We start from the raw sequence: 72,089 nt of genomic DNA on the forward strand, positions 1-72,089 counted from the left end.
TAACCAAACAATAATTCAACAATCGGAAGTGAAATACCTCGGAATACATCTCGATCGTCGCCTTACATGGAAAAGTCATATAGATGCAAAGTTGACTCAAATGAAATTGAAATCAATTCAAATTAATTGGCTTATTGGCAGAAACTCCACGCTTAGTTTAGATTGTAAACTTCTACTTTATAACATGATCATAAAACCGATATGGTGTTATGGCATACAGTTATGGGGCACGGCCTCAGCGTCAAATGTAGAAAAGATCCAAGACGCCAAAACAAGTTTCTAAGAATAATCACAGTTGCCCCCTGGTATATCAAAAACGCGAATATACACAAAGATCTAAACGTGCCCATTGTAAAATCTGAAATCTCGAAAAATGTACAAAAATATTTAAAACAAGTAAGAAAGTATGGTCGGTCAAGCCCGACCATATAATACCCTACACTAAGTAAAAGAGCAAAAACATTTTTCATTTAAAATTTCAATAATTTATATTTTTGAGTGATTTTCGGAAGTGGGCCTTATATGGGGGCTATGACCAATTATGGACCGATCACCATGAAATTAGGTCGTGTGATTTATGTCTACATGAAAGTTTACTATGTTGAAGCGATTATGCACGTTAAAGTGATTTTCGGAAGCGGGTCTATATGGGAGCTATGACTAATTATGGACCGATCGTAACAAAATTTGGTGACATGAATTTTGTGTATATAAAACTTATTTGGAGCGGAATTTGTGGAGATACATATATAAATTAAACATTTATGACCGATAAAGTCCAATTTCGGGAGGACATTTGTATGGGGGCTAGGTGAAATAATGGACCGATTTCAGCCAGTTTCAATAGGCTTGGTCCTTGAGCCGAAAAAATAATATGTACCAAATTTCATCGAAATATCTTCAAAATTTAATCGACTCAGAAAGTGATTCTAAGTCGATCGGTATACTTTAAGGTGGGTGTTAGACTAATATTTTTGGGCGTTACAGACATCTGCACAAACGCATTATACCCTCCCCACTATGGTGGTGTAGGGTATAAAAACCTGAAGTTCACCCAAACCCGCTGGCCCGCAACATAGTAGATAACCGTGGCCACACTCGATTAAGAAGGAGGGACACAGCAGACCTAATCTAGAATGAAGAATGCCAATTTAACCAAAACAACCATGAATACAAAATTTTTTCGTCCGGCACTGGCTGGACTAATTAAATAATAATTATTAGATATAAGATTTGAACCACTTATTGTTAGTTCATTAAATAACGAAGATAAAATAAATAAATGATGATAAAAAAAAAAAATTGGAAAACGGCTGCACCGATATGGCTAATTTTTTAGTTAAATGAGGGTCAGCAACTCCCTTGCTAGGGAGTTGCTGTCATATTCGACTGAGGCGATTGGAAACACTGGATCTGGCTATTTAACGAGCTCTCATGTTGGACATTGCAGCGACTTGTTGTAAATTTCTAAAAAGAAAGATTCAATAAAGAAAAAAAGATAAACAAAAATTTAAATTGAAAAACGGCTGCACCGATATGGCTAATTTTTTAGTTAAATGTTCGCAGTAGTCCAGTTTATGTTTTTACTGAAAGAAAAATGGACCACGCCCACTTTTTTCGATTTATCTAAAATCGGAAATGGGCTGCGATTTTATCTAATTTATTTTTAATATTCGTTGACCACGCTCACTTTTTACGACACGTATATCTAAAATTGTAGAACGCCTGGACTGATTTGGCTATTTTTTTTAATATTCGCAATAGTCCACAAAAGTTTATTACATAAAGAAAAATTGTCCACGCCCACTTTTATTAAATCTTCGGCTAATTTTTTCCGTTGGATTGTTTCGTATTCGCCACTACTCTCCAAAACATTCAATGAACAAAGACAATTTCAGCTGTGATTGGAGTTAGTGTGGAGAATTTCAACGATGAATTCACTCAATTTCAAATGGGCCGCTATGTTAGAAGTAACGAAAGAATTTGGCGCATTTTTTCATTTGCCATTCAAAAAAGACATCCAACTGTTGTTCATTTAGCCGTACATCTGGAAAATGGACAAAGAGTGTACTTTATTGAGGAGAATGAATTACAACGAATTTCCATTAGCTAAAAATCTCAGCTCTTTAATGATCGTTAGCAGCACGATCGCCATCTACATTGACCAGATTTTTTGAAATGTGCCGGAATGATTAACTTGCCCGAACGCTGCTATACTCCGTAATGCCAATATATTATACTTGGAATCAATCGTCAAATAATTTTCAACGGCGGAAATACGGAAATCCAGTTCCATTACGTTTGCTATTAGTCAACGTTCGTGGCCCAACATCATTCCAAGATTTGCGAACTATAAATGGTGAATTGTGTGACACATACCAATGATTTCACGGTCAACTTAATGCATGTTTTAAGTCATCCGTTTTTTTTTCACTCGCTTAAATTGCCCGCATTACCTCCTCATAATCTCCAACTGTACGTCGGATCGATAATCATAATGTTACTAAACATAAACCAACCACGTTTTTGTAATGGCACCCGACTTACGGTAAAAAACCTGATGAATACCGTCATCAAAGCAACAGTACTTAAGGGAAAGTACAATGAAGAAGACGTTTTGATACCACGAATCCCAATGCCTCCGACCGACATGCCATTCGATTTAAAAAGCTTGCAGTTCCCGGTACGACTAGCATTCGCAATGACAATTAACAAATCTCAAGGACACTCATTGCGTGTTTGCGGTATTAACCTTGAAAATCCATAATTATTTCATGGTCAACTGTATGTCGCTTGTTCCCGTGTCGGAACACCATCAGGATCATTTTTTCGTAACAATGTCCATATTTTTATTAAATTTTTTTATATTGAAGTCATCTGTTTTATGACTTGTCAAAAATAAACCACTTCATTGTCAAAAATGCTGATGTAAACGTTATAGCTTATGAAAGTAGCTTATGATTATAAACTAGTTTGAAAATTACAAGTGTAAATGCACTATTAGGTTTTTGACAATTACGTCTCGTCTCTATGTTACCCTATGACACTAATATTAACCCGCCCATTTTGAAACAAATTACGTAAAATTATAAAAAATAAATTTTCAGACAAAGTTTGAAGATTCCAGATTCATATAAAGTTTAAATACATTACAATTATAGTACTCCAGATATTCGAAATAACAATTTAATTTGTATGGGAGGTGCCACACCCACTAATCACATCCCGACCATTTTCAGCCATGTAAAATGATAAGAGAGCTATTCGAATCTCGCAATTATAGTTCTGAAGATATTTATTTTCCTTTGTGTGGAAGGTGACTCACCCCCTGTTCCGATCCTTCCCATTTTTGGTTAAACTTCATGCAGTGATATAAAATTGATTCATATGAAGTTTGTAGAATTTCACAATTATATAACTACAGGTAAGCCTCCATTTACGCGGTACTTTATTTACGCGAATTCGATATAACGCGAATTCAAATTAGCAACCATTTTTTCAAATACGCGACTTTTTTTACACGATTTTTATATAACGCGTCAACAAAAAACCAGAAACGAAAAAACACAAGCGAATAACAGATTTCTTTTTGAAAACTTCGTTAATTTTTATGAATTTTTTGTTATATTTTGATCTCTTTTACGTATTAGAATATTTTGTTTTTTAATTGAAATTTTTTCCTTAATTTTCGATAAGAAATATTTTTTTAGTTGAGTTTTTTACTTTTTTTTAAGTAAGTTTTTAAAAGTACAAATAAAATAAGTTTACTTAAAGTATATATCGTTGCCTTAAATGCAAACGGACGTAACTACATTTTTATTGTTTTTACAGGATACGTTATAAAATCAATAATAATTGTTTAATCAATCAATCAATCAAATACTCGATTTTGATTTAAGGTGACGATATGTATGTATGTACATTAGGCATATAACTAATTTTGGCGAAATATTTGGCATACCACTACATGATGGCCAATGTTGTATAAGTAATGAAAATCATTTTTTTAGGTCATTTGGAATCAAAAACATCACGCACCAACAAAAATTTCTAAAATAAACCAAAATTTTTTTTCTCTGAAAAATTATATAAATAATTTCATAATTTTATTTGCAAGTGAGAGGGATACTTCCCTTATTTAAAAATTATCTTTTGAAGTATGTCCGCAGCTATTATTAAAATAAAATATGATGTTTTTCAAAATAATTGAAAATATTTCATGAAAAACATTATTGCGTTTGGTGCGTGAACTTTTTTAACAACCGCGAAAAAATAATACCGTGGTTTTTTATATTTTTAATGCTCTATTCGACTATGCTATGCCAATTTGCATATTTGCAAAAATTGTCAATAGTTATATCCCTAATGTACATATGTGTTTTCTATTTAACGCGATTTTTAGGTCCCAATTTCTTTTTTGTTATGTGACTGATGTATTGTTTTACGCGATATAAAAAATTATTGGTCCCACAAAAGCATTTCGTTCTAAATTAGAACCTCTTTTTACGCAAATTTGATTTACACGCTATTTTTTTGGGCCCAACAAACCGCGTAAATGGAGGCCTACCTGTATTAACTTTCAAAAAATCCAATCCCGCCCATTTTCATCAAAACTACGTACATATAGTGATAAGAAATTGATTCATAAAAAGTTTAAATAATTTTACGATTACAGATCTTTAGATATTCGAATTGTATGAGAGGTGCCACGCCCACTAACACAATAACATTTTCATCCAAACTATGTAGAATAGTAGGGCAACATTTTAAGACTTCCACAATTATAGTTCTCCAGATATTCGAAAACAACTATTTACTCTCTATGGAAGGTGCCACACCCCCTATTCGGATCAGTCCCATTTTTGATTAGACTTTATACACAGATAAGAAATTGGCTCGTATAAAGTTCGAAGACTTTCACAGTGATAATTCTCCAGATATTCGAAATTACTTATTTACTTTATATATCGACATTTATATTTTTACATAGTAAAATATTATACCGATATTCGCTATATTTATGGAAATATTACTTGGTTAATTTTATCGTATGTGTAATTTAATTTACTAAATCGGTTTTTGTATCGCATTTAATATTTGGTATTGATGATCAATCAAAGCAAAGAAATTTAATAAAATTTGGTTTTTGTAACATACGATAATTTCGCGCAAAGGCGTCGATATGTCACGACCATTTTTAGCCAAGATGCGCACAATGATACTGAAGTAAATTCTGCGAAGTTTTGCTGCTTTCACAGTTATAGTTCTCCAGATATTCCATAATAACTATTTACTTTGTATGGGAAGTGCGACGCCCACTTGAAATTTCAAAATAGCCTATTGGTCCTTCCAGATATAGGGGAACATACAGAACAAATTTCAAGACCGGACCGTGTGGTTAATTCTGCTATAAGTCACAAACAAATAAACATGTTCCTATTAATACTAACTATTCCTATTTTTTACGTTTTTGTTTTGTTAAAGTTTTTTTAGTAGATTTTACACAATTAAAATGAATGTGTTATTGTTGATTTTAATAAATAAAATTTGGAAATTTCAAAAATTTGAATAGGAAGTATTCATTAATTACATTTTTTTAGCTCTAGGCAATTCCACTTCACTACCATACAATGTCCAGCATATTTCAGCTATAAGCGTTCTTCAATGGGTGCGCATGTCTGATGAAATTGTCCACCATGCTGTAACGACAGGTTTTTACCACCTTATGCTGGGGTAGAGCTCGCGGGTCCCAAGGTTCGTTACAAAAAATTATTTTGAAGCCAGGGGATTAAAAAAAACAGTTTCCTTTTCTTATAACGTTATTAATCGTACTTTATTTATACACTAACACAACACTGACCTACCTTCGTCGGCTGGCTGACTGTTTATTATCAAATGCCCTCCTTTTATAGAGCAGATCAACCATGCATACATACACAGTAGATAATAACACAGCGGTGTAACTGTCCCATGGTTGCTCTTAAGTGTACGGATATTTGTTTTACCTACTTACTACTAGGTGACGTTACTTTAACTACAAATAACGTTTAGACAAATTTGAATAATAACAAATAAAAAATAATTATTTTAATTATAATTAAACTAATGTGAGGCAAAAACTAGTGCCTACGACTTTTGCTCGTCACAATGCTCATCAGATTCTGCTGACAAATGGTTCTCAAAGTAAAATATATTACTTTCGATAGCATATTTGGAAGTATTCTTGAATTACATTTTTTAGCTCTAGGCAATTCCACTTCATTACCATATAATGTCCAGCATATTTCAGCGATAATATATTGGAACGATCCCCATGATTTATGCATATCGAGCCCTTAGCGCCAAATTATCGTAAGCGACAAAACACAAATTTTACAGGAGAAGGTTTTTTCGATTATTTTGAAATTTATACTTAAAATTAATAATGTTATGATGCGATATAATATAATTTCGTTCAAGCTATTTGTCTATTTTTCAAAAATATTTATAACTTTTGTCAATTAAAAATTCATGGAATACTTTATTGAAAAATATGAAAAAAAAATGTTTTTTATTGAATTTTTGCATAGACAAAAATTTTTCGAATTGAAATAAAATTGTTATTTATGAATAGTTTTTAATGAAATTTCAAAATTATGTAAAATTTTCTATTTAAAATAGAAAACTAAAAACGAATTTTGAAATTTATTATCAGCAATCCCGCAATTCCCAAAAAAATGTTGAAAAATCCCAAAAATGGAAATTTTTAGTTTTTTGGCTATAATATCTATACCAGGGTCGGAGTTATCGGAACCCTTTACAAAATAATTAAAAGCATATTGGGCCATCTAAAATCGGTTATTATATTTTGACATCGAATATGCGATTTGAGAATTTTTGGCCTAAAGTTTAATTTTACATAAAAAATAGGTGTTTTTTGAATGGACCTGGTCCCCTCGGTAAGTAAAATTTTAAATTTCTTTTTTCATTTAAAATATTTTATGAAAACTTAGCTTTTAGAAAGTATAAATTCCTTATACATACTATTAGACATTTTTTGCGATTACTTAAAAAGAAAAAATGTTCTTTTTCCCAAAAAATTAGCGAAAAATCGGCTTTTTAAATTTTTTTAAATTCAAATGCATATAACTTTGGGCTTAGTCATTATTTTTAAACACTTCTTTTTCTATTTGACACATACATATGTTGTTAGTCCAATGAAGGAAAACTGGAGAAAATCGGAAAATATTTGGATACGCTGTTATCAAAAAACTGGAGTAGGTTGGGTAAAAATTTTGAATATTTAATTTTCAAATGCGAATATCTCCTAAGCTATAAGAGATAATTGATAGCTACGACTAAGTCTTTTGTAGCGCTCGATGAAAGGATTTTATATATGTGATCGTTTTGAAATCGGAACACAAACGAAGAAATAGGATCGTTTTAAAAATGTAACATACCCGAGGTGTCCTACTTTGAGGACCCTTGGTAGCGCCCCTGATGGGCCCATGAGGTCCACGTTCAGAACTTAAACTCGACAACTCTTCTTCTTTGCGCATGTGGAATTTCATTCAAACCAATCTAAGTATTTAGAAGTTACAGATTTATTTCCCTCTTTTTTTTCTATACCACTATATGTCGTTTACGATAAAATTCGTTTACTGTAAAATGTAAACATTGACTTACGATAAAATCTTACCCCGTATAATTTTGAAGTTATTAACAATTTTGATATTCTGAGAACGCTAAAACATCAGTCGGCCCATAAAATTTTAATTTTTGTAATAAAAAAAAATATTATAAAATGTCGCTTACGATAATTTGGCGCTAAGGGCTCGATATATGAAAGTTATTTCTGTTGAAGTTTATGTTTATGCCAAAATTTTTAAAAGATTTATTCTCGTTAAAGTGATTTCCGATATAGATATAAATTAAACATTTACGACCGATAAAGTGCAATTTCAAGAGGACATTTGTATGGGTGTTTTTCGGGCCGAATTTTTATAGAAATATCTTCAAAATAACGACCTGTACTTGTACAAAAGGTTTACAAGAACACCAAGCCAGCCAGCAATTTCATTAAAATGGAAACAATTTTCTACAGACAGATACAAAAGTATTTATGAGGTTAAAAAGGACACCCCCTTCTACTGGTAATAAAATTGTTTCCAAAGTTCTAATCAAATTTTACTAAAATATAGTACCTGATAAAACATTTAATAACACAGGAGGTATAAACGGTACAGTGACACATCATACCATCCTTTGGTAAATATGATGTTGGGTCCTTTTGTTTTGTTGTTTTTTATTTAGTATAATAAACAAGTAAGAGTACTATATTCGGCCGTGTCGAATCTTAAATACCCTCCACCTAAATATGATGGTATAACAACTGAAATAATATAACAATTGTCAGAAAGACTAGTTTACGCAGAAGATATTTTACTTCAAATGTACAAAAAATTGTTTCTAATTCAGCAATTTATAACTAAAATTCCTGTTTGAACGTATGAAATTTAACAATTTATATACTTAATAATTAGTTAATACGTTTGGATCAACATTTTTCCCTTTTAACATCAAGTGAAGAAACAGAGTATAAAAAAGGGTATACAAATATATTTAGACAAATTTCAAAATATTTGGTTGTGGGACTTATGTGGGAGCTATGACCTATTATCGTTAGATTGTCATAAAATATTTTAACGTGAATTTTATGTATTTATATGAGAGCTTTGGCCAATTATGGACCTTATATGGGAGCTATGGTTAAATATGGACCGATATTCACAAAATCTTGTAGTATGATTTCTAAATATAAATTACGGATCTGTGTGAAATTTTGTTTTGATATTGATATTTTTTAGATATTTATGTAGGTTATTGTGTTTTTTGGAAGTGGACCTTATATGGGAGCTATAACCAATTATATATATAAATATTATTTGTGTCGAATTTCAACTTGATAGCGACATTTATAAGACATTTATGCTTATTTAATAGATTTTCGGAAGTGTACTTTATATGGGGGCTATGGTCAAATATGGGCCGATCCACGAAAAATTTTGTAATATATTTTTTTTTACCACGAAACTTATTTTTGCTGAATTTTATATGGATATTCCTATTCTGTAGGCATTTATAGACAATAGAACCATATTTCGGGAAGAAATTTGTATGGGGGCTAGGAGAAATCATGGACCGATTCTTATAATTTTCACCAGAGTTACTCCTTTTATCATAAAAGTAACGAGTGCAAAATTTTATTAGCTGCAATATATTTACAAAAAATGTCCAAAAATATGTGAAAATTATAAATTTTTTTTGAGGTTGTCCCACATTTTAATTCATAATTTTGGTTCCACTATACCGATTCCGCTGTTTTTCAATACCAAACTGCTTAGGACAATAATAACCATTTTTCTTGCAACTATACTAAGTTTGTTTGCGTATTTTGGACGTGAGCGTGTTTTACACAGAGGGACAGACAGACGAACATGGCTCAATCGACTTAGAATTTCATAAGGATCAATAATATATATACTTTGTTGGGTCTCAGATGAATATTTCTCAATGTTACACACGGAATGACAAACTTATATATACCCTCATTCACCACTTATGGTGGTGGAGGGTATAAAAATAATGAAAACTGTAATAAATATGCCCTTCCTGAGCAATTATTAAAAAAATATATATAAAATTAAATTTGAAATTCAGCCTTTTTTGAAAATTAATATAATAAAAACCAAAATTGATTCAAATTGACCCAAGGAGTGCAGAAGGGTTAAAGACTATTGTTTAGATTGCATCCTTTTGGTAATAACTAAATTAAACGTATTAACAACGTTAGAATCTATTGTTGCATCCTTTTTTTATGCAACTCTGCTGGAAGTATTTTACTAGATTCTAGCGAGTAAACCGTTAACGATGTCTTAAATAATGTTTGCCAAATTATGCTTGTTATTTTAGTATTAAAAACTGTCTTCGGTTTGGCTTCGACATAAGCTCAAAGTATACTTTGTGACATAAGCACTATGTGCATCTTATTTAAATACACAACATATTCCTTCTACGAGGTAATATTTATTTGGAATAAAAAGAGATCTTCGTCTCTAATTAAAACTTTAAATTTTTTGTTTTATTTTTATATAAATTTTGGAAAATTGGATTGATGTCAAACAACTATTATCCTACCAACATAACAAAACAAAATGAAACCAATTATCGATAATAGTTTGCGAGTAATAATAATTTATTTCTGATCAAATTTACAAAAAGAACATTTTTTTATAAAATAACATAAAGTATTGCGGCTATATGCATAAAAAAACCTTATTGTAGATTTAAAACACAATTTTGTTAACGAACACTTTTTTACTTTAAGATTAAATGGCAAAATATTAAAGTATATGCCGGGATATTCCACAGTTTTCCTGTCTCGACTTATACCTTCGTTAAGAAGCAGGTACTATGAAATTTTGATTTCGAGTTTTTAAATAATGCTCCACCAGGTTATTCTTCATTAATGAGTTTTGAATGGTCTTCCACCAGGTTTCTCTTCACAAAATATGTATGTATATCAACTGTGTCTTCTCATAACCTCAAATCAAGGTTATAACATAACGAACGTATGGATTAACATAAACGACTCAAAACTGTGAAAACAGTTATGCGACGCATAAAATTAATACCAATGCGAGGTGAGACGCAGAACTCTTGAAAGCCAAACAACAAAAATCGGCCTGACCGTCCTTAAGAGATCATGACGACGACGCGCGAATTGTTCCTCAACTCAGATCTGTTCCACGACTGTAACGAACACATTAGCTTTAAAAACCATTTATAAAAGTATTGTATTCATAAACGTTGGTTAAAGACACAATAACTAATGTACTGATTTTTGTCTAAGCTGGCAATGCTTCTCATTTATTTCCCCTTTTTCGTTGTTAGTGTTGCTTTCAGTTAGCATAAAATATTCGTTAATTTTATTTTTTTCATTGATTGTGTTTAGTAATAATACATTTTTGAAGATAACTAATTTTTAGATAAAAAATGTATGTATATCTGATTCTAGTAAATTTATATTAAGCTAAAATGTATTAATGTACAAACTTTTTTATATAGTTTATTTCAATTATTATTAAAAGTATTCGAATGACGAATATTCTGTGATAAAATAAACATCACTGTTTTATAATTTGTTCTATTAATTTATTTTTATTGACTTTTTGTTAAACTTTAACAAAATTTAATGAATTTCTATGTGGAAACTCAGTTTTAATTCCGGAGTGGGTATATTAGATTGTGTGTACCTTCTTCCACAATGTTTACACATTTTATTACTACATGGCGTTGCAGGTTAAAAATAAATGACCAAAATGCCAATCAAATTCACTTGTGAACCTCATATACTATTAAAATGGAATTTATTCGCCAGCGGAGTGGAAACTGTATTTAGCAATTGCAATAGTATCATCTATTACTCCAAATTTATCTTTAAAATCCTCTTTTTTAAGATAAAATGGTATTTTAATCTATTAATCGTTTATGAATACAACTTTATGAAAATTTGCCTATAATTGGTTTATAAACCTTTTGTAAATTTTTATGCAGTATGTCATGCCCACAATTACCAATATTATGTTCTAATTTTTTGGCCATATTAGTTTCAATATGTTTACTAACTAAAATAATTTTTTTGACAGATATGATGTGAATATTTCATTAGCTCATAAGGCTACACAACAAACTTACATAAAATATATAAATATTAAGAATAAGTCAGATTATGATATTTAAAAAAAATATATATAATTTTGTTTAATTAAAAGTATTTGTTTTATTGAATGAGCAACTATATAACGATCATCTTTGCATTTTGTTAAAATTCCAGGTGGTCAAGAAATATATACTTCAGATCAATATTTTTTTTATAAATTTATATATCATAAATTACATAAAATCACACAAATACTGACATACATTAAAGCCAACAACTTTTCCAATATAAAGTACAAACTCTAGACCGACTGTACATTGAAGACGGGCCGATCCATCCATAATATTGTTTTCACCACTGACAAATCCAAGCAGTTTCAAATGGACTAAAGTTGAAATTTGTGAAAGAAGATTGCACGTCAGACCAACTTTTTCATCGAGTATAGCATAGAAAATTGCCAACAAACGGTCAATACTAAATGACTTGGGGCCTAACGATGTAGACATTTTCTCCGACACCTTAAAGAATAATATAAAATATACTGTATTAACTATGGCAAAATCGTAATGATGTATGTATATTAGAGCGACAATCAGTTGTATGGAAAAAAAATTTGTTAAAATTTTGAAGAGTGCCGGGTGGAATATTGTGACACTAGGCCTAAAAGTTAAGTGCTGAAAATTTGAGCCAAATCGGTCAACGATTTCTGGACGCGCATCGAGGTCAAAGTTCAGATATATGCAAAATTTTACTATTTATATGGAATAAATAGGTGAAACTCGTTAAATTTCTGCATTGTTTTCTAGAAATGTATAGATTTATTTATATTAATGAATATTACATTAAAATTTTTTTTTCGAAGTTAACCCTGCATCTCCTTTGGGTCAAAATGACCCAAAAACTGTATTATCGCCAAAATTCTGAAAAAATGCAAATTTTTCATATATTTTAAAAATTTTGCTACTAAATAAATACTTTTGCAATTGAATGCAAAAGAATCGAAATTTGTACGTAATTATCGTTGTAATGAGATATAAATGACAAGAATTGGTTAAAAAATGTTAAAGTTATTACAAATTCGCCAGACCATTAACGTGTTTCTGGCCACTCGAACAAAAAATTTATTAAAAAAAATTAACATATTTCGAGAAAAATTAAAATAAAATCTAATTTTTATTTAAAATATATCCATATTTACTTGTGTATGAGTTTTTGTCTTCGTAGGATACCGTTAACCTATTCGCAGGTATGGCCAAACAAAATTATTTTTTAACGTCTGTTTCAAATCTCCATTTTCAAATTTTTAAAAATTTTGTTAAACAAATTTCAGAAATTTTTAATCATCACATTGGGATTTATTGAGATCAGAATAGGGAATAAAAATATGAAAAAATTATATGAATACCTCTTACAGTTTTTCCGTACCTGCGATTTAAATTTTGCGATTTTCAAGAAAAACTATTTTTTTTTCCATATTTAGGCGAATGAGCCCAATTTCCTTAATGTTATAAATTTTAAGTAAAACCTATTCATAATATTATAGTCCTTGTAATTTTAAATATGATCTGAAAGTTTTACTAACATCGGAAAACGATAACCCTAAATCGTGAAGGTCAAAAGTAAAAATTTTCCCTATTTGGAATTTCTAAAGAAAAGATAGCAAAATGTTATATATTTTTGGGCTGATTTTAATGAAACTTGAGGAAAGTATAACATAAAGTCCAGAATTTAAAATAACACTTGGGGTCCAAATTACTCTCAACTTTTAAAATCACGAAAAACACAACCATTTTGACCCCAAGTCCTCTTATAGGTTAAAATCCATTTCTGCACTGTTGTTGTAAATGCTAGACACCAATATATATTTTCCTCAAGTTTCATGAAAATCGGCCCAAAAATATATAACATTTCGCTATCTCTTCATTAGAAATTCCAAATATTGAAAAATTTGACCTTTGACCTTCACGATTCAAAGGTTATCGTTTTCCGATTTTAGTAAAACTTTCAGAACATATTTAAAATTATAAGGACTATAATATTATGAGTAGGTTTTACTTAAAATTTATAACAGTAAGGAAATTGGACTCATTCGCCTAAATATGGACAAAAAAATAGTTTTTCTTGAAAAACGCAAAATTTAAATCGCAGGTACGGAAAAACTGTAAGAGGTATTGACACAATTTTTTCATATTTTTATTCCCTATTTTGATCTCAATAAACCAAAGTGTGATGATCGAAAAAATCTGAAATTTGTTTAACAAAATTTTTAAAAATTTGAAAATGGAGTTTTGAAACAGCCGTTAAAAAAAATCATTTTTTTTGGCCATACCTGCGTATAGGTTAACGGTATCCTACGAAGACAAAAACTCATATACAAGTCAATATGGACATATTTTAAGTAAAAATGAGCTTTTATTTTAAATTTTCTGGAAATATCTTAATTTTTTTCTTAAATTTTTTGTTCAAGTGGCCTAAAACACGTTAATAGTCTGCCGAATTTGTAATAACTTTAAAATTTTTTAATCAAATTTTGTCATTTATATCTCATTACAACGATAATTACGTACATATTTCGATTCTTTTGCATTCAATTGCAAAAGTATTTATTTAGTAGCAAAATTTTTTCAAAAACTGAAAAATTTGCATTTTTCTCTAATTTTGGCGATAATACAGTTTTTGGGTCATTTTGAACCAAAGGAGATACAGGGTTAATTTCCAAAAAATTTTTTTTAATGTAATATTCATTAATATAAATAAATCTACACATTTCTAGAAAACAATGCAGAAAGTTAACGAGTTTCACCTATTTATTCCATATTAACAGTACAATTTTGCATACATCTGTACTTTGACCTCGATGCGCGTCCAGAAATCGTTGCCCGATTTGGCTAAAATTTTCAGCACTTAACATTTAGGCCTAGTGTCACAATATTCCACCCGGCACTAAATCTAAAAAAATCTAAAATCTAAAAAATCTAAAAAAAAAAATCGGCTGTCACTTATATGTATAACGACGCTTCCAAACTAAACTACAAAGTGAAAAAAATTTTATAATAAAATAATTTATACAACATACACTATTAAATACAAATCTGCTCTTTTATTTTGAATTTAACGATTTAATAATTCTTGTTTTTATTTTTATTGATTTGAAACGGATATATGCCGAAACATAGGTCCTTCTCCTACGGATAAAACACAAAAGAATTTCATCCTCCAACAAAAAAAAAAAGGAAGTCTCCTTGCCAAGGAATTTTTGTGCCCTTTATTAGGATTTTATTTTGAATTTATAGAACCAGCTTTTGAAAAATAAATGTTAGTAAATTGATATACAGTGACTCTCATTAATTTTCGGTTTATATATATCAGTTTATAAAATCCGAAAATTCTCATTGAGTTTAATGACATATTGCTAATGTTTATTTTTTTACTTAAATGTACATATTTAGAGCTCACTTTTCACTAATTGGTTTTAATTAATATTTAGTGAATCTATTTTAAAATAATAAGAAACAAAAATACTACAGAAATTCATGCTTCATTAATATTAGGTTTTTTAGTTTTACCATAAAATTCACAGCTGTAAATCTGCATATTTACATAAATTATTTGTAAAATTGGGATACACTCATTAATTAACATCAACCAAATAATAGTTGTGTTCGCGTACTTGATAATTTGTACAAATTATCACTGGATGTTACGGGATTCCGTTCGTTTACTTTTAAAAACTTGTAACGAGAGAGCAAGAGAGTGTTAAAAGTGACAGTTCGAAGATAGAGAACATGATATTTTTACTGGACATTTTTAGTTCAGTTAAAAATATCAACATAAAAATACGCTTAAAACATATGGTTGCGAATGCAAACAAAACTAAAAAGTTGAAAATTAATACAATTTACAAGTTTTGCAAAGAAAAGAAGTAAAATAGTACAAAACAAACGTTTTAAATTGATTTATAATAAAATACAACTCATTTTTATAAATTGTTGTGCTCTCAAGTTTAGAGCAAAGAAAAGTTGTGATTTTCATTACAAAAAAGGAAAAAAATATAAAAATATTGCTGAAATATTGAACTGTTGGTGACATAATCGGAAGTCGGTGACATTATCCGAAGATATAAAAACCAGGATCGAATTGATTTTAAAAACAAACTGGGCAGCCCAAAAAGCTAACCGAGATGGAAGAGCTCCGTTTTGTGAGAAAAATCAAGGCTAACCCACGCTTAAGTGACCCCAAAATTGCCCGAAAAACAACTTTCCTGAATTTAATGGCTTTTTTCGGGCAATACGTCCGTTGAATAATCGGTTAAAATTTAATATAAAAAAAGATGTAAATTGGTGGGAAGACGTAATTTTCTCGATGAAAGCAAATTTAACTTATATGGAAGTGATGGAAAAACTATGGTGTGGCGGAAGCCGAATTAGGAGTTAAATGAAAAAAATATTACTACATGGAGGAAGAAGTGTAATGGTTTGGGGCTGCATATCAGCGAAAGGGGTTGGGAAACTGGTATTAATCGAAGGCATTATGAACAAGGATGTTTATTTGAAAATTTTAGAGATAATTTGAAACAATCTGCAGAGAAAATGGGAATTGCAAGAACTTTTGAATTGTATCAGGACAATGACCCTAAGCAAAAAGCCCACGTTGCTCGTGAGAGGATGCTTTATAATTGTCCACAAGTGATTAATACGCCTGCTCAGTCACCAGACATGAATCCCATAGAGAATTTATGGGACTATATAGATCGCCGAGTCCGCGGAAATCCCGTTTCTTCTAAAAAAAAAACTGCAGGAATAATGGGATAAAATCAGTGTTGATTACTTGGAAAAAAAATTTTATAACATGAAAAATAGTCTTTCTGAGTTTATAAAAAAAATAAGGGCTAACCAACCAGATGTTAAGGGCTAACCAACCAGATTTTTAAATTTGTATTTAAACAATAATGTTATATCGCACTAGTTCAACAATACTGTATTAACTCAAAATTTTTAAAAATTCACTTTTTGCAAGTAATCAACTAACCACATCAATATCTATCTACTTAAAAATTTTAACGTATTCCGATTACTCTTTCAACTCGAAAACCACATTTGAGACCATTTTCGTGATAATTAGTGAATACCTTGTATCAACAAAAAGGTATTATTTTGAGTTAATACAAAAATTTAAATAGAAATACATCGTATATTTTCATAAAAAAATTTATTATTTTGCATTGAGCCTTTATTAAAGTTAAAAATAATCAAATTGTTTTATTTAAATTTGGTTGTATTTTGAGTTGATACTGTTTTGTTGATAAAATATTACAAAAAAATATCGAGAAGTTTCAGAAAAATGGTATTATCTCAAAAAATAGATTTATTTTGCAATAATTGCAAAAATTTTAAAGAAAAACAATGTAAATATATTTTCAAATGGATTTGCTTAATATGATGTATTCAGATTTTCAAATTCTCTTAAAATGTAATCACAAATAGTTTTTGGCCTCTACTGAACATTTTAAAATTTTGAGTTAATACAGTATTGTTGAACGAGTGCGATATGTGCTAAAAAAACTGAATAGTAATGAAGTGTGAATTATTTAAGTTTTTTTGTTTTTGTTGTTATTTATGTTGTTTGTTCAATATTCAGAATTCTGAAATAAGTTTTTAATATCTCTTTATGAATAAAAAAATAATATCAGTTTTTTATTATTTACTATTAATTTTGCTGACTTTTAATGACTGGAATAAAAACCCCGAAATTAATGAGAGTCACTGTAAATAAAGTGATAGTGTTCAAAATAAAGAAACTACATAAGCAACAAAAAACAATTTTACCGACTTCGTATTAATGGGGTATAGCAGAGAAGATTTAAAGATTGTAATATCAATAACTTTTTTCCTTTTTGATAAATTAAACAAATTTCTGGACACTTCAAAACCGGATCCATTGTAGAAATGCAAAATTTATTTTTGAATATGCCTGATGTGTTTGCTTTGGAAACAATTTCGAAGCCTGTTTTCATAAAACCAATAATATTCTCATCAAATCATCAACAGACGAATTTGTTTAAAAAGACTGTTTCTTTGTCATTTGATAAAAAATACTGTTTTATTTTTAAAAAATTACAAAAATGTTCACAAAAAGTATAAAATAATAAAGGCTAGGACAAAATAAAATGGCTAGATCTTCCGGCTAGATTAAATCTAGTAATTTTTTTATGGCTAGATCTAGCCGGAAAATGGCTAAATTGGCAACCTTGGGTACAACTAGAGGCGCAACTGAGAGTAAGCTGAGATTAACAATAATTACTCTCTTCACACGTACTTGTGAATCAAGGTTGCCAATTTAGCCGTTTTCCGGCTAGATCTAGCGATTTTATTTTAATTTAGCCATAAAAAAATGGCTAGATTTAATCTAGCCGGAAGATTTAGCCATTTTATATTGTCCTAGCCATTTTTATTTTAAACTTTTCTCGACATTTTTTTTAAAAATAAATCAATATTTTTAAACAAATGACAAAGAAATAGTATTTTTTTAAAAAAATCTTACGTAGAGGATTTGATGAGAACAGGCTGCGAAATTGTTTCTAAAGCAAACACATCAGTCATATTCACAAATCAATTTTGCATTTATTTAATGGATCCGATTTTGTTTATAAGTGCCCAGAAATTTGTTTAATTTATCAAAAAGGAACCAATTTTTATTGATATTGCAATTTTTTAATCTGCTAAGAAATCTAATATTATATATACTAGTAAAGTCGATCTCACTAAATAAAAAGACAATAATTATGAATTTGTATTCAGTTATTTTGGGTTTTAGCCATTTCTAGCCATTTTTAATTCTAAATCTAGCCATTTTCTGAGCTGAAGAGTTGGCAACCTTGCTTGTGATATGTGAATTCAACATACTTGTGAGAGAATTTAACCATCAAAATACTTGAAATTTTACCTTTGATTTTCCAACTAAATACAGACCGAACCACTTCATTACACTTCTATACACTATTTTATTATTTTTTCAACAATTTATAGTACACTTTTATTTCTGAAATTTTGCTCAAATAAAAAAAATAATTTTTTATAAATTTTTGACACTTATTTTTATTTGTGGTAGAATTTAATTTATAGAACAGAGTTTCAATTTTTTGTATTTAAAATAGAAGAAAATTTAAATAAATTAAAATTTAAACATTTTTATAGAACTCTGTGTGTCTGGTGATAATTAAAAAAGGCACAATACAATCTCAAAACTACACAGAAAGAAAAAAGCACTTCTATATTTAAGTTTATTTTACTCAAATTTAGCCAGAAGTGTACTTAAAACTTTAAGTACGATTCATACTCATTTGTACTTAGAATAAGTATAAACGGGATTGATTTCAAAAATCAAACGGAAATTTTCTTAAAACAAGAACGAAATTCTTGAATCAAGTAAGGAAATCTTGTTTTAAGTACAAGTGAGAAGTTAAATCAAGTAGTTAATTCTTAAACTTCAAATTAAAAGTAAGATAACTTGAAATAAGAAAAAAATTCTTATATTGATCCATAATAGAACAAGTAAGAGTGCTATATTCGGCTGTGCCGAATCTTATATACCCTTCACCAAATTATACTTCAAAATTTTAAATATTTTTAGGTAAACAAAATTTAATTTTTTTTCCAGTTGTTTTTTGAATTTTTTGGAAAAAAAATTTTTTCGATTGTTATTTAAAATTTTTTTTTTTAAATTTAAAAATTTTTTTTTTTTTCAAATTTTAAAATTTTAAAAATTTTTTTTTTGTTTTTTCAATTTTTTTTTTTAAAAAAAAAAATTCGGGTTCAAAATTTTTTTCCCGATTTTGACCCATTGTAGGTCCAACTTACTATGGTCTTATATACGTCGTTTCAAATGTCTTTGAAATATCTATCATTAGATATCCATATTGTCTATATAATGTCTTAGTAATCCAGATATAGGTAAAAAAATAGGTCAAAAATCGAGGTTGTCTTGGTTTTTTCCTCATATCTCAGCCATTTGTGGACCGATTTTGCTGATTTTAAATAGCAAAATTCTCGAAAGCATGTCTGACAGAATTATTGAAGATTTGGATCCAGAAGATATCTGGGGTCTTCAGAAAACTGATTTCAACAGACAGACGGACAGACAGACAGACAGACAGACAGACAGACAGACAGACAGACAGACAGACAGACAGACAGACAGACAGACAGACAGACAGACAGACGGACATGGCTTAATCGACTCCGCTATCTATAAGGATCCAGAATATATATACTTTATAGGGTCGGAAATGAAAAATGTAGAAATTACAAACGGAATGACAAACTTATATATACCCTTCTCACGAAGCTGAAGGGTATAAAAAGGGTATAAAATTTACTCTCTGAGCTGTTCTCAAAGTAATTTTCTACTAGCGCTGTCGGTTAGTTACATGAATAAACAAGCAATTTCATCAGTCTGTATTGTGCATTCCGTGTTCCGTGTTGTTCTCTATAGTTTTCGGTCTTTTGTGTTTTTTTTTGTTGTGTGAAAAAATATGAGTGAAGCAGAAGTGGTTCCGGACAAAGAAGACACCCTCCTGCTCCAGCTTCTCCAGGAGTTTCATCAGCCCAGTGTTTATGGGTATTTAAAAGGTAAGTCTATAATTTATTTTTAAATAATACAGTTATTCTATTTATAAAACATAATACAGCAAGTCAATCGAAAACTTTGGATAAGTTTCTTTTTACATGTTTTCTTTTGGCTTACTATATTATGTTTTATAAATAGACTGTTGAATTTGCAACAAATTCTTTAAAAACAAAATAACGGTACAACGTGGTATGTACGTACAAATTTATTAGTTGCGCATATCGTTTAGAAACAGGTTTTTTAAGACGCAAACAACAAAATTTGCACTTGTAAACAAATAATACAAGCATTTTGTTCTTAGTTTAAGAATTCTCGTGCTTGATGTTTGTGTGCCTATAATATAGACTCTATATTATAGGCACACAAACACCTATATATGTATTGACATGTGCACAATTTGTTGTTTGCGTCGTTGTGTGTATTAGTATAAATAACTGCGTTTTGTCCATGAACTGATAGTATTTTTGTACCACAAATGAAAAATATGTTTCTTATTGCAAAAATACAAGTACAGTCACTTAGAAAAAATATAAAAATAACTATACGATATTAATGATTTATCCTCATATTAATAAATAATTTTTAAATTTATAAAAGTTTTATAAAACGAATTTTGTATGGAATTATTGTTTTATAAACCTTTGAAAATTGTTTATGAATATGGGGGTAAATCTTTAATATCGTACAGTTAATATTATAAATGAATTTATAAATAATTTTCATATTATATCATTTGTTTGTACATTTTTAGCTTATCAGGTAACATACAACAGCTTGCAATGGTGAAAACATTAAGGAAGCAATACCTCCACTTGGTCTTCGAATCGAATTTAGGAAGAAGCTTTTAAGTGGACAAAATTCAGGTAAGAATTTAATAATACAGATTTTTGCAAATATAATTTAACAAATCTTAATCTATAGTTTGGAGCCAATGACTACATAATTTCTGTTGAATCCAAAGTTGACAACTGGCTAATTGAAGAAGATGACTTCCGTGGCAAACGAGTTTTAAAGGTAAAAATTGTTAAATTGTATTAAATTTAAATTAAAAAAAAAAACAAAATAAAATTTATTAAAAATAAAAAATAATGTGTTTTCTTAAATCAATCTTAGTTTGGCTTACATCAAGTACAAATTCGGGCTTAAAACAATTCTATTTTTGGATTATATCAAGTACGAATTCGTGCTTAAATCTAGTTCAGAATTCTTGAAACAAGCTTATTTTGGGATTAATTCAATCTCGGACATTCTTAAATCAATTCGATTTTTGGATTATATCAAGTATAAATTCGTGCTTAAAACAAGTTTAGAATTCTTGAATCAAGCTCATTTTGAGATTAATTCAATCTCGGCCGTACTTAGAGAGAGCTAAAATTAAGATTTTTGGGCTTGATGAATCCATACTTGAATCCAGTATTATGTACTCGGTTTAAGAAAATCCGTACTTACCCTACTATTGACACCGCTCCGGATTGATTTAAGTACGGATTACTCAATTTTTTTTTATGAGTGTATGTACTAATACATTCTCACGACTTAGGTTTTTTAATCCTCAGTAACGCTTCTATGGATATAATATTGTTACGTTTTAACCTTTTCAAAACGTTGGTTTATTTCCTTTAAATAAACCGGATACTTTTGATTGCAAATAAAAGCCGTTTAGTAGTTTGAAAATTGTAACAACTCTTTATTTATTTAAAATGTACAACAAAAGAATTAAATAGTCACTCAATGTTTTTTATACACGTTTATAAATTCGCAGAAATACAGATACACTTTATAATGTACACGAATTCACTTGAAAAACACGGCACTCAGTTGATGTTTATTCGAAAAGCGTCTCTGATAAAACTCACTAACGACTGCAACCTCTGCCACTATTTATAACACTGCCATCTGCACTCTAGATTGCTCTTTAACTGTCAAAGTTCGAATATTCTAGATCTTACTAATACATACGCCATCTGTGGTGTACTTTCTACAATGTTCTTTAACTGAATATTCGAATTCGTCCACTGTGGTGTACTTTCTACAATGTTCTTTAACTGAATATTCGAATTCGTTGAAAACTTACGATCAATGGTCAACTGAAAGCTTTTATTCAATGTTAATAATGATCACAGATATGCACTGTTATTTGAAAGCATTCTGCTACTTTTAAATCAGCCGTTAAAATCGTTACATTTGAATTCAAGTACGATTTCGTCTGCCGCCCGCTTAAACCTGTTCGTCCCGAATAGGCATAGATTCACTTCTCCCATAGACAGCTAGTCGTTCTAGATGTTCAACCTTAATTCCCGATATCCTCTGACTGCGGTGGCAACCTTTTGTGCTCAACAAAAACTAACTTTCTTACTTGAGACTTGCTCTCATATCCGTGTCCATAGTAAGGATGTGCTTCCGACCGTTGATGTACCCACTAGCAGTAAGATTGTTATTTTCCTGCTGCAGTACTGATATGGAGATGGTAGGGCCATCAGGTGTGGGTGTCAGATCCTGTCCCTCAGTGCTAGCTCGCTTTACAGGTGACTCCTGTAATGCTTGATGATTCGCCAGCTGGTTATTTCTTGATGCTGAAACATATCTGATTCGCTTTCTTGGTGCTCTGCAGTTTCGCTGAATGTGACCCATTTTTCCACAGTTATAACATTTAACTTTGTCTTTAGTTTGTCTCTTACTTAAAGCCTTTAAATTCGTTGACCATACTTCTATCATTTTCATCGACAACCTCGATTTTCCGCACATTACACATCTGGAGCTTTGAAATTATTTTTGCTGTTTCTTGTACCAGCGCGAATGAGACGGTTTCAAAGAATGATGACTTTGGTGTGGCACATACCTCATATTTTATCTGTGGATCGCGAATACCATTCACAAATGCCTCTATCTTCAAATGCTCCAAAATCGGATGGTTCTCCCTTGGATAAATAAGCTGTAGCAAACGCTCGATTTCCATCGCAAAATCTTGTAGCGTCTCATTTGCATTCTGCACTCTACTAAGCAATTCTATTCGGTATAATTCTTTTTTATGTTCGCCACCGTACTTACGTTGTAGCGCCTCCATTATGTCATCATAACAATTTCTGTTGCTTGCTGGCACGCTTTCAAGAACTACTGCTGCATTTCCTTTTAGTAGGAGCCTTTATTCTACTCGATGTTTCTGAAATAACTCGCACCGGTCCGTCTTGGCATTGAAGATTATTAATTTTCATTTCCAGATCGAGAAATTTATTATCAACTTCTTGGGATTGTTTTTCTAGGCCGTTCTCTAATTCGGACACCTTTTTGTCAAATTTGGATACTTGCATTTCAAGGTTATCTACTCTGCTGTTTATAACCACACAAAGTTCTTGAAGTTTCTCGTCTGTAGCTTTAGAAGTTTCTTGAAATTTCGCTTCCAGCTTCTCATTGTTGACCTGAACAAGTTTCATTTGTTTCTTTGAATTTTTCCATCATAGCAGCAAACATAGTGCTTAAATCCATGCTGCTTGTTGTTGCACGGGTAGAAACTTTCAATTCTTCTTTATACTCAAACTCTTAAGTTCCAATATCAATATCACGCCGCTTGAATTCATCTATGAGCCTCTTCTGCAATTCTGCTTTGTTACCTGCTGTTGGTAGCTCCAACTTACTCAATTCTTTCTTGAGTTCTTCAACTTTTAGTTCCTCAAACTTCATGCTTATTAATTTGCAATCCCACTTCTGACACCAATTGTTACGTTTTAACCTCTTCAAAACGTTGGTTTATTTTCTTTAAATAAACCGGATACTTTTGATTGCAAATAAAAGCCGTTTAGTAGTTTGAAAATTGTAATTGTTATTTATTTAAAATGTACAACAAAAGAATTAAATAGTCACTTAATGTTTTTTATACACGTTTATAAATTAGCTGAAATACAGACACATTTTATAATGTACACGAATTCACTTGAAAAACACGGCACTCAGTTGATGTTTTTTTGGAAAAGGGTCTCTGATAAAACTCACTAACGACTGCAACCTCTGCCACTATTTATAACACTGACATCTGCACTCTAGATTGCTCCTTAACTGTCTAGAGTTTTCTAATACATACGCCATCTGTGGTGTACTTTATACAATGTTCTTTAACTGAATATTCGAATTCGAATATACGGTCGCAGCAAACAGCGTTGCCAACTTACGATCAATGGTCAACTGAAAGCTTTTATTCAATGTTAATAACGCCCACAGTAACATATCTGTTTCATATCAGTTTGCTATTACAGCACTGTTATTTGAAAGCATTCTGCTACTTTTAAATCAGCCGTTAAAATCGTTACATTTGAATTTAAGTACAATTTCATAACAATATTCTATGTACACAAGCATACATAAATTTGTGTGTGTGTGTTTGCCAAAAAGAATAAAGAAAACAACAAGTAGTTATTGTCAAAATAAAAAGGAAATTTATTACATTGTGAATTAATTATATTATTGTGCATTGCATTTATCAAAAAGTGTATCAATTTATACAGTAGTTTTTGACATTTTGCGATCGTTACCATTTTAATCAAGGCTGAGTTTGTTTACTTGGACGGACAGCCATAATTAATAAATTGTTTGTGCTTTTACAAAGTAAATTAAATAAACAAAATAATAAAACTTTTTTGTTTTGTGTGCTATTACGGCAAGTGGTTATATGCATATAATTTAAATTATTGTGATATTATTTATTGCAAAATACATTCTATCTTTATTAATTTAAAATTTATTATTCCTTTAGACCCTATTAGTTTGTTGCACTTTACGGTGATTTTGTTGTATTTTATTAATATTATTTTTTTAAACATCGCTTCTATTTGAGAATTTGAAAATGCCATTGACACCTCTTGAACATTTTATACGCGCATCAGACGCTGTTATTAAATTTGAGGCAAATTTTAGTACGATTAGCGAAGAGGAACTTCACGTATACTATATAGAAGTTTTATACAGTGAATTGAAATTATAATGGGAAAAAGTGAAGATTACTTTTGAAAAAGTGTTTGGATGATCTTGAATCATCGGATGCCGCAGAGCCAGAGGATATTCAAGCGGCTGAAAGTAAATATCAGAGTATGAATGAATATCAAAATTGATGAGTTAGAGGCTAAGTCGAAACCCAAAGATTCCTCTGCCGAAAATAGTGAATTAAAATTCGATAACGTACCGCTTCCGCCGTGTGATACGGACATCTTCAGTGGTGATTATCTTTCATGGAATACATTTATGGATATTTTTACTGCTTTGTATATTAACAACAGCCGCCTCAGTAATATTGAGAGATTATGTTATTTGATAAAAAGAACTGATGATGAGGCAAGAGAGATTGTATCTAAATGTCCGTTGACTAATGCAGGGTTCGATATCGCATGAAGAAATTTAAGGGAGGTGTACGAAAATCCACGAATGGTAGTTAATAATCAATTGAAGTGTTTGTTTGGTTTGGATATGGTAACTACAGAAACTAGTTCATCACTCAAAAAGTTACAGCACAGAATAAATGGCTTCTTAACTGCTATGTCAATTTATGAGATTTCCACTCAGAATTGGGATTCGATAATAGTTTTTATTTGTACACAGCGACTACCCTCTCAGACAGTTACACTTTGAGAACAAAGTATTAAGGATAAGACTGTCTTATCTTTATGGAAAGATTTGGACATGTTTTTAACCGAAAGAATTCAAACTTTACATTGCATTCGCGATCTGACATGTTTCGAAACTGACAGAAAGGCAATGAACGGAAGGTAAAGGCTCATGTTTCAAATACAAGTACATCGAATACTTGTATTTTATGTAATAAACAGGGTCATTTATTACGTTTTTGTCGTCAGTTTAAAAGAATGTCCGTTATTGAGAGATTTGCTACAGCCAAGAAGTTTCACTGTTGCGTTAATTGTCTCGCGAGGACACACGAAGTTAAGGATTGTAGGAGTGAACATAGTTGTTTTATTTGTAAAAAGAGACACCATTCCTTACTTCATCGTGAAACGGTAGATAATAATTCTGCACCATCGTCCCCAGCTAATAATTCTGCACCATCGTTCCCAGCTAATAATTCTGCACCATCGTTCCCAGCTAATAATACTACATCGATACCAGTTGTTCGATCGACTGAATTGACATCACAGGGGTCAACTACTTCTGCCGCCGCACGTTGGGTTGAATCATGGTCAAAGTGGCGCTTAATTGATTTTTTAGAATTAATATTTATTTATTAAATTTGGTACCGGGTAAAAGTAGACAAAATTCTACATCACTAATAGCTAAAATCGTTATTCTAGGTTGCATACTTTTTCTGCAGTATTTTGTCAAAGTGGACAAATTTTTCGTATTTTTAGATAAAGTCTTAAAAATTGAAATTAAACACAATTAAATTAATTTTTTTGTTTAAAACATTTAATAGCTAACTTTTTATGATGGAACCATCAACTTCAGATATTTGAGTAAGAATCTTTTATTTAGATTGTTTTTGGAAAAGTATTTTTATTTTTTTTTTTTCTAAATGTTCCAAATTTAGAGTATTTTTAATTTTTGATGGATAATAACTAAATATGTTTGTAGTTGTTGGTTTTTAAACTATAAAATAAAAAAAGTACAACATTTAGGCTTTTATTTTAACAAACAAAATGTTGCGCCATTTGGCGCGCCTTTCTGCACTGTGACGGAAATGAAAAACTGTAAATAAATGAAAAAAATGGAAATAAATATGTATATTCTAAACGTATTGTCCTATTTTAATAAAATTACCCACGGCTATAGAGGAGGTGTAGCTGAGTTTAAGTTTTGAATTTGGAGTTAAATCACTAATACGCGCCGAAGCCTCAAGGCCTCAAAGTGAGGTAACTCGGGATGAGAAAAAATACCTGTTTGGTCAAAGTGTCAAATTTGGAATCCCTCTAACTCAGAGAGTTCATGACCGATCTTGTTGAAAAATTGTGTCTAAATTATCATCCGATAGGACTATCTTTGGATCGAAAGACATCAGTTTTAAATTTTTTTTCAAAGGACTTGAAAATTTTTTCTTTTGTGAAATTTTTTTTTATAAAATTTTTTATTTAAGATTTTTTCTATTTTTTTTTACTTAATTAGGCATAATCTTTAAAAAAATATATATAGAAAAAATCTAACATTATTGCCTGAGTTAAGCGTCACTTTGGATGCGATTCAACCCAATGTGCGCCGCTTTATCTAATGTGAATCGCAAAGTCTTTCATATATCACAGAATTCGTCTGTGTTATTGGGAACTGCTATGGTTACCATTATTTGCAATGATACCACGTATCCGGCAAGGGCCTTAATCGACCCAGCTTCAGAAGCATCTTTCATTTCGGAACATATGCGAAATCAACTTCGACTTCCGTCACATTCTATGAATGTAACGATTTCCGATGTTCATGAGGAAGCTTGTACAAGTTCGAGAAAGATTTATACTATTCGTGTTGGTTCTCCTTTAGATAGAAGTATTGATTTGAAGACTTTTGTTATCGTTTTACCTTCAATATCTGGTAATTTGCCTTCTTTTAATTGTCCTTTGGATATAAGAAGTGAATTAAGTAAATTTTTATCAAAGCAGCTCAGTTGATATTCTACTCGGAGCTGATTTATACCCGCATCTAATACTTGGCGAAGTTCAGAAAAATATAACTGGAAATTTAATGGCTCTGAACTGTTGGGTTCTGATGGGACCTATTGATGTTTCGCGAAAAAAAGCAGGGTTCAGAAAGTACACACATCATACACACAATGTACTGTTCAAAAGCAACCAACACATCTTTTTATTTTCACATCATTTATGTGTGTCTCTAAATTTAGTACAATACCGAACACAATCATGAGTGTGTTTTGCTTTAATATTTGGTTGCGTACACGAACATGAGCAGTACACGTACTGTTCGATCGGAACACACTTTAACTACACAAATGTTCGTGTAGGTGTGCGAAAAAAAGTACATGTACAATACACAGGATTGTACATGTACTTTTTAAGCTTAACTATTTTCGTTTTATTAATTTATACCGTATAACTGCTAATGAACTATTTTTATTTTTTTTTTTAAATAAATTTGGATGAAACAATTGTTGTCGTGCTTGTATTGCTGCTTGAAATTAGCAAAAGCACCTAAAAAAAAATGCTTTTTTTTCCGTACACGAATTTGTGTGGTTCGGTACATGTACTGTTTATCGCACACGTACACGAACATTTCTGTGGTTAATGTGTGTTCCGATCGAACAGTACGTGTACTGCTCATGTTCGTGTACGCAACCAAATATTAAAGCAAAACACATTCATGATTGTGTTCGGTATCGTACAAAATTTGGAGTCACACATAAATGATGTGAAAATAAAAGGATGTATTGGTTGCTTTGAGCTGTGTTTGTTTACATTTATGTACGAGATTTTTATTCAGTGTGTGTATTTTCTGAACTCTGGAAAAAAGTCTATTAATGTTTTTTCAACAACGGTCACTCTTTCCGAGGAAGATAATTTGAACAGAAATCGTTATCGTAAACATAAGGCATTCATTCATCAATTTTGTAAAAGATGGAAAGAAGAATATTTAGTGAATTTGCATAAAGGATATAAGTGGCAAGATCCACAAAAAGATATTGCTATAAATGATCTAGTCGTAATCAGAAATGAGCAATTACCGGCAACTGCGTGGAAGTTAGGCATTGTTGTGAATGTTTATACTGGTACTGATGGTCACGTTCGCGCCGCGGATGTTCGCACATCAAATGGTGTCGTTTATTTACCAATAACCAAACTTGTTGTTTTGTATACTTAATTCACTTATCACTTTTATATCAATTTTCTTTTACTAACCTTTCTTTTTACTAGAAAATGGACGTATAGTTCCAACGCCAAACCATCCTACTATTGAACAGGTGGAAGCTTCGGGTTCGAATTCGACCGGTCAAGGTTCTTTGAACAATCGAATAAATCACAAATGTCCCATTTGTAATAAGAACCACCCTCTTCGATTTTGCTACAAATTCAGAGATATGAGTATGGAACGCAAGGTACGCACTGTAGCGTTTCATAGACTTTGTTCTTGCTGTTTGTCAAACGGACATACAATTCAAAATTGCAAGAGTCTTGCCTCCTGCAAATATTGGGAAAAAAATCACATCTCTTTACTCCATATAGGTCCCAATACGTCAGGCAGTTTCATATTCGCCGACTTTGCAAGTCAAGCTATGTTTGTAAAAATCTAAAGTTATATTACGTTCTGTTTTAGATTTATGTTATCAAAACAGCTACATATGTACTGAAATGACAGCCAAACTTAATGGCTCAAAATTTAATAAAGCAACAGGAGTCCTTAATGGCTCAAACGTCGAATTTATTTCAACAAGAATCCTTAATGGATCAAATTAGTTATTATTTAATCACAACACTCTTATGTGTTGCAAGGTGGCAATGTTTAAGTACAAATCTATTATTTTCGGTATTTTTTTGCTGTAAATCCTATTGGTTTACTACTTTAGTTTACACCATTGTTGGAAAACTATTTTCAACGAGTAAACCGTTAACGGTATTTAAACTTTGTCACCAACTACTTGTTATTATTATTCTTTATTAGATTATAATTTCAAATTATAAATCTAATACATATTATAGAGCATTTGCTACTAAGACTATCAGCTCCTAAGGTAGTCAAAAATTGATTATCATAAAAACAAGTAAGAGTGCTATATTCGGCTATGCCGAATCTTATATACCCTTCACCTTTGTTGTGGATGCATTATTATTTTTTATAATTAGTATATATGTATGTACATTGCCCACTTTCAGCGTACAGCATCCTAAATTTATCAAGAACACAAAAAACAACAACAACGCCAAACGAAACAAAACACCAAAAGAAAAAACAAAATACGCAAGGCAATGAAACCAACACACATCCAAACATACGTTTAATTGTATAAAAAACAACAACAACGCCAAAAGAAACAAAATACGCAAAGCATGCACATTCAAACATACGATTTGTTGATTTTTTGTCAAAAAAACCAACACACAACCAAACAAACGTTTAGTTGTATAAAAAACAACAACAACGCCAAAAGAAACAAAACACAAAAAAAAACAAAATACGCAAAGCATGCACATCCAAAAACATACGTTTTGTTGCTTTTTTGTCAAAAAACCAACACACAACCAAACAAACGTTTAGTTGTATAAAAAACAACAACAACGCCAAAAGAAACAAAAAACAAAAAAAAACAAAATACGCAAAGCATGCACATCCAAAAACATACGTTTTGTTGCTTTTTTGTCAAAAAAACCAACACACAACCAAACAAACGTTTAGTTGTATAAAAAACAACAACAACGCCAAAAGAAACAAAAAACAAAAAAAAAACAAATACACAAAGCTTGCACACCCAAGCATACGTTTTGTTGTTTTTTTGTCAAAGCATGCAATACATTGTGTTTTTTGATGAAATTTTCAGAGGTTGTCTCGGATTTTTGCTCATATCTCCGTTATTTATGTACGGATTTTGCTGATTTTAAATAGCAAAATTCTCGAAAGTATGTCTGACAGAATTGTTGAAGATTTGGATCCCGGAGATATCTGGGGCCTTCAGAAAATTGATTTCAACAGACAGACAGACAGACAGACAGACAGATCTATTGTGATTAAGATTAAATTTTACTAAATTATTCATCTTTTTATTATTATTATTATTATTATTATTATTATTATATATTAAATTAATTATTATTACAAATAAACATCAAAATTAAATTATTCAACATTTCCATAGAAAAAAAGTGATTTTTATTCCTGAGGTTAACATATTATGGGTATTACAGTATCGAGGCTATGAAATTTTAGTTGGGTATGTTACATACCATCGGAAAGGCTAATGTGTCTAGTTTCTCTGCGTAAGTTTAATTTTTAAGGTTTACACACAAATATGAAAAAAATTAAAATAGTGCAAATTTAAAAACCTTTGTCTTGAGTTACAAAACATTTATTTTGATAGATATCCCACTCGCATCCCACTAAGCGACCAAAAAGGTTTTAAAGGAAAAGACCTAAGCTTTCTTTTGAGAAAAAAAAATTAATAAAAAAAGAGTCCATTTTGGAAAAAAAAAAGTCAAAAGGTTTTTGATTTTTCAAAAAAAAGTAAAAAATTGTATGTCTTGAGTTACAAAACATTTTTTTTATAGATATCCCACTCGCATCCCACTAAGCGACAAAAAGGGTGTTAAAGGAAAACACATAAGCTTTCTTCTGAGCAAAAAAAAAATTAAAAAATGGGTCCATTTTTTTAAAAAAAGTCAACAAAGTTTTAGATTTTGCAAAAAAATTCAAAAATTTTAAATCTTGAGTTACAAAATATTTTTTTTGATAGATATCCCACTCGCATCCCACTAAGCGACCATATAGGTCGCTTAGGAAAAGACCTAAGCTTTCTTCAAAAAAATAAAAAAAAAATAAAAAGGGCCCATTTTGAAAAAAAAAAGTCAAAAATATTTTTGATTTAAAAAAAAAATCAAAAATATTTTATTAAATTTTTTTAATTTTTTTTTTTCGAAAGATTGCATAAATAGCTATCTAAACTATTTGGGACACATTTTGCTAAGAACAATAGGTAATAAGTTATATGGATAAAAAAAAACGCCTGTTTGGCCAAAATGTCAAATTTTGACCTCCTATAACTCAGAGAGTTCTTGACCGATCTTGTTGAAAAATGGTGTCCGAATTACTATCCAATAGAACTAACATTGGTGCAAATTTCATCGCGATCGGAAGACATCGATTTCAAAAGTTGGTTCACTTGACGTGAAATGTCCCATATAAGTGTATCATTTCATAAAACTAAAATTACTCGCTATAATAAAAATGTTCATTATAAAATAAAAAAAAAAGTAATCATCAACTACGCATTTTTCATACTAGCAAATCCGCAAATTCAAGCGCAAACACAGCAACATAAAAAACGTGTATTGTATGCATGTCTGTGCTGCTGCCTCCGCGAAGAGAACCAGCGTGTTCGGAAAGGGTAAAAAAATGGAAAAGCAAACTATCATTTAAAATACAATAAATCTAATTAGAAATAAAAATAAATTAATTCGGAACATAATAAAATTAAATAATAAATCCAGTTCTGGTTATAAATTCATTTATCTTCAATATGTTGTCAAACAGCGGTGTTTTCAGTAACTCTCTGGGGTTGGAAGATCCAAAAATGTCATTTCTGATATCTTGAAAATAACTGCACTGTAAAAGAATGTGATCGACAGAGAGATCCAAACCACATTTGGGACAGATTGAAGATGATTCCCGGTTGAAAAGAAAGTTGTGTGTTACATATGTATGGCCTAAGCGTAAGCGTGAAAAATTCTGATTTGCTGTTTGGGAATTTTCGTAGGATATTTCGGTTGGTTGCACTTTAAATTCAACTCTTTATAATGAGGATGGTAATAATCAGCCCATTCAGACAGTTTTCTTTTCCATACAACGTTTTTAATAAGTCTTCTTATATCCGCCTTTTCAGTTTGATGTTCCATTAAAATCGGGGCACTATTAGCAAATTTGGCGGCTTTGTCAGCATTAGTATTACCTAAGATGTTCTTATGACCTGGTACCCATAATATCTTCAGATTGTCAGGATGTGATTAACAGTGTTCCAATTGCGTGATAGGGGGCTACGTATTGCGTTAACGACTGACAAGCTATCTGTGCAAATTACAGTTTTCCGTCCATCCTGTAGTGCAATGGAAATGGCATTAATTATAGCAGCTACTTCCGCAGTAAATATAGAGGCGTATTCAGGAAGAATCTTCATAAGAAGGACAGTACCGTTTTTATCAACTATTGCATAAGATGAAGTTCCATTATCCATCCTTGAACCATCAGTGAAATAAAAATTCCAACCATCTTCACTTAAAGCTACTTCTTTTTCCAGATAGTGTTGGATAAAAATATCGTCTGAGTAATCTTGCTTATTAAATTCGGACAAGGAAATATCACACAATTTATTATCAAAAAACCAAGGAGGACATTCACATTTAATAGGTTTTCTGGGTATATATATGTTCAAAGAATTTGCAAGGCGAATAGATTCACCTATTGCTGATGGTATACGATATAATCTTTTTGCAATAAATTGTCTTGAACGTCAACATCAATTACAGAGTTGTTTGGAAATATTATTTTTTAGCAATAATTTCAATTTAGCCTCATATCTACGTTCCTCAATTGATGTATTTGTGTTTATCAATTATTATACTGATTTCATTGAATGCGATAGAAAACAGGATAACTGACAAAGGTGAACCTTGCGGAATTCCATAGTATAAATCATAGGATGTAGAATATGTATTATTCATTCTAACTCGAAATTTGCGATTTGTCAGATATGATTTAACATAATTAAAAATCTTGGGACCAACTTTCCATTTGTTCAAAACATCTAAAATAACATGAGCACCAACCCTATCAAAAGCTTTCTCAAAATCAATTGAGAGGATAGAAACGTGGTTGTGTGATGAAAGGGCTTTTGTAATAAACAAATCTATGTGTAGGAGAGCATCTGTACAACTTCTACCAGATTTAAATGCCACTTGATTTTTCGCAATAAGACATTCTTTTTCGGTAAACCATGACAAACGATTAGCAATAATTGTCTCTAGTACTTTGTTAAGACAAGACAGTAAGGAAATAGGACGGTGTGCCTTAATATCAAAAGAGTTGACGTTGGTCTTAGGAATTGGCACTACTGTACTCGAATGGAATTATATTCCTATATAGTATATCATTATAAAGTGAAAGTAATCTCTGTTTTGTGTTAAGACTTGTCTGTTTAATCATATCATATGATATCCTGTCGTAACCAGGAGTTAAACCACTAACCTTATTTAAGCAATAAAAAAGTTCCGAAAGGGTTATATCATTCTCCATTTGTCTAGTGTTAAAATTCAACGTTTCGTTGGGTACTATGCCAATAGAGTCAACCTTCAGACGATTGTATTCCTCAGAAAAATTGCTATCATAAGAGTAATTTGACCATACGTTAGCAAAGGAATCAGCTTCAGTAATGATGCGGTCATCTGATTTAATAGCTATTATTTGTTTATTCACATTATTGTTCGATAGTCTATTAATCTTGCTCCAAATTTCGCCAACTGATGAATCTCGATTGATGCTATTCGTAAAATGCTCATAGCTACTTTTCTTCAGTATTCTCAATTCCTTACGAAATATTGTGTTGTTCTTTTTGTACAATATCAAATTGGAAGTTGTGGGAGATTTTCTAAAATTCTGCCATGAAATTATTTTCGCCTCACGCAATTTAGAAAGTTCCTTAGTCCACCATGGAACATTCGTTTTCTTTTTTAGAGATGATTGTGGAATTGATTGTGGAATTGCTTTTGTAATCGACGAAGCTTCTCTATTGATATTCATTGATTGGGGTCTCTTTTCCATCTCGGAGTTAACCATGTTAGAGTATCTTGTCCAATCAGCTAACTTCATAAAAAATTTACGATTAAAATTAAATCTTCTTTTTTTTTTTTTTTTTTTTTAACTTTTTATTTATTTATTGAATCTGCCTATATCATTAGGCCTAACAATAAGTGATTAAATCTTATAACTAAAATTAAAACTAATTGCTCTCTAAAGAGAGCATTGTTTGATGGATGGACCACATCTTAGCGGGGTGGTAGATCTCCTCTACAAAGCCTTGATCTGGTTTGGCTCTGTGCGAGAAGCCGAGCAAGCGGATTTGGGTGTGATTGCAGTTTCAGTATATATTTATCGCGGACTTTCTTAAACTCATCCTTCACTAGTGGCACTTCCAAGTCCCTGTGGATGTTTTCATTTCTTATGTACCATGGTGCACCCGTCATGGTCCTAAGAATTTTCGACTGGGCCCTCTGTATAAGCTCAATACTGGAATTACTGGCCGTTCCCCACAATTGGATTCCATATGTCCAAATTGGTTTTAAAATGATTTTATACAGGGTGACTTTATAGTCCAGGCTTAACTTTGATTGGTCACTTATTAACCAGTGAAGGCTAGATGCTTTTAACTTCATGTGAAGTCTCTTGGTTTCTATATGACGGCGCCATGTAAGTCTTCTATCTAAGTGAATACCAAGGTATGTAACATAATCGGACTGAGGTATATTAACATTGTTAAGTGTGACAGGTGGACAGCATCCCCTCCTCAGTGTGAACGTAACATGTTTGCTTTTTAACTCATTTACACGTATTCTCCATTTGTTTAACCATGTTTCAACACATCTTAAGTAGCCATCTAGTACACTAGATGCTATATATGGGTTTTCATGCGAGCTAATAATTGCGGTGTCATCAGCAAATGTAGAAATAGTCAATTCATCGCTCGTAGGCAAATCAGAGGTGTAAATCAAATAGAGGGTAGGTCCAAGAACACTTCCTTGTGGTACTCCTGCTCCAATCCTATATTCTCTTGTCACGTAATCATTGTACTTAACTGTAAATATACGGTCCGATAGATAAGATAGTCGGAAAAACTCCATGTTTAAAGATCGCATTAAATATTGTAGACAGCACAATTATTGCCACACTCGGTAGGTTTTTAATCATAGTAGGTGTAACAGAATCATTTCCAGGTGATTTTTTTAATATTATATTATCCTTGATTACTTCGTTAATGTCTTCTGGGCTTATATCTAATATGTCATCATTAGATAATGTTGACACAGGTGGCTCTACAAGTTCAAAAACAGTAGTTGGCGAGTTTGGTTGAAAGACTGTACTTAAGTGATCGGCAAATATTTTAGCCTTTTCCTCCGTGCTGCGAACCCAGGTGCCGTCAGCTTTCCTTAAAGGGCTTTGCCCCTCTACCGGTGGCTTGATATTTTTCGTTGCCTTCCAAAGGGAAAAATTTGTGTGTTTGGTATTTGTTAAACTTTGAATGTAATTTCTATTTCTGCGATCCTCCTCTAATTGAAGGGCTTTTTTCAGATTTTTACTAGCAGCAGACAGCCTCTGCTTTGCAGCAGGTGATCTACTTTGTTGCCATTCTCTTCTGAGTTTTCTCTTTTCTAAAAGAAGTCGTTCAATATCTGAGTTGGAAATGTGCATATCAGTTTTAGGAAATATTTGACTCTTTGAATGATTTAGAGCCGATACAATTAATGACGTAAAGTCATTGACGCTTTTATCTACATCTTCCTCACACTGAATACAAAGATCTGTGTGGATATGACTGCTTATATATTTCTTATATTTAAGCCAATTTGTTTTAAAGTAATATGTTTCAGTATGAAATTTTGAAATGTTAGTCCTCCCGTAATAAGAAACTATAATTGGGGAATGATCAGAAGATAAATCATATGACATTTCTGTAGATATTGAATTTCGATTAATATTTTTTGTTATGGCAAAGTCTATGAGATCAGGAATTTTTTTAGGATCAGCAGGCCAGTATGTTGGTTGTCCAGGGGACACAATATCCAGGCCATTGTTGCGATCAACTAATGCTTTATAAAGCTGTCTACCTCTGGGATTCATTAGTCGAGAGCCCCAGTAAGTGTGTTTGGCATTATAGTCGCCACATGCCAGAAAGCGACCTCCTAGCGTGCTAAAGAATTCTTCAAACTTCTCCTTGGTCATTGAAAAGCGTGGTGGGCAATAGATCGCGCTTATATTTAAATCTCCAGCAAAGCTTTCCAAATGAATGGATGTTGCCTGCATATAGTCTTTTGAGAATTCATCTAGGGGATAATGTTTTAAACGATTTCTAATTAAAATACCAGTGCCGCCATGTGCCTTACCATCAGGATGATTTGTACAGTAGAATGTATAACCCGAAATATAAAAGTTATACCTATTGGTAAGATGAGTTTCCGAAACCAATAGCACGTCGATGTTTTTATTCTGCATGAAGTGGGATATCTCTGATTTGTGTTGGTTTAAACCGTTTGCATTCCAGAAACATAGTCTCAAATAACTCATTTTTTTGTTAAGAGGATTTGTATCATTTGGTTCTGCGCTCTTAAAAGCTCTTGTATTGTGTTTTGCATGGATGACATAAAATTTGTCATATTTTGATTAAGAGAGGTAATATTCTGGGTAAGCGCTTGCATAAGTGCTTCCAACCCTCCCGTATTTTGGGGAACACCAGGCTGCTGATAACCCGTTCTCAAAACATTGGCATAAGAACCTGCTACATTCTTAGGCTGATCAATTTGAATGGATTGTGAATTTAATTTTATTGAGGCTGCTTGCTTGTTCAATAGCGGAACCTCAGAATTGACTGGTGGATAGGTGTTTTCAAATTTGTAGGCTGGTACTTCAGATGTTTTCCCTCTTATTAGCTTTTGCCTCTCTCTCAATCTGTTCAATAACTCCTTATAAACTGGGCACCCGCGGTAGTTGGCTGAATGATCGCCACCACAGTTACCACATTTTCTTCTGAGACCATTCTTTAGGATATCACATTGTGATGAAGAATGAAGGTCTCCGCATGCCACACACACTGTTCGCAAGGTACAATAATTTTTAGTATGTCCAAACTCTTGACAATTGCCACATTGGACAGGACGATTTCTTTTAAGAGGCTCCTCAATGGTTATTCTACGATTTAACAGATATCGTGTTGAGTAAATCTTCTGTTATCATTTTTTAAACGAACTTTTATAACAATAGGGAAATGATCACTGTTATACATCTCGTCCAATATGTTCCATGATGTTGTAGATAATAAACTTTGAGAGCATAAGGAAACATCAATATGTGTAAACGTACCATGAGTGGAAAAGTGGGTAGGTCGACCATCATTCAAAATGTATAAATCGGAAGAAATCATTGCATTTTCCAACGTGTTTCCCCTATAGTTATTGCTTAAAGAGCCCCAAGCTACATTCCAGGCATTAAAATCGCCAATAACTAGCTTAGGTGTTGTAATAGATAAATCAGTGAGTTCCTGCTTGGAGAATGGTTGACATGGTGGTATATATATTGAAATTATAGTAAATGTTGTATCCAGTTGTATTTCAATTATCAGCGACTGCAGAGTTGAGTTTACATGAACAATTCTATGAGGTATATTGTTTTTTATCATTATTCCAACGCCTTGTTTAGATGAGATGTTACTGGATGAATTGAAGAAATAGGCAGAATATCCTTTAGGTGGAATAGGGTTAAAATTATATGGACAATGTGTTTCTTGAATGAATAAGTAGTGATGGGTTGTGCTCCTTAATTAAAAGCTGTAATTCATTTATATTAATCATTCATTATTAATATTCATTTATATTATTTATATTATTATGTTAATGAAACCTTTCATGTTCCACTGCAATATACGAAAATCAGCCATGATGACGTCATAACAAAAAAGTAAAATTTAATTTACTTAGGTTAGATGTTGCAGAGCACGATGCTATAAATTAGAGTTATCCATCCTTTCGGATGATGGTAAAAAGTATTGATCCTTATTGATAAGATCCTGAGTTATCTTTCCAAGGGGGGAAGATGAATCACAGAAATTCTCATTATCAATGTCAACATTTTGAGTTTCTGTATTCGCTTTAGTAGGTTCTGTAGTTTTTGTTTGTTGTTTTGAGGTAGAATTATTTGTAGATTTTGATGATTTAGAAGGTTTTGTAGATTTATTATTGTCTGTTGTCTTAGATTTTCTAAATTTCAGTGATGAAGTTGATGCACATGTGTCCATTTCATTTGAAGAACTATATAAGTCTCGTCGGGAAAGTTTCTCGGTAGTTTTATCCATCTTTGGAGATGATGCATTTCGTTTTTGTTGAGACTTTTTTGTCTTATTCAAAAATTTCGGTGAAGGTTTGTTAAAGATTAGTCTGAGTTTGTGTTTTCAAATAAATTTCATATTTTCTCTTAGCGGCGCCAAAGGAGCATTTCTCCAATGTCTTAATCTTAATAATTTCCTTTTGTTGAATGAAACGAGGGCAGTTATTATCCGAAAATGTGCTCATCACGACAATTGGCACATTGAAGACGAGTGCAGTCAGACGGATCATGAGGTGGGAGGTTATATTTGTCACAAGAGGCTTGATTAGAACATTTATTCTTGGTATGTCCCAGAAGTTGGCAGTTGCGACAACGCATTGGGTTAGGAAAATAAGTCTTAACTTTAACCTTATACCAAGCTACATCGATAACCTTCGGTAAATTATACAAATTAAATGTTAGAATCATATTACCATTACATTGGATGATACCATCTTAATTTTTGGTGGTGAATTTATATACAGAAACAACTCCCTGAGATTTAAGCTCAGTAACAATTTCGTCATCTGGTACGTCCTTTAAACAAGGTGCATATACAACTCCTTTAACAAAGTTCAAAGTTTCATGAAGTTGGACGTTGATCTCACATAAATTCAGTAATGGTTTTGCCTTCAAGAATTTGTTTGCAATGACTTGGTTACGGACCAAAATCAAAAGATTACCATCTCTAAGTTGACTAATGGAACCTATTAGTGTTGAAATTGCGTTTAATCCTCTGTGTATAATGAATGGGCTTAATTTTACTAATTGATTATCCTTCGATGATATTACAAGGTATTTTGGATCACTAAGTGTTGTGTTCAGTTTGGGCGTAGGTAGCTGAGGTTGATCAAAAAAGTCGCCAAGAATGGCAAACCTATCAACGCAACGAATAATTGTTATAGTTATTTGACAAACATGTGCAAAAATTGTACTTTAACAGTATTTACGTGTCGATGTAAATAAAAGAGAGTAAATCAAATTTATTGATTCTACTTTATGTAAGTACTAAAACTGAATAAATTATCATTTTAACTTTATATTGTGTAATTTTAACATTTTAATAGTTAAATTACACAAATACGCGCTCCGCTTTTGCTGATTACTTTTTCCGAACGAAAGCATTGTATGTACACTAAGAAGCAGAAAATACTTTTTTTAATCCGTGGAATAACATGATAACTATATATACATACACGAAAAATAGAATACTGTCCTTGTTAAGTAGACAATGAATAAACGATTCAAGTCTATGCTAATCAGAATTAAATTGTAACAGTATTCAAGTTAAACGTGCTAAGTTGAATAAGCATTAGAGCTGTAAATGAATCATTAATTTTTGAATTAATTCGCGAATCTTTCACACAAAAAAATTTATTGAATGAAATTTGAGTCAATTCAAATGAATTTGGTAAAAATGAATTGCAATTCGTTTCCAATTCAAATGAATTTGTAGAATTCGTTTCTAATTCAAATGAATTGCAATTCATTTCCAATTCATATGAATTTAATTGATTCTGAATTAATTCAAATGAATTAGTAAAAAGAATTAGCAATTCATTTCCAACTCATTTGAATTGATTTTGTAAGTACAGTAAGCATCACTGTCGTTTTGTTATTCAACTAATTTGTTATTGAAAATACAGCAAGCATTACATACATTGTTATTTTTCCTGATTTTTGATTATTTGTGGAAGATAGTTTTATTTTTTTGAAATAAATATTACATAAATATTAGCAAAAAGTTTGTCGTTGGGTGGTCGTGGGTCACAAAATTTCAAAAATTATTAATTGCTTCTTGAATATTAAATGTGTTTTGTCGTTCAGCGTATTTCAATATAAAAATCAGTTTTTCTTGAAGAAACAAACTCCAAACACCATGTTTTCTTTGATCAAGCTCGGCTTTTAAATTTTTGTACTGAGTATTTTTATTTTGGTAGGAGAAATTTTTCATTCCCCCTAGAGATCTGCTCTTGAATTTGATTGAGTGCAACTCATTTTTGATTTCATTCATTTGAATTGCTAATTACACAGTGCTCGTAAAAAAAAACTGTCAAGCGGGGCACACGGTGGATTAAACTAATTCGGGTACGCTGAATTCAGTGGTGCCAACCGTTTTTTTCGAGATATACCGTTATTTCGAAAATGGAGGAGGTTGCATAACATATATTCGCGTAACTCAATAACTGTTAAGCTTATTGAATATACTATAAAAACGAAATTCCGCAATAAAATTACATTTAAGTAAGTCAACAACTTATTTTAATCTGCACAGTTGTTTTAGAAATATAAATTTTTTTGTCAAAAAAAAATAATTTTTTAGGAAAATTTCGAATTTTTTGTTTTTTAAAAAGGCATAAAAAATTGGAAAATGAATTTCGCTGGTCTACATACAGGAAAAATTATTATGTTACTTTAATTTAAAGCGGTTTTTTAAGTTTTTTTTATGAGATATATAATAATACATGTCTTATTGTCGATTTTAGCAAAAAAAAATTCAAATAACGCCCAAAAGTTCACCGTTATTAGAGCTATTGATTCTGAGTAAAATAACGAAAAATTTATTTTTGGGTGGGCGGGGCTATCAAGTTTCATAATATTTTGAACATTAAATCCCAAAAAACCCAACAAAAATTTCGTTATTTGACTCAGAATCAAAAAGTCTAATAAAGGTGAAATTTTGGACGTGATAGGAAATGTTGCTAAACCCGACTTAAGTGATGTTTTAATTTTTTTTAGTGTGAATTTATTTTTTTAACAAATATATTTCATTAACTTTAATTTGAATTCCTGTATGTAGACTTTATTGGACTACTGTATATGTTATGCAACCTCCTCCATTTTCGAAATAACGGTATATCTCGAAAATACGAGCTAACCTAAAAAACGGTTAGCACCACTGAATTTCATTGACAGAAAAGTGTAAATTTCGTCCACAGTGTTATTTTTCCTAATTCAATTCAAATGAATTGGAAACGAATTGCAACAAAATCAATTAAAATTCATTTCTGCCTAATTCTTTTGAATTGATTAAAATTTCATTCCAATTTCATTGTTGTAAAATGAATTAATTCAAAATTTAGCTAATTCATAATGAATTAAAATCAAAAAAGAATGATTCATTTACAGCTCTGCTTAGCATAGATTAGTATGGAGGCTTCGATATTTATATAAATAGGGCTATTATTAAACGTACTTACATACATACAGTGGTGGCCAGGAATTTAAGACAAAAATTGTTTGCTAAATTCCATGTAATTGTCAATTATTTTTTCAAATATTTCCACAAATATGTATGCATGAGGACTGTTTTAACACACAAGTGTGTTTTATTCGACTGTGTCAATTCATACATATTCACCATGAACACATAAAATTTTTCTACAACTTGACCAAAAATTTTTTTTTTTAAATAAACATATTTTCTCACATTTATATCATTATAATTTTATTATTATAAAATATTCGGACCAAATTTCGTATTTTTAGTTCCATTAGTTTCGGTCATATCATGTTATTAACAGCGGATGTTCGCTGAGGTGGGTCAACGTATTTCCACATATCTTTGTCCATATATGTTTTACCGATTTTTCCAAACATTTTTCAGAAACTAGAAACATTAATAATAAATTTTATACCCTTAGATGTCCTTTTATTTTGGCGCTATCGCACTTAAAATTCAGTTGATGAAAAAAATTCAAGTATTTGTCTTAAATTGGTGGCCACCACTGTATGTACCTATATGTATGCATGTAGTGTTACCTTTGCTTTAGCGTTCACAGTTTGCAAACGTTTTCGTCGTTTGCCATGATGCTTCACAAATAGACGTTTATCTTCTTTGGCCGAGTTGTGGCTAGCTAAGAAGGCGGCAATTAATAAATATTTTCCATAAAATGGTAACTCCAGAGACTGGGCCATTTTCCGAATAGTTTGGTCTGAATAATTGACATCTGGAACAACTGTTAAATTCTGAAATTAATTAAAATATGTTAATTTTCTATGGATATCTTTACTAAATAAAATTATGTAACCACAATTCAAATAATTGGTAATACACAATTCGAAGTTTTGCTTTTAAAAAAAAAACTTCTATTTTTGTCTCGTCGCATAGCCGTCTTTAATTGCTTGTATTTTAGGACCGAAATTTAAAGGAATATATATACAGTGCAGTATGAACACCACAATATATGAACACTTTCTACTTCCATAGGGTACTCTAAAATATGAACTTAGTGAACTAAGCTGTTCATATTTTAAAGCCTTTTAAAAATAAAAAATTTTTAATATATTTTTTCCGAAATCAAAAACGTTTTTGACCTAAGTTTTCTTTTGAGCAAAAAATTTTTTTTTAAAAAAAGGGCCGATTTTGAAAAAAAAAGTTGATTTTCCACAAAAAATATCAAAAATTTTATGTCTTGAGTTACAAAATATTTATTTTGATAGATATCCCACTCCCATCCCACTAAGCGACCAAAAGGTTCTTCAAGGAAAATATTTCAGCTTTTGTTTGAGCTAAAAAAAATTTAAAATAGGGTCGATTTTGAAAAAAAAAAGTTTTTGTTTTTGCAAAAAAAATTTCAATTTTTTTTTTGCAAAATCGAATTTTTTTACATTATGGGCCCTTTTTTAAAATTTTTTTTTGCTCAAAAGAATGCTTAGTTGTTTTCTTTTAAGTCCTATTTGGTCGCTTAGTAGGATTTAAAAATTGTATCTCTTGAGTTACAAAATATTTATTTTGATAGATATCCCACTCGCATCCCACTTAGGGACCAAAAATATCTTAAAGAAATAGACCTAAGTTTTCTTTTGAGCAAAAATTTTTTTTTAAAAAAAGTGTCGATTTTGAAAAAAGTTTGATTTTGCAAAAAAAAAAAGTAAAAAATTGTATGTCTTGAGTTATAAAATATTTATTTTGATAGATATCGAACTCGCATCACTAAGCGACCAAATAGGTCTTCAAGGAAAATATCTATGCTTTATTTTAAGAAAAAAAGGAGCTTTATTTTAAGAAAAAAAGTCAAAAATGTTTTTGATTTCGGAAAAAAATATTAAAATTTTTTTATTTTTTTTCGAAAGATTGAAGAAAGAGCTAGCTAAACTATTTGGGACACATTTTGCTAAGAACAATAGGTAATAAGTTACATGTATAAGAAAAAACACCTGCTTGGCCAAAATTTCAAATTTTGACCCCCTCTAACACATAGAGTTCGCGACCGATCTTGATGAAAAATTGTGTCTGAGTTACTATCCAACAAAACTAACCTTGGATTTCATCCCGATCGGAAGACATCGATTTCAAAAGTTGGTTCACTTGACATGAAATGCTCCATATATTAAAACAGTGTAAAAAATGTATGTATAGTCTATATATATAAAAATGGATGTTTGTATGTGGGTATGTATGTGAGTATGTATGTTCCGAATGAACTCAAAAACGGCTCCACCGATTTTGATGAAATTTTCAGGGAATCTTCAGAATAGCCTGGTGGGTAACACTGTAGTCAGATTTTTGATTTTCGGTCTGTGGGCGGAGGGGCGTGGCATTATCAAATTTTTACATTATACTGCTAATACCATCTATATATATAAAAAACTTCTGGACCGATTTTGATGAAATTTTCAGGGAATCTTCAGAATAACCCAGCGGGTAACACTGTAAAGTCAGATTTTTGATATTCGGTCTGTGGGCGGAGAGGTGTGTAAAAATCTAATTTTTACATTATACCGTTAATGCTATTATATATAAAAACAGATGTGTGAAGTTTGCTCCATATGGACTCAGAAATTGCTGGACCGATTTTAATAAAATTTTCACGGAATCTTCAGAAAAGGTAACACTGTAAAGTCATATACATAAATACTTTTTTTTATTTCCAACGTTCAAACAATGACAATTTTCATTTTGTTGCTTAACATCATTCTAAAAATTAATGATTTGGTGTAAGCGAAAAAAGGTATACATTCCATTCTTTTATATTATCAATCGATGATAAACAATTTTGTTTACTCTTGCAAATTTGGTGCATGATTAAAAAATTTCCATATGAAATCTATTACAAAAATAATATTTTGAATAACTCTCCGCATATCACTTTTAATTTTCGAACGGTAAAGTTATTCTGCCACCAGTTATTGAGCCGTCTGAGCTGCTACTAAGTTACATTTCCGGCGCGAATCCTATTTCCAAACACTTCCTTCAAAATATCCAAAAGTACAACACATGCTTTCAAATGACATCGGCTTGATCCCTCCACAAATTAGATTTCATTTCCGGACTTCTGCCAAATGCAAATGAATATTCAAGACGTTGTCAACAAAGTATTCCCAAGTCTTACAACGAACTACAACAATTCGGATTGTCTGTGGGAACATGCAATTTTGGCACCAACAAATAATGATGTTAACAAGATCAATAAGCAAATACAATTGAAACAGCCTAGCAAAACAAAAAAATACAAATAGATTGACACAGTAATGAACGAAGAACAAGCCGTCGATTATCCTACTGAATTTTTGAATTCATTGAATCACCGACTTTGTCCGAAACTGTATATTAAAATCGAGATGCAATATAAAACAGATGTTTTATAAGGGCCAGCAACGCGGACCGGGTTCAGCTAGTAATTCATAAAATGAGAACGGATTTCTGTAAAAAATTTTGTCAGTTGTTCGTATTTTCAAGGAGAAGATTATTACGGAAGAAAATTATACATATCTAGTCTAATATAATATACATATCTAGTCTAATATTACAATATAAAATTTCAAGTTTAATTAATTAAAATTTTTTTTTTGGTAGACTATTTCCGGGACTTGCCCATATGTGATAGTAAAAACTACCTAACTCTTCAACAACAACCTAACTCTAAATATGTGTTAGTAACAAAATTACAAATTAAAAGGTACCAACCCATGTTGGGTGTGTGCCAAACGGTAGCAAAGTTTTAGGGAAAGTAAATAATGATCACATACCGAAACTCTCGAAATGTTAACTGACAAAATTTCCATTAAATAAACTGCGTGCATTATAAAAATATTTGATGACTGGTAACAATATTGAAGAGATGCGAGGTCTTAATTGTGCTCTGTGGTTCTGGCATCTGGAAGTCTGAACTAACAAATACCTCGTCATCCGACCTGTGACGAACAATGTAATATATATTGCTTGTTTCATCCTTCGCTCTTTGTTATGGTAATTTTGCATAAATAAACTAGTCGCAAAAAACTCCCCTCCTCCAAAGTGGCTGGTTGGAATATTTATTGCCTAGTCCACATATTTATGTGATTTAATTTTTGTTTAACTGATTACACTAGTTTACAAATCAAACATTTTTGTTTGCTCATGGAATGAAACTTATATTTTTGAGAAGAGCTAGGGACGCTAGTTAATTGACCATTTTTTGTTCCCCACCTATACGTCAAAATTTTGAGATATATGGGTTTTTATTTTTCACCTGCCCTGAGTACTACTAATGCATACTGTAGTATACCGAATTGTGGTAATTAAGTATTTACATCATTTCTGGGTACTCAACACTCTGGCGAAGCTACTAGATACTTGAAAAAAATAAATACTGTTTAAAAGTACGTCTTGTCTGTAGATAAACGCTAATAAATCGCTATTAAATACAAAACTCTAAAGTAAAAACTATTTTAAAATGTCTTCTAGAAAGTGTAAAATAAACCCAGACCATTTTTATTTTATTTGCGGAAAAATTATTCAGTCAAATGGAGGTTTTCCTATAACACAAACACTGGAAAATCCTTATTTACATTAACAAATTTCGTAAAAGCTTTAGATAAGACAAAGCCAGCATTTCAATATTTATGCAGCGTCCCGAGTCTTTCTGAGGCTAAATTAAAAGAAGGAATATTTGTGGGTCTTCAAATAAGAAAAATTTTGGGTGATATCAAATTTGAGTGTCTATTAACCGATGTTGAAAATGCAGCATGGAATTATTTTAAACTTGTTGTTCAAGAATTTTTGGGGAATAAGAAAAGTCAAAATTACAGAGATATTGTTGCGAATTTATTACATAATTTAGAACTGATGGTTGAAAATATAACGCTCAAAATTCACTTTTTACATTCTCATGTGAATTTTTTCCCGGAAAACGTCGGACACATGAGTGACGAACATGGAGAGCGTTTCCATCAAGATTTGAAGTTTTTCGAGAGGAATTATCAAGGTTTTTGGGATTAGAATATGCTAAGAGACTACTGTTGGAGTGTCGTGAGGGAGAAAAATTAAAATAATTATAAAAATAGGACTAAAACACTTTACTTTTAATTTCTTTGTCTTAATTTAATGTACATTTTTGACGATATTTTTTCCGAAGTTAGAACACCTAAATACACAAATCCCCATATGTTTCAATTCATGAGCAAAAATCTTGTAAACTAGTGTTATTATCTATCCAATATTTACACCAATTTTGTTTATTTAACACAGTACAACATTTTTCAGTTCATTGCTTTTTGGATAATTATGGACCGATCATAATAAAATTTTTTGACATGAATTTTGTATATATAAAACTTATTTGGAGCGAAATTTGTGTAGATACATATATAAATTAAACATTATTCTAAGCATTCATGAAAACCCTCAAGAAGCTTCTCGTTACTTACAAAACCACATATTTGAATTAGAAAACTGGTTAAAACAATGGAAAATTAAAGTCAACGAGCAAAAATGTACACACATTACATTTACATTGCGTAGAGAATCATGCCCCCCTATTCATATCAATAACCAAACAATAATTCAACAATCGGAAGTGAAATACCTCGGAATACATCTCGATCGTCGCCTTACATGGAAAAGTCATATAGATGCAAAGTTGACTCAAATGAAATTGAAATCAATTCAAATTAATTGGCTTATTGGTAGAAACTCCACGCTTAGTTTAGATTGTAAACTTCTACTTTATAACATGATCATAAAACCGATATGGTGTTATGGCATACAATTATGGGGCACGGCCTCAGCGTCAAATGTAGAAAAGATCCAAAGACGCCAAAACAAGTTTCTAAGAATGATCACAGTTGCCCCCTGGTATATAAAAAACGAGAATATACACAAAAATCTAAACGTGCCCATTGTAAAAACTGAAATCTCGAAAAATGTACAAAAATATTAAAAAAAAAACTTGAAGTTCACCCAAACCCGCTGGCCCGCAACATATTAGATAACCGTGGCCACACTCGATTATGAAGGATGCCAATTTAACCAAAACAACCATGAACACAACATTTTTTCGTCTGGCACTGGCTGGACTAATTAAATAATAATATTAGATATAAGATTTGAACCACTTATTGTTAGTTCATTAAATAATGAAGATACAATAAATATATTATGAAAAAAAAAAAAAATTATGACCAATAAAGTCCAATTTCGGGATGAGATTTGTATGGGGACTAGGTGAAATAATGAACCGATTTCAGCCGGCTTCGTCCTTGGGCCGAACAAATTATATGTACCAAATTTTCGGTCCCTAATTAGTCATAGCTCCCATATAAGACACGCTTCCGAAAATCACTTTAAAGTGCATAAATCTGTAAAAAATTATGGTATACATACAAAATTCATGATAAATAACTTTCATATAGACACAAATCACACGACCTAATTTCATGGTTATTGAGCAAAAAAGGTGAAAAATTGGTAAAAAAAAATTCGCGATTTTTGCGATTTTTAAGGCACTGGATGCACCTTTATCGGGTAGGTATGTTCCGTACTTTTTTTCTTTTATTCAATATCTACAACTTTGCTTCAGCCACAAAAGAGAAATTCCGTACGGTAAACGAGATATAACCGTGCTAAAATATAGAAAAAGTGATAAAAATCCACCTTGAGGAAAAAAAATTCGTATGGCCATTAAATTATTACGGCAGCCAACTTGACAAAACTAATGATGCAGAAGTTCTTATTTTTGGGGATACTTTCACGTGCAATTGTCAGAATTGAGTCCCAAAATCATGTGTTGTACTGTGTAATACTTATTTGTATATCTAACCCATATTTACTCTTTTGTTGAGTTTATAAAATGTATACATATAGAGGTATAAATCAAGATCGTCGAAACTGCTAGCATATTAATAATTTTGGTATTGATAGCTCTCGTATAACTAAGCACAAAAACGTTAAAATTTTTAGTTGCTCTCTATTAGTTTAGGAGTTATAGGAATTTAAAGTAAATGTTATGTTTACTATTATATATAGTAAATTTACAAAATGATCTGATCATATTTACAAAATGATCTGATCAGTATGGGTATTATTGAATAGTGCTTCAAAATAACTTTTATATGATATATATTATGGTACTGTTTATTAACATTATGAACCAAAAATGCCTTTTTCAATTTATATGACAGTACTTCAGGAAAATTTGATATACAGAAAAAGTGATTTTAGCGAAGCCGGTGTCCATTACACGACAGTTTTAAGCCCGGCCGAACAGAAAAAAAATAATGAAAATATAAAGTGGTACTAGGATCTTGATTTGTTCCTATACATATGTGCTGAATTTTAATTCAATAACGAAATACTTATTGAAAAATTTTGTAATAACATGTAGTTTAGTGATCTGAGGGATATTGAATCTTAACACCGATTTGTATTTACTGATTGTGTAATTCAGAATCTCAATGTTACTCATACATACATGTTTCTCCGATTTATCGTAACGCATATAGACCTGAGATAATGCAGCACGTAACGGTGCAGCTATATTACGCCATAATTTGGAAACATCAGTAATATCTATAGATTTATTCAATACTGGCTCCATGTAAGTAAGGAAGCAGTTACAAGCCGTAATTTTAAGTTCAGGAACATCGCGGCAGGCCTTATAAAAAACACTTAAAAATATGTTCAGATAATTATTAAAGAATTCTGGAGTTATTTCGTTGACAATATCCACTTGTGCCAGTTCCTTATTATATTGACAATCAGAATTACTCATATGTTGTGCCTTTATATGGCTTTTGAGCATTTGACGAGCCATTTCGAATTGTGTACTTAAAATTTTTAACGTTTCCGCCTTCGAATACTGCGGACAATGGAGTGTTATAACTTCGGTTAAACCAGTTTTAGAGTGGTATTTCTCAAATGGTATTTGGGATATGAGGACTACGCATATGTTAAGTCCGGTCATCTCCTGCAGCCGTAGTAGCGACGGCATAATATTTCCATCCATATCACGTAAGCGATCTGCATTATCTAGTACAATAACATAGCTGTTTTGGTCATTGCTGCTATTGTTTCTCAAGTGTTCTACAAATTCTTTCAGAGTATCGCAACTTAAATTGGGATTATCACTATAGGAAATTAATTCTTCCAGAGTATTCTCTAAAAGAATTTTTGTTGAATAACACTCAACACAATTAACGTGTACGCCACGAAATTGTTGATCTTTTTTGACAATCCGTAAGAAGTCTTTAACAATTGCAGTTTTTCCTGTTCCAGCATGCCCGTAAACAAAAATTGCTGGTGGAAAACATTCTTCTCTATTTGATATTAATTCAAAAAGATGTCGAATAAAACTACTACGACAAGGATATTTGTTCTCCAAAATGTGTACCATCGTCCTTTATTATTCGTTTAATTTCGTTCAAATTATACTTTGTGGCGCAAATCTATCTAGTAAATAAAGCACAATCTTTACACTGAATTACTAGCATAGGGTGCCCACAGGAAATAAACTTAGAAATAATTATGAACTCAACTGTCAACATCATATGTTCACGTATGGACGATAGAAACATAATAACTGTTGAAACTTTCTTTGAAGAAATAATGATCAACATATCAAACTTGTAATTTTTTCTCTTTTAAAATTATTTTTATACCCTTCACCTTCGTGAGAAGGGTATATATAAGTTTGTCATTCCGTTTGTAATTTCTACATTTTTCATTTCCGACCCTATAAAGTATATATATTCTGGATCCTTATAGATAGCGGAGTCGATTAAGCCATGTCCGTATGTCTGTCTGTCCGTCTGTCTGAGATATGAGGAAAAAACCAAGCCAACCTCGATTTTTGACCTATATCTGGATTACTAAGAAATTAATATGGACAATATGGATATCTAATGATAGATATTTCAAAGACATTTGCAACGACGTATATAAGACCATAGTAAGATGGACCTACAATGGGTCAAAATCGGAAAAAAAAAATTTTAACCCGAAAATTTAAAATAACAATCGAAAAAAAAAATTTTTTAACCCGAATTTTTTTTTCACAAAAAAAAATTGAAAAAACAAAAAAAAAATTTAAATTTAAAAAAAAAAAAAATTTAAAATAAACGAAAAAAAATTTTTTACAAAAAGTTAAAAAAAACAACTGTAAAAAAAATTAAATTTTGTTTACCTAAAAATATTTAAAATTTTGAAGTATAATTTGGTGAAGGGTATATAAGATTCGGCACAGCCGAATATAGCACTCTTACTTGTTTTAATTCGCAAAGGCAAAACAGAACAAAAATAATAATGTTAAAAAAATAAATTAAGCAGAAAAATCAAGAAATAAATAAAAATAATCAAATAAATAAGAAATAACTCTTGAACATAAACATAAAGTTGGAAATAATGTTCCTTTATAATGTCGAAATTATCTGCACACACTTTAAATTTTAGAGTTATATAAATTCGATATTTGCTTTAAAGTACAATTTTAAAAATAAATAATTTACTTGTTTGAATGAAAAATTATATTATGGAACAAATCAAGATCCCCACAACAGTTTATATTTTTATAATTTTTGTCTGTTAATATTCATATTTTTCGTATTGCGAAGGGACTAAACTCTGGGGTTTATCGATCACCGGCATCCCTAAAATCACTTTTTCAGTATATCAAAATTTTCTGAAGTACTGTCATAAAAATCCAAAATTTTTGGTTCACAATGTTAATAAATAGTTTCATATTATATTAAAGGTATTTTGAAGCACTATTCAATTATACCCATAATGATCAGATTATTTTCCAAATATATGTGAAATTTACTTTTATATATTGACTTTAAATGCCTATAACTCTTAAACTAAAGGTAGGATCCATGTATTTTTATTCGATTCGAAATTTTCAGAAGATAGTTTGTAAATAAAAAAATTCAAAAATTCGGTGTAAAACTCGGAAAAAAAAATTTCAGGTCAGTCAACTGTAATAAAAAAGCTCCATAAAGTATGCAGTACAAATTTAGATATTTTATTTGCAAATAAAGGCAGGTGTATGTGGGTTGGAGAAACTTGAAGAACTAACATTAGTAAATGCCACCGGGCGAAGCCGGGAAGGTCAACAAGTTTTATATAAATTTGATTGTCGTAAATTGGCGCAATGCGATTTAGTGGCAATAATTGTCGCATTCCAGTCACACGATTGTTCTAGTTTACGGCAACTCAGAGAAACAGCTGCTGTGCTAGATGTTAAATTTTGTTTACATAAATGTAAAAAAAAATCTATTTGTGAAAAAATTATTTGTTAACTAAAAACGTATAAAAAAATTAATAAAGAAATTTTAAAAGATGTATGTGGGTCAGGGAGTGGCTCGGAAAAAGAATATTTAATTTACAGAAATGAATATTGGCGATAATTGTCTTCTTTGATTGCCGCACTAGAACACAATAAATATTGGTGTATTTTTAACTTTTTTATTGGTGCACTTTGCCCATAGACTAACATAGACCCGAATCAGCTGTTTTTAGCAACATGGCGGAGGCAAACAAAAAAAAATTACGAAAAGTTAACAAAAGAAAATGTATAATAAACCACGGTAGATTTAAAAGAGGGACAAACATATAAATGTATCTTTCTATATCTCGTCTCACACACTCATCGATTTTTTACTACATTTTATTTTTCTCTCGCTCTAAGGTCTGCCTTAATGGCGGAATTGAAAAAAATGTTAAAAAATGTAAACAAAACCATACGGTTCGAAATTACTTTTTTGACAGCTGTCAATGGTCTCTTATCTGTAATAATCTGTGACTTTGCCTTTCAAGCATTCACATGATTGCCGTACCAGGGTTGCATTTGATTGGGCCAAATAAGCACAATATTGTTGTGGTTTGACATATGAGCCAATAAGTTGTGAAATCACACGATTGACGTATAAAATAGACCAATAATTGGTGCATTGCGGCAATTGTGTGATCCTACCTTAAGAGAGAGCAGCCAAAAATATTAACATGTTTGAGCTTATAATTATGAGAGCTATAAACACCAAAAAAATTATTAAAAAACAAGCTGTTTCGATAATCTTGATTTATGCCTAAATTTGGAATTTTTGTTTATGTTTCATGATAAATATTGAGTAAAAAAGCATATGAAAAAATGTAATTCTGTTGCGAGCGTTTTCCTATAGGCACTGCTACACGTTCAATAAATATCGCGATACTGGATAGCCATCAATATATGTATGTTGAACATGTAGCGGCGGCATTGGTTTCTACGGCATGATACACAACAATGTCTGCCATCAAATGTCTTTTTCATACAGAAGATCGTCATTTAAAAAAAAAACAATGACAATTATTAACACATCGACACTTTTCGCCCACACAGAAGAACTTGAACTAATTTGTGTTTGTAATTCTGCCATTTGTTATGTGCGCAAAAACATAAATGTCATAAAGACGACCCTTCATAATCCCATGTCTCCACGTAGCAATATTTATTGGTACAAATGTCAAATTTGATTGCGTGAAATTTGCGAGTGTAGACGGCAAATTGCCATATGTAGCAATCTATTGCGCAATGATTGCTCTACTAATTGCCTGAGCAATTATTGCTAAGCAATAAGCTGTCAGTTCAGTTGTCATTAATGTAAAATTTTTCTTTCTATGATTCGGTGCGAAAAATTCATACATATTTAATTTATTTAAGTACCAAAAATAAAAAAACAAAGTAATTAGTGAAAAATATCATTCAACACAAAATATAAGCAAAATACACCTCAGTTTTTCATAGAACTTCTCGTGTTGAAAATTTTGTATTTGTGACGAACGTTTTCTCCACCTAAAGCAATCAGCAATCGCTCTGCTGTTGTTCTGCCGACGTTATTGCTTGTGCTTATCAATAAAAATTGCTACGTGGAGATATAGTGTAAGCAATAAGCTGTCAGTTCAGTTGCCATTAATGTGAAATTTCTTCTTTCTATGATTCGGTGCGATTAATTTATATATATTTAAGTACCAAAAGTAAAAAAACAAAGAAATTAGTGAAAAAAATCATTCAATGCAAAATATAAGCAAAATACATCACCGTTTTCCATAGAACTTCTCGCGTTGAAAATTTTGTATTTGTGACGAACGTTTTCTCCTCCTAAAGCAATCAGCAACTCTGCTGTTGTTCTGCCGACGTTATTGCTTGTGCTTAGCAATAAAAATTGCTACGTGGAGATATAGGGTAAATAAGCAAAATCTGTAGCCCGTTTCTGTATTTCTCGAATCGAAAAACTTTCCGCATGAAACGATTGAATTGCAACAAAAACAGTGTAAAATGAAACAAAATATGTCTTTGCGAGAATTATCTGTCATTTAAATAATTTTCCAGCAATTATTGGAAGGATGTGAGAAAAAGTGTTTCTGTAACAATATTTTGCGAAAAAGAACTGTCAGAACAAGTCACATTTGAAATTGGTGTGAGAAAAACTAAATTTTAAATAATATACCTAGATATTTTTAACTTCGTATGTATAAATATGGAACCCAAATCAGCCGAAAATGTAAGTAGTACAGAGTTTGAATAAAATAATTATATATACACATGTAAGTACACAAAAATGTGTTTCAAAATTATTTTTTTAAATTCAGCAGTTATAAGCGCCACACTATACTTTTTGTTTTATATTCAAATGATGACAATCAATAAAACACAATTGTTATATTTTGGCATTTTAAATTTTTTAGCCTTGCACTGTTTTCGTTTTATTATAATTTCTTTCCTTCGTTGACGTTTGTCTTGCATTTGACACTTAATTACTGGAAATATTCCAGTAAGAAGAGAATCTGTGTTGTCTGTTTTCGCATTCAAATACAGAAACACTTTTTTCTCGCACATCGGGAAACGATGGAATTTTTTGTTTCACACTTCATGTTAGAAGTTTTCCGATGCGAGAAATACAGAAACGTGCTACTGAATGTCGATTATTCAAAAATTTATAAATCAAATAGTCGATAATTGAAGTGGTCATAACCTTACTTTTTTATTCATTACATACAGAACCCTACTGTAGATGTCAATATTTTTCTACGTGTAATTACTCAATAAATATTTACAGTAACCGATAATGGTTATTCGCTGTTTTTACAAAAATAGTTGATTGAAAAAAAATTAACATTTGTAAACGGGAGCGCCTGCAGTTTGTCAATAATCTGTTTTGTCAAATTGTTATAACAAAATAATTTTCATAATTTAACTAAAATAATCGTGTAGACTGCCCAGAGTCCGCGATTACTTGTGTATCATTTCTGTAGATCGATTTTTCATATCTGAATCATAATGACCGAAAGATTTACATTCGGTGGGTCAGTTGCCCCAATAACATGTCATGCTTGGAACAAAGACAAGACACGTAAGTACTCCATGGACACTCAATATCGTTTAAATAATTTGATAATACTTATATTTAGAAATTGCTCTATCGCCAAACAACAATGAAATCCACATCTATAAGAGAGATGGCAATGAATGGAAACTGATGGACATTTTAAATCAGCATGATTTGAGAGTAATGGGAATTGACTGGGCAAAGAATACTAATCGTATCGTAAGTTGTGCTGCCGATCGTAATGCATATGTATGGCAACAGGGCGATGACGGAAAATGGAAACCAACTTTGGTATTGTTGCGTATTAATAGAGCTGCAACTTGCGTGAAATGGTCTCCTGCCGAAAATAAGTTTGCAGTTGGTTCTGGGGCACGTTTAATATCGGTGTGCTATTTTGAATCTGAAAACGATTGGTGGGTCTCCAAGCACATAAAGAAGCCCATCAGATCAACAATAACATCTTTGGATTGGCATCCAAATAATGTTCTTTTAGTGGCCGGTTCCACCGACTACAAGGTATAAATAATTTTCTGATATAACGTAATGTTTCTTTACTTAAAATCAGATAATTTTGTTCATTTAGGTGCGTGTTTTCTCGGCATATATTAAGGACATTGAAGATCAACCGACTCCAACTCCATGGGGCAATCGTATGCCATTGGGTAACTTAATGGCTGAATTTAAAAATTCTACCAATTCGGGAGGCGGATGGATTAATAATGTCAGCTTTTCGAGTGATGGTAACAAAATCTGTTGGGTAGGCCATGACAGTTGTATTAGTGTAGCGGATGCTACAAATTCCAACATTGTCATACGTTGCAAAACTGAATATCTACCATTTTTGGATTGCGAATGGATATCATCAGTGTCTATTGTGGTTGCTGGTCATAGCTGTATACCATTGGTTTATGGATTGCAAGACGAAAAGCTGACTCTTATTAATAAATTAGATAAGTCTCAGAAGAAAGAGTCTAGTGGTATATCAGCAATGCGAATTTTTCAGTCTCTCGATAGAAATCTACGTACTGAAAATTCCGATACGTTTGTCGATACTATCCATCAAAATGCAATCACATGTATTCGTTTGTACACAGGTGAAAAGTTGGAATGCACTCGTATTAGCACTTCTGGAGTTGATGGTCAATTGGTCATATGGGATATTGACACTGGTGTTAATAATTCCATGAAAAGTCTTAAAATCTAAACGAAGTAGTTACTTTGGCATACTTGAAATTGATTAAATAAATGCTAAATAAAAGTATTTTTATCTATTCGTAAACTGGCATGACTCATTATTAATACTCATAAAAAACAAACATAAGTTTATTATTGGTGACTAATGATTTTAACAAATTTATTATCATACCAGAGCATGTTTAAATATGCATTTTTTATTTATTTTTATTATCTACTAGACAGACGTTGTCCTGTCCAAATTAAAAAAACGCTTGTTTTCGATTTGTGAGAAGCGGTTTGAAATGGGTAAAAATAGTTTAAAAAAAAAAGTATTGTCGACTTGTTTTAATCTGTGATGATCTCTGAAAATATAAACAGTATGGCCTTTAATTTGATGTATTACACGGGCAAATAGCTTTAGCCGTTCCAGAGATATAGGTCGCCAAACTGTAAAAAAATCGAGATTTCATAACTTTGAGGCCCCAGTGGCACGGGATAACATTTTTCAATTGTGCTCAAACTTTGGCAATCCTAAAATCTGACAGAAAGAAACATTTTAGGGGGGTGCCCCCAAAAAAATTCTGAAATTTTGTTTACCCTATGAGATAAAACCATCCTAATACCTGACATAAAAAAGTTAACGTATACCATAGCAAACATGTAACGCATCTTCGCATTTGTTTTACCCTATGAGATAAAACCACCCTAGTGATCACAGATCGAGCTCTTTTTCTTGATTAAACGCTTATTGGACACGTTGTTAGCAAATTTAGATATTTTAAGTTTTTATATAAGGAGCTCCTTTTCTTGATTAAACGCTTATTGGCCAAGTTACTAACGATTTTAGATATTTTGAGTATTTATATAAAAAATCGAGTTTAGTCAGAAATATGAGTGATCACAGATCGAGCTCCTTTTCTTGATTAAACGCTTATTAATAAAGTTATTAGTGAATTTAGATATTTTGAGTTTTTATATAAAAAATCGATTTTTTTTTTCAGAAATATAACGCTTATTGGCCAAGTTACTAACGATTTTAGATATTTTGAGTTTTTATATAAAAAATCGAGTTTAGTCAAAAATATGACTGATCACAGATCGAGCTCCTTAAACGCTTATTGGCCAAGTTATTAGCGAATTTAAATATTTTGAGTTTTTATATTAAAAAATCGAATTTTTACCAGAAATATGAGTGATCACAGATCTAGCTCCTTTTCTTGATTAAACGCTTATTGGCCAAGTTGTTAGCAATTTTAGATATTTTGAGTTTTTATATTAAAAACCGATTTTTGTTCAGAAATATGAGTGATCACTGATTGAGCTCTTTTTCTTCATTGAACGCTTATTGGCCAAGATATTAGCAAATTTAGATATTTTGAGTTTTTATATAAAAATTTATGTGCTGTTTTTCTATAGCGAACGAGTACTTTGAGTGGAAATTTAGCATGTGTTTTGTTATTGTAACAAAAACAAAATACATGTAAAACGTCCACTCAAAGCACTCGTTCGCTATAGAAAAACAGCACATTAGTTTTTGTCAGAAGTATGAGTGATCACAGATCTAGCTCCTTTTCTTGATTAAACGCTTATTGACAAAGTTGTTAGCAAATTTAGATATTTTGAGTTTTTATATTAAAAACCGATTTTTGTTCAGAAATATGAGTGATCACTGATCGAGCTCTTTTTCTTCATTAAACGCTTCTTGGCCAAGATATTAGCAAATTTAGATATTTTGAGTTTTTATATAAAAATTTATTTTTTGTCCCTTTAGCCCATTTTCTTGATTAAACGCTTATTGGCCAAGTTATTAGCGAATTTAGATATTTTGAGTTTTTATATAAAAAATCGATTTTTGATCAAAAATTGAGTAATCACAGATCTAGGTCCTTTTCATGATTAAACGCTCATTGGCCAAGTTACTAACGATTTTAGATATTGTGAGCTTTTATATGAAAAAATCAATTTTATTGTCAGAAATGTGAGTGATCACAGATCGAGATCCTTTTCTTGATTAAACGCTTATTAGCCAATTATTAATGATTTAAGATATTGTGAGTTTTTATATAAGTAATCGAATTTTTGTCTGAAATATGGGTGATCACAGATCGATGTATTTTGCAAATGTATTTAATAAGTGGATGTATTAGTGGACGTGGACAATTTTTATTTCTGTAAAAACTTTTGCGGACTATTGCGAACATTAAAAAAAATTAGCCAAATCGGTCCAGGAGTCCTGTGATTTTGGATATATCGAAAAAAAATTGGGTTGGTCAATTTTTCTTTCAGTAAAAACTTAAATTGGATTACTATGAACATTTAAACAAAAAATAGCCAAATCGGTGCAGCCGTTTTCCGAATCTAAGTTGGACTATTACCAACATTTTAAAAACAAATTTGTCTAAATCGGTCCGGCCGTTCTCAACTGATGTAATTACCAACGAACGACATTTGATTAATATTTATATCTTTATATATATAATTCTTTTGTACGCGTGTTAGTAACTGAACTCCTCCTTAACGGCTGGGCCGATTTCGATGAAATTTGTTGTGTGTTTAGATTGATGGTTTAGATTAACAATTGACCTATATAAGTATAATGGGCATGGCACCTCCCATACAAAGTAAAAATTTATTATTGCATATCTGGAGTACTATTATAGAGGAAGTCTTAAAACTTTGGAAAGATAGCGAAATGTTATATATTTTTTGGCCAATTTTGATGAAACTTAAGAAACATATAACATGAAGTCTAGTATTTACAATAACAGTACAAAAATGGAAATTAACCCTATTTCTCAAAATATGTTAATTTTGTTCCTACATTTCTTGTTCTAGTGGCCTGAGACACGTAAATGGCCTGGCGATTTTTTAATAACTTTAACATTTTTTAACAAATTTTTGTCATTTATATCTCATTAGTTGATCGCCCGGTAGCATTTACTACTGTCAGTTCTTCAAGTTTCTCCAACCCATGCACACCAGCCTGTTCTTATTTAATTGCAAATAAAATATCTAAATTTGTACTGCATACTTTAGGGAGCTTTTTTATTACAGTTGACTGGACTCACAAAAAAAAGAATTTCCGAGTTTTACCCGGAATTTTTGAATTTTTTTTCTTTACAAACCATCTCCTGAAAATTTCGAATCGAATAAAAAAAAATCAGCCAAATCGCTCCAGCCGTTCTCACGTGATGACATTACATACATGGACCATTTCATTTTTATATATATAGATTAGAACGACAATTACGTACACATTTCGATTCTTTGGAGGCAATTTATAGAACAGCCCTCCACGCAGAACCGGGCCAAAAGGGCTATAGTTCGGAGAACAAAGAATCTTACTCGAGATCCTCAGCCATGCTCCCTCACCTCCCGTGAAGTCGAGTTCATTATCTCCAAGTCGAAACTTTCCAAAGCTCTAGGTCCGGATGGCATCTCTATGATAATGCTAAAGAAGCTCGGTATTGTAGGTCTAGCATATATCACCCACCTTCTGAATCTCCCGATTCACCATTTGGTGATTCCAGATATCTGGAAAGTGGCTCGGAAAAATCAGCTACCTAAGGAGAATCATACCGCCCCATCTCCTTATTATCACCAGTAGCAAAGGTTTTAGAATCCCTACTATTACCCACCCTGAAAGAGCATTTCCCGCTCGCCACACATCAACATGGATTCAGGGAAGCGCTTAGCACAACAACAGCTCTAACTCAGATAACCTCCCAGATCGCCAATGGCCTCAAACAGCAACGCACCATCGTCGCCGCACTGGATTTATCCAAGGCTTTCGATACGGTCGATCACTCGATGCTGATTAATGACATCGTGAACTCCACACTCCCAAATGATGTCAAACGCTGGATAGCCAACTATCTATGTGGAAGACATGTCGAGTTCAGAGGCCAGAAATCAAAATACCGCAAGATAAAAATGGGCGTGCCACAAGAAGTAAGGACGGCGCTCAACATCTCAGTCGAACTATCCCCACGGTTCAAAACCCGAAAATGTTAGGGGTAGTCTTCGACAGCCTCCTTCACTTTTTAAGGCACGCAACCTACATCAACCAAAAGGTTAGAAATAGGAACAAGGTCCTTAAAGCTCTAGCTGGCATCTCTTGGGGCATGAACAAATATACGATTGTAGCGACATACAAGGCGATTGGTCGCTCTCTTCTCAATTACGCTGCTCCAGTATGGACCTCAATCCTTAGCGACACCCAATGGAGAGGTTTACAAACGGCCCAAAATAATGCTCTCCGGATCGCAACCGGTTGGGTCAAGATGACGAATGTGGATCATCTACATGAGGAGACCAGGTTACTGTCGGTCAGACAACATAATGTGTTGTTGACTAGTCAGTTCCTGTTGGCATGCCATCTGCCGAGTCACCCCAACCCCATCAGATTCGGATGGACTTTCGACGCTTTCGCAGCGACATCCAAGTCGTCATATCATCGGACGTCAACCGATTGTCTATTGCAAGTGCTCGAAAATTGTTGCATCAAACGGAGGTTACTGAAGCCATTAATGGCTACAGATGCAACAGAGTCCTAAACGAACACCCCCCTGCGATATCGGATTGTGAGAGACAATTACCCAGGCATACAAGAACTATATTAGCACAATTAAGAGCCGGTTGGTGCAGTTTCCTCAACTGCTACCGAGAACGAATTGTTCCTGGCACTTTAAACCGTTGCCCCGCCTGTCATCAAAGTCCTCACGATACAATGCACTTATTTAATTGTCCCACCAGGTCTACAAATCTGCGCCCCATAGACCTGTGGTTAAGACCAACTGAGGTGGCGTAGTTTCTCCAGCTCCCACTACCCCCTACTGACATAACACAAATAATTAAAAATATATATTCTTTTAATTTCAGGAAGGAACAATCGGTCACAGTCGAACTGTTACAACAACAACTACCCCCTTTCACCCCATGTAAAAAATAAAACTTACTCAATTAAATGTTATTCTAATAAATCAAAAACAGATTTCATTGAATTAAAATTTTGTGGACAGAAGGTAGTACCATGAATATTTTTGTGTCAACTCCTTAGCAGTATCCAGCGGAACAATTTTGCACATCTCTCTATTAAATCTTTATCCAGGCCAGTTATTTCAGCAGACAAAGTAGCATTGTTTCCATCATTAGAAGACCCGCTCATTCCAGTTTTTGTCTTATCGGCTATTCTATTTTCTGCTGAGAAATTGCTCTTTTCCTTCTAAAGACCTAATTTGCTTTGTTTAAGTTCAAGTCTATATGAGGGGCTTAGAGCACAAGGGGTTCAAGTGTCTTTTTTTCTCAAATTGAGTTAACATATGGAGTTAGTAGGTGAAGTTCAGAGAAGTTCATAGCACAAGAGTTGAACGTGGGATTCTCATCCGTTAGCGAGATATGGCGACCAATTCTAGCACTTGTCATTAAACTACCAGTTTCGGTTGGAGCACAAGGGGTACATGAGCACTTAAACCCCTTGTGCTCTAAGCAAATATTAAAATTCATTTTTCACATGGACTGATTTAGTGAATTCAGATGAGCGATCAGCTAAAATCTAGCGATTAATTCCATCACTTGTTATCAAAACACATGTTTCAAATACCTTTGTGGATTATTTTCCAAAAAAGAAAAATTAACATAAAATAATGGAATCGAGTATATTAATAATTGTTGATTTTTTATTATTTACGTACGTAAAATCATTAAAAACAAGTGAATCTGAAAATAATATTGACGAATTTTCTGAATCTGATCATCTCATACAAATATGATCTTATGAATGTGCAAGAAAACTTCACCAAACTAAATCTGAAAGCTCGAAATGTTGAACGAGTCGTGTAGTTACTACCACAACTTCCTCCTAAAAACAGCGTCAAAACAATAATATTCCAGAAATTCAAGAACCTACAGGATCTTCTTTGCTATATACCACCAATTTACAATGAATGGTTTAAAGCACTTCCTCACGTAGAATGGAATAAATTTCGGAAAGAATCGAAAATCAAAGTGAGGATGACGACTAAAAAATGTAACAAAGAACCATAAAAGCTTTTCTTAATAAAATGTTAATAAATAATATTGAGTCTATGTGGTTTTCTTATCAGGTAATTCAGAACTTTGAAAAAAAAATTAAAGCACAAGGGGTATAAGTGCGACTTCCTCACTTCAAAGGTAATTTTTGGGTATACAAATAAATATGGTATTTTTTTATCGTGTTAGATTAAAATATATCTCAGGATCTCTATTAATTAAAAAGCAATATTACAGATAGCATATATTTAATGTATGTGTGTAAAGGTGACATTTGGATCGTAGTGCGCTTTGCGTACTTCTTTTTTTTATCACCTTGTTTTTTGAATTATAATTTATTTTTTAGTTTTTGTATACATATATTTACAGAATATACATTTATTGTTTTACTATAAGTGAAAAAATCTGTCACGTACGGTATGTCACGCACGATATTAAATTGTATTCATTATAAAATCTTCCAAATATTACTTTTATTTAAATATGATGGATTTTAAAGGAAAAATATTTGGTTTAGTGTAAGATAATATAAAGCCTCCTGTTCCTCAAAATTACTTCCGTTGTATGTCACGTACGATATACCCTTATTTTGCTCGATTTTTTGGTTAACAAAGTTTCGAATGTACATATTCTTTTTATTTAAATATAGTATGAAACTCTAAATGTAACATAAAAACCAAATTATTCAAAATCTGTTCCACTCTATAGGAGTACAAATGTCACGTACGATGACATGGAATTGCCCATATGGAACATGAACATGCGGATGAAGTTTAAGTTAAAGCATTACATACTTTCCCATCTACCATTGTAAGTTGCAAAAAATGATCAATATTTATAGTTTTTTTAATATTTTTTGAATTTGGCAGGAGTAAATAAAATAACAACTTCGGACAAAAATTCACAATCTGTCCAAAAATCAACGAGACAGCTTTGATCTATGAAAGATGACACAAAGAGTGGCAGCTGATATTAACAGATTATAATCTTAAGACATTGACCAATATGTAGCAAAAAATCGCTATGAAGGGCGCGGCGGGGAAAACAACTAAAACTTTAAGTGAATTTGAAATATATAGATGAAATAGCACTAAAAAGGCACTGCGAGAAAATTTTTTTATTATGCATACCAGAGAACGGATTGAATGCTCTATTTTGTGATTTTGAATGCATTTACATAAAATGAGCCTTTGTTGACAATATATGTACATTAATTCTGTAAAGCAGGGGTGCCCACAAGTTCCTTATGGAAGAGTAAACTCCAAAACATTTAAAGAAAAGCAACTTTTTATTCAATATTTGTTGTTGCTAAAACCAATTCATACAAGAAAAAAAAAAAAACTCACTTTCAACACACATTTTTAAAATATCATACGATAAACAAAAACAAAATCTACATGGATGATCGCAGTCGTCAATGTTTACCAGCAAAGAATACGAAAGTGTTGTTGCTTTCAACATGCGTGTATTCAGTGAAGAACGACAAAAAAATAATAAGACAAAGTTGTTTGTGTATTTTGTATTGCTAGTGCTAAAACACACAGCCTATAGCTAAGAGCAATTACAAAAACAAAAGAGTACCAAGAGTATAGGGCTTGGGCATGACTGCTGTAAAGCAATGCATGATATTATTCATAAAATGGAGTGCAACGAAAAATGATGCTTGTCTTTTATAAAAGTAAACTAACACACCCAAAAGCAACAAATACTTAACGAACGGTTTTAATGCTGATAGAATGAATTTACGTACATGTTAAAAGTTTTAATGTTACACAAGTTTAACTTAACATATTGGTGTTGCACAGTGTTATAGAAAAAAATTGAGGGAAATAAATCTATAACTTCTAGACGCTTAGTCCGATTTCAATAAAATTTGACGTGCACAAAGAGGAAATATTGTCGAGTTTAAGTTTTGAGTTTCGACCTCATATCCCCACCAGATGCGCGACCAGGGGTCCCCAAAGTAGGACACCTCGGGTATGTTACATTATTAAAACGATCCTATTTCTTCTTTTGGGTTCCGATTTCAAAAAATTACATATAAAGAATCTTGTCGAATACTATAAAAAACCTCGTAGCTACCAATTATCGCTTATAGCTTAGGAGACTTTTTTTTCATATTTTATTTATTGTATCTTCACAAAATAATGTGAACTATCAATAATTTGTTCAAATCTTAAATCTAAATATTAATTTTTATTTACGTCCCACAGTTGGACGAAAAATTATGTTTAATTTATAGATCCTATCATCAGCGAAGGTCTGTTGGATTCCTTCTTCTTAGTCAGATGTAGCCATTACTTCTCATTAATGTTCGTGCAAGTGGGTTTGGGTTAACTTCTAACTTTTTCAAATATGACTCCGCTTGTTTTTTTATTTAATTTTTCACCAAGGAGACACTAGGTCCTTATGAAAGTTAATATTTCTCACATACCAAGGCGCTGCTGTTATTTTTTTATTTTGGAATCTTTGAATTTTTTCAATATTAGAAGCTGAGGCCGTGCCCCATAATTGAATTCCATAGCACCATATGTATTTTATTATTTTCCAGATAAGACGTCGGTCTAGATGCAGACCTAGATATTTAACTTCAGTTTGTTGAGGTATTATATGATTATTTATTAGGATTGGAGGGCACGATTCTCTACGCAATGTGAATGTAAGATGTATTCATTTTTGCTCGTTTACTTTTATTCTCCATTGTTCTATGTCGAGTATATGGTCTTGTAAAAGTACAGATGCTTCTTGGGGGTTTTCATGAATGGCTAGTACAGCTGTGTCATCAGCAAAAGTTGATATGTGGGTTCGACTGTTTGTAAGCATATCACAAGTATATAGCAAATATAGGAAGGGACCCAGCATACTTCCTTGGGGTACCCGTGCTTCAATAGGCTGTGGTAAACTTATGAAGTCTCCCTCTTTAAGAACGAACTTTCGATTACTTAAATAACTTTATAGAAGCTTGCGTGTGGTCACTGGTAAATATTGTTTTATTTTTATCGATAATCCCTCAAACCAAACAAATATTGTTCTGCACTCGACAAAGTATATGCCATACTTTGTCGAAGGCTTGCGAAACGTGGATGAAGAGTGCAGAACAATATTCGTCTATCACGCCCCGTTTTCCAAATTTTGGCACAAGGCCCCAATTTTAAACAATAGGCTAAAAAGTGGTTTAAGTGATTTTTTTTTATAAACGTTATTATTTGCTTTTGAAGCATACATAACATGAGTGTTTTTTAACATAAATTTTTTTTTTTAATTTATAAATTAAAAATGTACTTTATTTCATTATTTATTATCATTTCAAATAAATTTTTAAGTAAATTAAAAATTTAGTTAAAGGGACTGTAAAGTTTGTTAGAAAATGAATAAAGGCCCAACTATAATATGCATACACTAGCTTAAATCAGCTTAAGCAACTGTGCGAATACATATAAAAGTATGTGATAAACTATAATGTACTTAAGAGAGTTTCGTCAAGTTTCGTCAACTTTTATTTGCTTAAGCAAAGACCGAAGCTGGTCGCACATTCCGTACGGAATCAGCTATTTGTTTGTTTTATACAAACAAACAGCAGAAAAGGATGAAGAAAATTAATTTATTTTCATAAAATAATAAGAAATACGTATTTTTTTAATTACGTGTTGCACATAAATGTGCAAATTGTTTTGAATGCACGTAAGTACATTATGGCCACCTAAAAGTTTCTTCGGATTTTCTTAAGCATTTGACAGACTTTTCGTTCGGTTTTGACATTAACTTAAGCTAGCTTATGCATATTATAGTTGGGCCTTAAAAGTTTGTTAGAGGCCGAAAATCCTCTACCATGCACAAAAATGAAGAAGAACAGGCATTCACTGTTAATTGATTTTTATATAAATTAAGTAGTAAATTCTTGTATTTAAACTTGGCAGCAGAAAACCAAAGTAAATTAATAAAGTAGCGACGGTACTACAACAAATACAACATTTACAAAAACCACAAGCAATTTTGTTTTTGGTTTAAGGTCTGAGCTGTCAAAATTGCCTGTTGTTTTTGCTTTTGGGCTTGTTGTATTTTTCGCCACAACAACCACAAGTGAATTGACAGTTCAGACCAAAGTAAAAAAAATAGTCAGCTGTTCTACTGAGTCTACTTTATTAATTTACTTTGCAGAAAACACTCAATTTTCTCTGCTGCAAATTATTCTCAGAGAGAATTTTTTATTTACTCTCTTAAAAATAAGTAAAACCAAAAAAGTTTGTTGGCCAGAGTTTGTTATCTTCTCGGGAGCATTTTATTCATTTTCTAACAAATGTCACTTATGCATTAAACACATTCAAGACAACAGGCTACACGACTACACGAACACAAATTCTGCTGGTTACAGTTGTAGTCGTGTGGCAGCTACTGAATTATTTTAAAGACGACAGCTACAAAGTAAACAGCTGATTAATAATTCAGTGGTGCCACTTTAATAAAAAATAACCGTACAAAATTCCAAAGTAATTAAGACTGAAACAATTATTTTGAGTAAAAATATATATATGGTTATAATTAATTATGTACCTGTTATTAATTTATTTCAATATGGTTATCAGAAACTTCTCTTAATTAAGTAAAAAAAATATATTTTTTTTTAGCACTAATTTGATTTAAATTTTTTTTATTATATTAGCAACACTATTTCTGTTTTGTAGTTGACAAAAATAGAAATTAGCCTAATTCGGCTACATCGGCATAAGTAGTCGTGTGGCCGTGTAGCTGTGCTGTCGTTAAAATAATCGTTTCCATATAAACGTGTGCATTTTATTTTTGACAGATTGAAGTTGGTAGCCTGCTGTCTTGAATGTGTTTAATGCAGTCATGGGCAAACACATACCACCATGAGTATATTTGTGTGCGTTAAGCAGCAGAGAGATGACTGACTGCACTGACTAATAAAAGAGAGAAAATCATAAACATAAAAAAATCCGCAACATAAACTTGCTTCTACAAATGCTAAACAGCAACTGATTTGATTTTGATCTCTGAGATCGTAACAAAGTAACAAACAAGTGGTCATTTCAGTAAAACACAGACACACTAATACACACAAGCTTATAGTGTAGGTGTGTCAACAAAGCGTCAGCAGAATTTTTTGGCCTATGCACGCGTGCATTAGAATCCCAATTTTGCTCGTGACTGGTTTAATGCATTACAGTCACTTTAACTAAATTTTTAATTTATTTAAAAATTTTATTTAAAATGATAATAAAAAATGAAATAAATTACATTTTTAATTTATATATTAAAAAAAATTGTATGTTAAAAAACACTCATGTTATGTATCCTTCAAAAGCAAATAATAACGTTTATACAAAAAAATCACTCAAACCACTTTTTAGAATATTGTTTAAAAATGGGACCTTTAGCCAAAATTTGGAAAACGGGGCGTGATAGACGAAGGTCTGGGCTACATTCCCCCATACCAGGTTTTTTCCTGTACGTGTTCGAACAAATTTTTCAAAAAACTATTTTTTGAAAAATCACTCAAACTATTTTGGGACATATAGATCAAAAATGGTTGTTTGTGCCAAAATTTGGAAAACGGGCTGTTATGGGGGATGATCTTGGCTACATTCCCCTATATTTGGTTTTATCCTGTACGGATAGGTGTTCAAACAAATTTTTCAAAAAACTGTTTTTTGAAAAATCACTGAAACTATTTGGGGACATATAGGGCAAAAATGGTTATTTGTGCCAAAATTTGGAAAACGGGGCGTGATAGGGGATGGTCTATTTTTTGAAAAATCAAACAAACTTTTAAAACTAAATATGCACACAATAACAAAAATAAAATAAAAGCCTGCAATTTGGTACACTAGCATTTTCTATAGAATATGCAAAAATAAATAATATTTTATAAAATAATGCTCTCTCCACGCAAAATTCTTCCAAAATTTTTCTAAAAAATGTTTCTACAATTTTAAAATATTTGTATGAAAAACACTCAAAAATTATTTAAAAACTGAAATTTGAAAATTGTTTTCCTTTCGTGGACATATCGTATATACTCGAATTGCAGAAACTTTTAGAATCGTGTTTGATAATAAAAATTACAAAATAAAAATGTAAATTTGTTTACTATTTTGTAAATTTAAATCTAACTATTAGAAACAAAAGTGATAATATTGTTACGCATTAAATAAACCGGATACTTTTGATTGCAAATAAAAGCCGTTTGTTTAGTAGTTTGAAAATTGTAACAACTCTTTATTTATTTAAAAAGTACAACAACTGAATTAAATAGTCACTCAATGTTTTTTTTATACACGTTTATAAATTCGCAGAAATACAGACACACTTTATAATGTACACGAATTCACTTGAAAAACACAGCACACTTTAAGGCACTCAGTTGATGTTTATTCGAAAAGCGTCTCTGATAAACTCACTAACGACTGCAACCTCTGCCACTATTTATAACACTCCCAACTGCACTCTAGATTGCTCTTGAACTGTCAAAGCTCGTATATTCTAGAGCTTTCTAATACATACGCCATCTGTGGTGTACTTTCTACAATGTTCTTTAACTGAATATTCGAATATAAGGTCGCAGCAAACAGCGTTGCCATACTTACGATCAATGGTCAACTGAAAGCTTTTATTCAATGTTAATAATGCCCACAGATATGTTACAGTTTGAGAGGCACTGCTATTTGAAAGCATTATGCAACTTTTAAATCAGCCGTTAAAATCGTTATGTTTGAATTCAAGTACAATTTAGTAACAATATTATTTAATACATTATCGCCTTGATAATTTCAAAATGCGCATCAATAAATGTATAAACCATTAATTGTTTACAAGATATAAGCGGAGTTCAGTATTAAGTGCGAATGGTATTGCATCATTGCAAATTCAAAATTGTAAATGTTTTTGTGTGTATTTTGTTATTGGATTACGGTAAAATTTTGCATTTGCAATGATGCTAGACCATTCGCACTTAACAGTGAATACCGCTATAGTAAAAAGTCGATAAAAAAAAACAAGTCGAATGTTAGAATAGTTGACCTTATAAATTACAAAAAGTCGTAAAGTCGACCTTTTAAAAGTCAAAAGGTCGAAAAGTCGACTTTTTGTTTCAACTAATAAATCCTAGTATTCACAAATTAAATTTTACATAAACGAAAAACTTTTAAAGCAAATCAGAAAATGTCTTTATTAGTATTTCAGAAATTTGTATTAAAATTTATTTTATAAAAATTACTATTACAGATATTTTTATTGTAAATGGAAATTTCTAAAAAATTAAATAAAATAAGAAATTTCTGAAATATAACCGAAATTTTCTGAAATACAATTAGAAATATCTGAAATACAGTATAAAATATATATTGAAATGTAATTCTACAAATCATGGAGAAACATAGAGCGGAAACTTGACAAAAGCTCAAACAAAAATATTACTTAAATTAATCGCACATACGAGTGTTGTTTTTGTTTTCACATAGTTTTTTCTACTAATATATTTTCACCACTTAGGTTTTTGATATCTGAGTTAAGTCTTTGACAGGAGAATTTCCGCTCTATGTCTATTCTCTATGTTTAAAATCATTGTATGAAAAACACTCAAAAATTATTTGAAAACTGAGTGATTTTCATACAAAAATTATAATATCGTTTTCCTTTCGTGTTTCTGAATTAGGCCCTTCTTTACAAAATCTGGTGTACAACATGATATCTTGATGTACATCAGAGAAAATCTTTTTTTTTAATTATGTACAATCTTGTTATCTAGATTTCCTTTAGGAAATTTCATGCATAAGTTCTCTAATTTCAAGATTTTCAAAAATATTTTCTTAAGAAAATCTGATGTACAAAAAGATTTTCTTAAGAAAGTCAGTTAAATCAGTTGATTTTATTAAAGGGATGTAGCCAAGACCTTCCTCTATCACGCCCCGTTTTCTAAATTTTGGCACAAATTACCATTTTTAACCAATAGGCCAAAAAGTCGTTTGAGTGATTTTTCAAAAAACAGTTTTTTGAAAAATTTGTTCGAACACCTATCCGTACAGGATAAAACCAAGTATGGGGGAATGTAGCCAATGCCATCCCCTATCACGCCCCGTTTTCCAAATTTTGGCACAAACAACCATTTTTGCCCTATAAGTCCCCAAATAGTTTGAGTGATTTTTCAAAAAATAGTTTTTTGAAAAATTTGTTCGAACACCTATCCGTACAGGACAAAACCTGGTATGGGGGAATGTAGCCAAGACCTTCCTCTATCACGCCCCGTTTTCACAAATTTTGGCTCAAGGTCCCATTTTTAAACAATATGCTTAATGTGCTGTTTTTCTATGGCGAACGAGTACTTTGAGTGGAAATTTAACATGTGTTTTGTTATTGTAAAAAAAAAATAGTCAGCTGTTCTACTGAGTCTACTTTATTAATTTACTTTGGACACTACCAAAGTAAATTAATAAAGTAGACTCAGTAGAACAGCTGACTATTTTTTTTACTTTGGTCTAATCTGTCAATTCACTTGTGGTTGTTGTGGCGAAAAATACAACAAGCCCAAAAGCAAAAACAACAACAGGCAACTTTGACAGCTCAGACCTTAAACCAAAAACAAAATTGGTTGTGGTTTTTGTAAATGTTGTATTTGTTGTAGTACTGTCGCTACTTTATTAATTTACTTTGGACACTACCTTATAATTAATATACCCAAGGCGAATTCATATAAGGTGACCTCATCCCTACAACAAGTACAACAATACAAAAACAACATACATTTTGTTTTTGCTTTCTTGCCCAATCTGTCAAAAAACAGCTGTGTATAAAGCAAGGCGAATTTAATAATAAACTGGAATTTAACAACAAACCAGTGAAAGATTTATATTTATTTTTATTTATTGTTTTATTTCTTGTGGAGAATGGTAATATTATCGATGAAGAGTTCAAACGCGTGGTGAACAAAAGAAATTTAATATTAAACAGCGGAAACAAAGTGTTTGGAACAAATACGGGAGTGTGGCGAGAGATTTACTCGGCAAATTTCACTCCACTTCTTCCGACTTAGTTCATCTTTAGGTACGCGGAACAAAGTTCCACTTCCCTTTGGATATTTAAATTTACAATAAGTGCACACACGCATATTTTAAAATTGATTTTATTATTATTAATATCACTTTTTAAACTTTATGCTTTTTCTCACTTTTTAAATTTTTTGGCGCGCACTAGAAAGTAAACAACAAGCCAACAATTTTGA

General features: G+C 31.5%; 2 protein-coding genes across 2 annotated transcripts; one reads left to right on the forward strand and one right to left on the reverse strand.

Moving 5' to 3' along the window:
- Positions 1-11,796: 11,796 nt before the first annotated feature.
- On the reverse strand, positions 11,797-50,706 carry Orc5 (origin recognition complex subunit 5). The gene is made up of 3 exons (XM_065501118.1): positions 49,759-50,706; positions 42,848-43,054; positions 11,797-12,219 (listed from the first exon to the last, which is right to left on the reverse strand). Exons 1-3 carry the CDS (start codon positions 50,677-50,679, stop codon positions 11,935-11,937), a joined length of 1,413 nt encoding a protein of 470 aa, XP_065357190.1. The 5' UTR covers positions 50,680-50,706; the 3' UTR covers positions 11,797-11,934.
- Positions 50,707-55,430: 4,724 nt separating this feature from the next.
- On the forward strand, positions 55,431-56,927 carry Arpc1 (Actin-related protein 2/3 complex, subunit 1A). Its single transcript, XM_065499687.1, has 3 exons — positions 55,431-55,672; positions 55,731-56,164; positions 56,232-56,927. The coding sequence occupies exons 1-3, from the start codon at positions 55,600-55,602 to the stop codon at positions 56,850-56,852; spliced, it is 1,128 nt and encodes a 375-aa protein (XP_065355759.1). The 5' UTR covers positions 55,431-55,599; the 3' UTR covers positions 56,853-56,927.
- Positions 56,928-72,089: the final 15,162 nt, after the last annotated feature.

The sequence above is a fragment of the Calliphora vicina genome, chromosome 2 (assembly GCF_958450345.1).
Source record: "Calliphora vicina chromosome 2, idCalVici1.1, whole genome shotgun sequence".
Taxonomy (NCBI): domain Eukaryota; kingdom Metazoa; phylum Arthropoda; class Insecta; order Diptera; family Calliphoridae; genus Calliphora; species Calliphora vicina.

Excerpts from the sequence above, each read along its gene's own strand:
- Orc5 (XM_065501118.1), bottom strand. The coding sequence starts at position 50,679 with ATGGTACACATTTTGGAGAACAAATATCCTTGTCGTAGTAGTTTTATT. Across the intron at positions 43,055-49,758 it reads ACGATAAATCGGAGAAACAT|AATTTAACAGTTGTTCCAGA; the intron begins GTATGTATGAGT and ends AATTAATTTCAG. Across the intron at positions 12,220-42,847 it reads CTGTGAACGCTAAAGCAAAG|GTGTCGGAGAAAATGTCTAC; the intron begins GTAACACTACAT and ends TTATTCTTTAAG.
- Arpc1 (XM_065499687.1), top strand. The coding sequence starts at position 55,600 with ATGACCGAAAGATTTACATTCGGTGGGTCAGTTGCCCCAATAACATGT. Across the intron at positions 55,673-55,730 it reads TTGGAACAAAGACAAGACAC|AAATTGCTCTATCGCCAAAC; the intron begins GTAAGTACTCCA and ends ACTTATATTTAG. Across the intron at positions 56,165-56,231 it reads CCGGTTCCACCGACTACAAG|GTGCGTGTTTTCTCGGCATA; the intron begins GTATAAATAATT and ends TTGTTCATTTAG.